General features: G+C 35.6%; 2 protein-coding genes across 9 annotated transcripts; one reads left to right on the top strand and one right to left on the bottom strand.

Moving 5' to 3' along the window:
• Positions 1–1,758: 1,758 nt before the first annotated feature.
• Positions 1,759–43,321, top strand: GUF1 (GTP binding elongation factor GUF1). Of its 5 annotated transcripts, XR_010841045.1 has the most exons (18): positions 1,759–2,161; positions 4,508–4,619; positions 4,770–4,918; positions 5,195–5,275; positions 6,181–6,258; positions 7,887–7,970; positions 11,345–11,409; positions 11,929–12,132; positions 13,832–13,971; positions 15,081–15,204; positions 15,555–15,687; positions 16,497–16,640; positions 17,584–17,717; positions 20,047–20,148; positions 21,229–21,348; positions 22,869–22,905; positions 42,573–42,724; positions 43,140–43,321. XR_010841045.1 is itself a non-coding variant. In XM_067036038.1 (17 exons), the coding sequence occupies exons 1-17, from the start codon at positions 1,997–1,999 to the stop codon at positions 26,382–26,384; spliced, it is 2,037 nt and encodes a 678-aa protein (XP_066892139.1). In that variant the 5' UTR covers positions 1,759–1,996; the 3' UTR covers positions 26,385–27,741. The 5 variants fall into 5 exon arrangements, 4 of the variants coding, with proteins under 4 accessions (XP_066892139.1, XP_058921876.1, XP_066892140.1 ...); XM_067036038.1 differs by lacking the exons at positions 42,573–42,724; positions 43,140–43,321 and adding an exon at positions 26,220–27,741; XM_059065893.2 differs by lacking the exons at positions 42,573–42,724; positions 43,140–43,321 and adding an exon at positions 23,734–23,925.
• On the bottom strand, positions 26,583–55,151 carry GNPDA2 (glucosamine-6-phosphate deaminase 2). 4 transcript variants are annotated; one of them, XM_059065897.2, is made up of 8 exons: positions 55,037–55,145; positions 51,863–52,024; positions 51,191–51,233; positions 47,356–47,457; positions 46,128–46,310; positions 39,902–40,086; positions 33,900–34,074; positions 26,605–27,738 (listed from the first exon to the last, which is right to left on the bottom strand). In XM_059065897.2, exons 2-8 carry the CDS (start codon positions 51,959–51,961, stop codon positions 27,677–27,679), a joined length of 849 nt encoding a protein of 282 aa, XP_058921880.1. In that variant the 5' UTR covers positions 51,962–52,024; positions 55,037–55,145; the 3' UTR covers positions 26,605–27,676. The 4 variants fall into 4 exon arrangements, with proteins under 4 accessions (XP_058921883.1, XP_058921880.1, XP_066892141.1 ...); XM_059065900.2 differs by lacking the exon at positions 51,191–51,233 and having other exon boundaries at positions 26,583–27,738; positions 55,037–55,151; XM_067036040.1 differs by lacking the exons at positions 51,191–51,233; positions 55,037–55,145 and adding an exon at positions 54,725–54,989 and having other exon boundaries at positions 26,733–27,738.
• Positions 55,152–72,089: the final 16,938 nt, after the last annotated feature.

Consider the following 72,089-nt stretch of genomic DNA (forward strand, 5'->3'; position numbering starts at 1 on the left):
TCATACCTTTTTACTCATTTACTCTCACTCAGCAGTGTTTAATGGAGTGGTTAAGGGTGTAGACTCTGGAGCCAGTCCACCTGGGCTCACAGTGCACTTCATCACTAACTCTGTGACTTTAGGCAGTTACTTAAAAAGCCTGGGCCACATTTTTCTCAGATACGTGTACAATAGAAACAATCATAAGAGTACCTGCATTAGAGGACTCTGTAGGGATTGAGTTGATATATACAAAGTGTGTAGAATAGTAATGGGAACATAGTAAGTACAATTATGCTGGCAATGATCTCTCTGCTTGATTAGGCTTCAGTAATCTCTTTCGGAAAAACTTTTTATCCTTCAAGGACCAGAAAAGAAATGATACCTCAACTTTGAAACTTATAGTGACTCCACTTCCCCTTTCTTCCCAGGTTGAATACTAAATGATCCTGTGTTGTCAAAGTTATTGTAGAGGTTTGAGCTTTTGTTATTAATCTGAATTCAAATATAGATTTTTTTCCATTTACCTATTAAACAATTTCAGACAATTTGCTTAAATTTGTCTGAGTTTGCATATCTAGTATATCACATGGCAGGCATGCTCAGTATTTTTCTAACAAATACATATTTCATCTTGGGTCTGGGAGTATAATGTCAACCACATAAGATATTGCAGTATTCCCAAAGTGTGGGACTAATGGAGGACCAAGATAATTTTAGGTTGAACATAGACATGGCATTAAGGACACTGAATCATACAAAGAAAATTCTTTCAATTTTACTTCAATACTGCTGATTAGGTCGAGAAGAATTATTTCAGTTTGGTGCTACGTTTTAAAATTCTTTAATGCTTATTCATCCCCATTTTTAATCAAGAGAGATTCTGAGCCTTTATCAGGTAACATTTATTTAGAATTGAATCACATTTATTATTAATTACACTTAGTTTTATTTTGAAATTTAGGACAGGTCACAGTGCTTTTTCCATTTATAGAAAATGATACAAATTTTTCTTTTAAAGTAAACTCATTCAAGTATAAAAGGTAAGTTGATTTAAAGAAAAATATCACGTATATAATAGCGGTATGAGGACATGATGAAAATCATTGAGGATAATATGCAAATTACTGAAATTTGGGCAACACTAACTTATATGAACTATTAGAAACGATTGTGTTCAATACATTTCAAGGTAGCTATTAAGTTCATTCTGTAAGGTAACAGTAGCAATTAATGATGTATCAAGTATTGTTTTACAGTAGTCCCAAGAAAGAAATAGAAACAGTACAATGGTGAACTCAACACAGCTGCTGGTTTTCTTCTGTAGCAGACCCTGGCTATTGCAGAAAAGCTCACGGGAGATAGTGGGAGACAGACATCAGAGGTGGTATACAGGTCTCACTACCTCTTATCGTTATCCTCCACCTTAGAGCTCTGCCCGCCCCACAAGGTAAACACTGTTTAAGTGGTAACCCGAAGGTGATAGAGATTGAGGGCTTTCAGGATGTAATTTTTTTCCACCTTCACTTCTGGCCCAAACTTTCCTAGGATACATTATTGAAATAAATTTTACTGCCCGTTTCCATTCGGATGCACTTCAATACTAGTGATACCGCAGACAACATGGAGAATACACCTCAGCTTCCAGATTTTAAAAGTTACTCTCGTACTTTGCCACTGGGTAGGTTAACCCCCAAGGTTTCGCTAACAGCACTGCTCACACTGCTCACGAGAGCTTCCCTCACGTGACTTCCTTACAACTCCGCGCGGAGGCACGCTGACGTCAAGACGTCATGCGACGTCCAGACGTCAGCGAGTCGCCGAGCGTCTTGGGCGTCCTCCCGGGGCCGCTAGTTGGGCGGTGGTTCCCAGGTTAAGTCTCCCTCCCTGCTTCCGAAAGCGTGTTTAAATTCTGTCTGTCAGCTCCTAGCGGGGGCGTCTTGGAGGAAACGGAGCCGGGGGTGATGGCGCCGTCGCGTCTCGGGACACTCTCCTGACGATTCTGTCGCGCGGGGGGATGTGGACGCTTGCGGGTCAGGGCTGCTGGCGCAGACGCGCGCTCGCGGCTTGGGCCACTCGGGCGGCGCGTCGGGGGCTGCCCGGGCCTCGCCCTGCGCCGACCCGGGGAGCTGCAGCCGAGTCCAAGGCTCCGGACAGGAGGTACAGCTCCGCGGACCGCAAGGTGAGCGCCCCTGAGTTTCTCGTCAGTCAAGTTTTAAAACTTGGGAGGGGGCTCCTGCCGAATTGGGGAATGTTTCGGCCTTCCTAGGGCTACCTGTGAACGCAGGCTGCGCTTCCGTGAAGGGCGCGGGCTCCGCTCGGGTTTCTGACTCCGTTGCTCACCAGCGTGACCTTGGGCAAGTCACGCCCTAACTTTCCTCATTGGTGATATCAGAACTCTTTTATTGTTTATGCGAAGTGCTGGTCTCAGCATGTATTTAATTTTAAAAGCCTACTGGGGAAGCTGCTTGTTCCTTTTTCGTGCAACTTTTTAGCCATGGGACTTGGGCAAGTTACCTGACCTTTCTGTGACTGTTTCTTCCGTTGTTGAATGAGATGCTCATAAAACAACGAGTGGCTGTTTGTGAGGCTTGCACGGTGTAAGGCACAGACCTTTTAGCCCAGTACCTAGACTGTAAGGAGTGCTGGGTATGCCTTAGCTTCTGTTTGTTTTATTATTTCGTTTAGCCTCAGCCGGAGCAGGCTTGTGCGGTTCGGACTCTATTCCTGTGGCTGGAGGAGGTGGGGCTTCAACGACTCTAAAAACTATGTTGTCTGGGGCTTCCCTGGTGGCGCAGTGGTTGAGAATCCGCCTGCCGATGCAGGAGACACGGGTTCGTGCCCTGGTCCGGGAAGATCCCACGTGCCGCGGAGCAACTAAGCCCGTGAGCCATGGCCGCTAGGCCTGCGTGTCCGGAGACTGTGCTCCGCAACGGGAGAGGCCACAACAGTGAGAGGCCCGCATACCGCAAAAAAACAAACAAACAAACAAAAAAAACTATGTTGTCTGATAACTGTGAAGAGATACAGTTTAGGCAGTAAAGTGAATGCAAGTTATGAGTAACTGCGGATAAAAAAGACTATAATTATTTGCTTTTACCCTTTTCTAAGATGCCTGTGGAATGTAAAATGGATTTATGTTGCAATTCCCAGATCTTAAAAATGGTGCAGCATTGTGTAGCTTTTGAATTGAATGGTGAGGGGGGAAATCCACGGGGCAAACAAATCCGGTTGTTTTTTTGCAGAATTTCTTTCAGGTGTAGTTGCACTCTTATTGTGCGCCTTGTATTGGAGCACTTATAAAAAAAGGAAACTTAAGCTCATGAGAGTTGTGTATGTAATTGTAATTTCACTTTTTTTTTTGCTGGGTAGGAGATAAAAATTTGATTGGAAAAATGAAATGTTTTGAGTACAAAAAACTGACGTATCTACTTAAATACCAGTTTTTAGCAATTTGCAGTGAGCCTCAGTAAAACAGTAAAGGTGTATGCAACTAAAAATCAGAAGTTAACTTTTCAAAATATTTTAAGAATTAAAGTGATAAATAAGAGGCTTTTTTCCCTGATGTGATTTTTTTTTTCCTTCTCTCTCTCCAAGCAAGTTGTCAAATAACAAAATCATCTAAATTAAACTTTTTTGTGGTACGTGGGCCTCACTGCTGTGGCCTCTCCCGTTGCGGAGCACAGGCTCCGGACGCGCAGGCTCAGCGGCCATGGCTCACAGCCGCTCCGCGGCATGTGGGATCTTCCCAGACCGGGGCACGAACCCGTGTCTCCTGCATCGGCAGGCGGATTCTCAACCACTGCGCCACCAGGGAAGCCCTAAATTAAACTTTTGAAGGCTCTACTAGGAGCACAGATTTTTAAGTAGACTGTTGATTAAATATGTGATGGGGGCGAAAACTTTTCCTTTTATTCTTTCAGCTTCTCTAGCTTTTTTGTTTCAAGAGATTTTGTTAGACCAGGTGCTCCAAGGCAGTGGTAGCATTGGTCTGAGGCCTGTTAGGAACCGGGCCGCACAGCAGGAGGTGAGGGCCAGCGTGGGGAAGCTTCATCTGCCGCCCCGCATCGCTCCCCATCACTCGCATGGCCGCCTGAACCTCCCCCTGCCCCCGATGCATGGAACAATTGTCTTCCATGAAACCGGTCCCTGGTGCGAAAAAGGTTGGGGACCACTGCTCTAAGGCTGTAGAGGAGTTCTACATATCTTGTGTTCTCCATTTATGAAAATACATGCAGTTCCTCATTGGCCCTCGAGTGATGGACATATTATAAGAGACTTTTATTTAGCTATATGGTCATCTTTGACAGTGAAACCAATGTTTTTGATGGTCCTGTTGTAATCCATTGCTTGTAATATGACTTTAGCCATACGTCTCTTTACTGTAAGAGGAATAATATAAACAATATAAATGCTATAAATGAAATTGTTCTAAGAAGACTAAAAGAACATTCTTTAATTTAGTATACTTGTTTCATATTGTGCACAATTTATACTCATAAATGTAATATGTCTCTCCTCTTTCTAGGAAACAATTGATATGTCTAGATTCCCTGTTGAAAACACTAGAAATTTCAGTATCATTGCACATGTGGATCATGGCAAAAGTACTTTAGCCGACAGGCTCCTGGAACTAACAGGTATTTTCATTTTATATTCCATACCTAATTAATGGCAATGGATAATTGACAATTTTACCATGCTTTTTAAAAGTTTGCTTTTAATTGTATATGCAGTATTGTCTCTTTTTAAAAGCTCATAGAAATATCAATAAACATTTCTATTTATAGGGGCAATTGATAAAACAAAAAATAATAAACAAGTTCTTGATAAATTGCAAGTGGAACGAGAAAGAGGAATCACTGTTAAAGCACAGACAGCGTCTCTCTTCTATGATTATGAAGGAAAGCAGTACCTTTTAAATCTCATCGATACACCGGTACATTTAATATCCATTTTTTCTCTGTTGTTAAAGTCAGCCTTGTATTAATACTGCAAACAAATCCTTTTTTCAGTTTTTGAACATTAAACACCTCACTTTGCTTTTTGTTTTCTCAGTGTTCTTACGTTAGTGTAAGTTGTTTCACAAGCACAGGCTAAAACAGAAACCTATTAACTTTTTATCCAGTGGAGTCAATAGATTTATCCTAGTGCCCCTCCCTAAGAAACACTTAAACTCTAACATTTAGAGGCATTAATATTTTTTGTTTCTCAGGGCCACGTTGATTTTAGTTATGAAGTATCCAGGTCACTCTCAGCTTGCCAGGGTGTTTTACTTGTGGTGGATGCAAATGAGGTAGGTACTTTAATTTTATATCACGTGATATGCTACTTGGTTGTTCCAGGGTTTTCCTTAAAATGCTTTGGGAAATAGAATTTTTGTGTTTGAAAAAATAAGATTTATTTTATTACTTAAAGTTATGTTTTGGTCCTGTTAATTTGAAGTTTTATTACACTAAAGTTGTCTGTGATGTTGACTAGTTCATCCTTTTAAAAATGTTAAGAGGAATTGTTAAAGAGATTTTTGAAGTATGTCATGTTATATATACATCCTACTAAAAAAACCTCAATTTTAAGCAGTTCTTAACCTAAGGTTTCAATTTTTTAGCAGAACTTGAAAATAAATCTTTATTTTTGAGGTCATTTTGGGTGTTTTTAAGGTAATAATTTGGAAAGTGCTTGGTTTAAAGAAACATGTCAATAACATTACCAAGTTCTCTGGTATAAATATAACCATTAAAAACATATTGAGATGAGAATATAAGAGCTATGATATACTATTTAAAGTAAGCTTTTGATATATTTTAGTTTCTCACAGACTCTTCATTCAAAACCCAAAGCTATTTTTGTTGTTGTGTTAAATCTTCCCTGAGCCTATCAGGGAGAGTCAATCTCTACCTTACATATGTATACTGGGCTTTACAAAATGTGTCACAAGAGTCCTGTGGGAGGCTTAGAGGTCCTTAAGGATCTGTGTTTTACTGCTTTATCTCCAAAGCCTAATACAGTGCCCTCTAAAAAACATTTCCTGAACTGAAAGGAATTTTCACAGGGAATGATCCAGATGCATGGAAGTATAGATACCACAGTTTGCCTTGTACCTTTGTTTTTGATGAGGATGTGTGGAATGGTCTTGAATTACAACTTTTGCCATAAATGGTGGAATGATCATCTTAGTGTCTTGTGTCTTGGTATTTCCAGGGTATTCAAGCCCAAACTGTAGCAAACTTCTTTCTTGCTTTTGAAGCACAGCTATCGGTAATTCCAGTTATAAACAAGGTAATTTGTTAGCACAACAGTGCTATTTATTATTTTACTTTGTAAACTATATAAAGGAAAAGAAAAGTCAAAAATCTCCTTGTAACTTTTGACTCCCCACAAACTTAACTACTAATGGCCTACTCTTGACTGAAGCCTTACCAGTAGCTTAAACAGTCTCTTAATGCATACTTTGTATGTTATATGTATTGTATACTATAGTCTTACAATAAAGTAAGCTAGAGAAAATAAAATGCTAAGAAAATCATAAGGAGGAGAAAATACATTTACAGTATTCTATTTATCAATACCCTAAGTTTATGTCATCTGTTTATAAGGTGAATCATCTCTCAGTACTTACATCAATATTGTCTTAGGTGATACAAAACACTGTAGATGTTATATGAATTACTGACACTAGACATCAAAAACTTAAAACATAATATGAAAAAGAACTTCATATTTATTTGCAGGTATAATGAATCACACATTGATAATGATGAAGCAGAAATATGATTGCTTTATGGTATGATACTGTATGTGATTGCTTCATGGAATCCTAGCATATACACAAATGAATGAATCCTTATAAAGTTTTTATGGCATGCGTATTATAGTCACATTCATAGCAGTATTGGAAACATTGCTACATTTAAAAAAATATGCTTATATATAATTATAGGCTGATATGCAGTTTCTCCAGTTATGAGAGGCATACTGTACGGTAATGTAATTCTTTGAAAACAAAGTTATAAAACAGTAAGAAAACCAACACATTATTAATTTTATGTTAAATATCACTCATCTTATGCCTTTGCTAGGGATAGGCTATCCACGTAATACAAGTCTTGCACATGATGTTCTACAAGTGTATTTTTACATATTTATTGAAAAAAAATCTGCAAACAAGTGGACCTGTGCGGTTGAAACTCTTGTTATTCAAGGGTCAGTTGTGTATTGGTGTGGTTTATTTCTTTGAATTGCATATGATAAAATTGCAACTCAAACTCCTATACCCTGCCATGTAGTTGAGAAGATAGTCTCCCTGAATTACATGGAGTAATGGGGGGCTCTTTCTGTAGTAAAGGGCAGGACAGGCACAATAGTGTGTTGGACTAAACTATATAAAGGAAAAGAAAAGGACCTTATGAACTAGGATGAAACAATGTAACACAGGACCCTTAACATTTAAGTGCTAAAATGAGCACTGTTGATAAAGCTTAACTTTTATATTTTAAAATTAATAAATTAAGTCTTAATTAAAAATCTGCATGGCATTCAGTTTTATTTTTTGATATTGAAGTTAGGTTTAAAAGAAGCAAGGTTGCTTATAGGTAAGACAGTTTGTTGTTATAAGTTATATCTAACTTATAAAATCGGTTTACATGGTGTTATCGAACCCTTCTGCCTTGAATAGCTAACTGCCTCAGTTTCACACTTGCTCTGCTGTCTGCCTATTTTCAGTGGCCATGCTTGTTAAAATTATATTGCCTTTTTCTAGATTATTCTTATTTAATACTTTTGAAAATAAAATCATAAAGGGGTCAGTTAGTTTAAAAGCAGGTATGCTTTTATCTATCTCCAAATACCACTAATATATAATACATTTTAATTTAATTATATTAAGACATAATGAATTTTTTTTTAAGATAGATCTGAAGAATGCTGATCCTGAAAGGGTTGAAAAACAAATTGAAAAGGTGTTTGATATGCCAAGTGATGAATGTATTAAGGTAAAATACTTTTTTTTTTTTTAGAATACTTGGTTTTACTTTCAAAAATCTCAGGTAGTTGGCCTAAGTATATTATTATCTTACAGTTCTACAAAGTTCTTTTTACTGATATTTCATTTGATCTTTGCCAAAAATCCCTATTATATGGTTAGGACAGATAGAAATTACTCTTATGTTACAGTTGAAAGGACTAAGAGTCAAGGATTTTATCACTTTCTTAAGGTTATAGATGTAGTTAGCTAATGGGCCAGGACTAAAATGTAGGCCTCCTGCAACTCTTTATAGTATTGTTTCTTGTATGCCATTTTGCCTCTATGGAAATATTCTCTTTGAAGAGCAGGGTCAGACTAATTTCAAGGCATATGTACATATAATTCTTGGAAATAGATTTTATTTATATCAAAGTTGATACTATTTTAAATTTGAATTTTTAAATTTACCTTTTAAATGGTGCTTTGGGTGTTAAATAGTCATTGCTGAACTGTGCTGTGCTACATGCTTGTGTTTAAGTAAGTCTGTCAGTGCGGTAATATGTTTAGCTTCCACTTTCAATCTTGTTTGAGTTTTGAAAAAGCAAGTTTCAGCAGATGAAGTGGGTTTTTTTTGGTTTGCTTTTTAATTTTAACACATTGGATGATTATATAAACTTGGTAATAACTAGATAAAGCAATAATTTTTTTTCTTGGATATGTATGTAGAATTTAATGGTTTTTATTATGAAGAGGGACCTCATTGTAAGGCAGTTTTGAAATTATGGTATCATGACTTGGATTATGTTATATTGAAGTATAATTAACTGTTCAGGTTTTAAAAAATCTTTACAAAATTCATTCATATACTTAATTTGGTGTGTGCCAGCTAAGGACAACAGCAGTGAACAGTATGGGCAAGACCTCTGTCTCGTGTTTATATTCTGCTTGGGGAGGCACTCATTGAATAAGTAAAAAGAGAAGTAAGTATAGTAATTATTGAATGAGACATATGTTATCAAGAAAATACATTAACAGAGTGTATTGTTCCAGGTGGAATTACCATACTTAACAATGAAAAAAGTCTTTTTCTCAGAGAGGAGCTGTGATGCAGGGTAACTTAGGGAATTCTTCTCTGACGAACTGAGACTTGAAGAAATGAAGAGTTGGGAGAAATGTACTTCTGGAAGAGGAAGGAGCAAGTGTAAAGGCTTGGCATGTTTGGCAAGGTTTGGCATGTTTAAGGAACAGAAAGAAGGCAAATTAGATGAAACGGCTTTGTAGTTTAGGCGGGAATCAAGTCATTCTGGGACTCTTGCTGTGCTAAAGGGTTTAAAATTTTTAAGATAATGAAAGAATTTTAAAGCAAGAGAGGAAAATAAGCTGATCATTCAGGTTGCCTTATAGAGAATGGATTAAAAAAGGGTAAGAGGAAATACGGGGAAACCAGCTTGTAGTAGTAGTCCAGGTGCAAAATGGTGGTGGCTAAGTGTGCTGCTGATGTTGAAGAAGTGGGCAAATTTTATGTGTATTTTGTGGATACAGTAGATTTTGCTGGTGTGGTATGTGTAAGGAAGTGAAATAAAGAATCATGGAGGGTTTGGATTTGAGCAACTGGTTGAATACTGGTATTTATTAATATGGAGAGGACTCGGGGAGGAACAGACATACTGGGAAAATGAAAAGCTCTGTTTTGGACATAGTGGGTTTTAAATGTCTATTAGACGTCCAAGTAGAGATATTGCATAAATCTACAATTCTGGCATTTGTGGAGAGGGCTGAGTCGAAGATATTTAAGAGTATTTAGCATGTATATAGTATTGAGGCCATGGAAATGGATGCCATTTACTAGGGAGGAAGTGTAGGTAGAAAAAGAGGTCCTAGAAGCCAGACTACATTATTATCAATTTGTAGGGGGTTTTGAGTAAGAATTTGAGAAGGATTAGAGAGTAGGATTCAGAAGAGGTGGATTCAAGGATTGAGTTTTCAGAGAGGTGAGAATACAGATTGTAACAAGAGAGAAGGCAAAGAGGTTGTGTATACAGGTGCAGATGGATCTGTATGTTTGGGTAAAGGAGTTTTTGATGTTTTCTGTTTCCTTAAATGAAGTAAGAGGCAAACGTATCTGAGAGTGAATTGGCCATAGGGAAAATGTGTAGATTGAAAAGTAAGGTGGTGTGAATTATCTTAATGAGCGACAATGTGAATTTAGTAAGGGATGTGTCCTGGGACTACCAGGAAATGTTAACTGAACATTGAGATCTGTGGTCATGAACTTACACTGTGGTCATGAAGTAACAACCAGACCAGTTACTTGACTTTTCTCCAGCAATGTTAAGCTGCTCTGATTATAGGCATAGAAAAGGCACATAGTTGGATGCAGTCACAGTTGAGGTTTTACCAACTGCTTATGATAGAGAATAAAAAGTAGTTAAACAGAGTGATGACAAACAGTGGACCCTTGGAGTCTCAGCTGGGAAAAGAGGCAGGGGGCTGAATGGATAATGAAAAAAAAAGTAGCCTATTCAGTGGATTAGAGGTTGTGATCTTAAAGGATTGTTGCAAAGAATGTACTAGAGTCTAAAGCAGTGGTTCTCATTAGGGGGTAGTTTTGCCCCTAGGAAACCTTTGGCAATGCCTGAAGTCCTTTTTTGTTGTCACACTGGGGGATGGATGCTACTGGCATCTTGTGGGTAGATGAGAATCCATGGATACTGTTAAGCTTATCTTACAGTTCATAGAACAGCCCCCCAAACAAAGAATTATCCAGCCCAAAATGTCCTTAGTGTCAAGTTGAGAAACTCTGATCTAGAGGGACTTTAAATGGTAAGAGGAAGTATTCATGGAATTGGGTTTGAAATAAAGATTTCAGAGATAGTTCAGTTACTGGTAATGACAAAGGTGAGTCAGATGCACATGTGTTTTGAGTCTTTTGGCCTGTATTTTCAGTGTGAGAACAATAGTAATAATATGCCCTACAGTTACCTGTATGATATCCGCATATATTGTTTATTCACACAGCAACCTTGAGGTTTAGGTAAAATATGAATAATCAGTTCATTTATCAGATGAAGAATTTGAAGCTTAAAAAATGTGTATTGTTTGAAGTCATTTATTACATGTGGAGTGATGATTATAACCCAGATTTTTTTGAACTCTTAGTCTACTGTTCTTGCAATACCATAATCAGAATGCTTTTGTAATTTAATACCACAGAATCACCTAACTGTAATGGAAGGGCAGTTGTTGATATGTTATATGCTTTGTGCTTACTTTTACCAAGTTCTTCAAGCAAATTGATAACTTTTAAAGTTCTTTTTCCCTTCTAATTATAAAGCTCAGTCACAAGGATAGAAAAGTGAAGTCTTAACTTTTTCAGTGTTTGTTTCACATACATATTTTTAGATTTCTGCTAAACTTGGAACAAATGTTGAAAATGTTCTTCAGGCAGTCATCAAAAGAATACCCCCGTATGTATTTTGCTCTTTTTATATTATTTGTTTAACAGTACAAGTTCCATCAATTTGATCTATTTTAGCTTAGTAGCTGTGGCAAATGTACTCTTTGCAGTCAGTGAGAATAAATTTTAAATTTATTTTTAGTAATATATAGAAGGCAAATACAGTATAGAGAAATAAAAGAAAAAAGGATGATAGGGATCTCTTAACAATTATTGCAATAGACTTGAATACATTGGTAATTATTGTCTTTTTCTTAATCCTGAACAAATATATTTCATCAGTTTCATAAGTAATTTAAAAACAGTCGTTTAAAATGTATTTAAAACTTGAGGTCAAATTAAAACTAATATAGGCATTATACCTTATAGAAAGTTCCTTTTATTTTGGCTGTCAGTTAATCAACCTTTCTCAAGTACTAGAATAAATTAAGCATAATATTTGAGTTAAAAAGGCATTATATTAAGATTTTAATTTATTCATTATTTAATTTTAATTTATTAGTGTTTGTTCTTTACTTATTTTTAATAGTCCTAAAGTGCATCGCAAAAATCCCTTGAGAGCTTTGGTATTTGACTCAACCTTTGACCAGTATAGGGGTGTGATTGCCAATGTAGCATTATTTGATGGAGTGGTTTCCAAAGGAGATAAAATTGTATCTGCACATACTCAAAAGACATATGAAGTTAACGAAGTAGGAGTTCTGAATCCTAATGAGCAGCCAACTCACAAACTGTAAGTAATCTGCATTAGTAATTAAAAGACACTTGTATGTGTTTCTGTCACAGCCTTTCTTAACTTGGTGCGCTTAGAATGATCCCAATTTGGTAACTTAGAAAAAAAACAAAACCTGATTATTGAATGCAACTACATAGTGAATCCTCTTTCAAAAAGAATCTCGTGTGAGGGACAGTAGGAATTTCATGTATTTTTTTAAATTCCTTTTGACTAGCCACAACTAATTTTATATTCTGGTTGCAGACTGGGTCCTACCTTGATGTACTTGATGAGACAGTGATAGAGATAGTTCTCTCATCCATATCCATATCCATACTGGGTATCAATTGTTTATTTTTTATTTTTTTTATTTTTTGCGGTACGCGGGCCTCTCACTGTTGTGGCCTCTCCCGTTGTGGGGCACAGGCTCCGGACGCGCAGGCTCAGCGGCCATGGCTCACGGGCCCAACCGCTCCACAGCACATGGGATCTTCCCGGACCGGGGCACGAACCCACGACCCCTGCATCGGCAGGCGGACTCTCAACCACTGCGCAACCAGGGAAGCCCCGGGTATCAATTTTGGACATTTAATTTTTTTGTAATTAGATTTTTCAACATAAAATAGTGAAGAAAATTCTATAATTGTTTTCTCTAGTGTGGAATTCATGGTAAAACTTTGATTAACAAGAATTTATGGAGTGTGAGGTTAGCAAGGTAGTGTACATTATAAAACTGAGTTCTGAGTTCACTTATGAAACAAATATTTATTGAGTGCCTATTCCATCAGTACCCCAGATACTAAGATAGATTACCTTGGGCACATAGTTTTCTAAGGTGTTTGTTTCATCATTTGTCACATTCAAGATATGAACCAGGTGACTATATAGGTCACACTTGATAGTTTAATGTTGTATGTCTAAAACTGCACTATTTTGTCATTTTTTTATGTAATTGAAAGTCTATTGTAATTTTACTCAAATATTTCTAAAATGTGTCTGTATTCTTATTTAAGTATAGTTGATTTACAGTATTATATTAGTTTCAGGCGTACAGCATTATGGTTCAGTATTTTTATAGATTATACATTAAGGGTTATTGCAATATAATGGCTATAATTCCCTGTGCTATGCAAAGTCTGTCTATATTGTGTCGCATATATATTGACAATTACTACATCTTTAGTAAAGATTTTTGTACCTCATCCTAAATGGAAATTATCATTTAGGAAGTTTGCTTTAAAAAAAAAAAAAGCTACAATTCTGAAATCTTGGATTTGCTCTTTTCCTGCAAGAGGCACATCAAACAGATAATCGGAATTGTTGAGAGTTCACATTTTTTTGCTTGGTTAAAATTGTTCTTTTCATTTTTAAAGGACATTTGTAATATAATTCACTAATAAAACAAATATTACAAGGAGTGTTTTATGTTTCTGCATTTCTCAGTTTCACTGTTGTTTAATATGCAGAGGTGGGCAGAGTCATTAAGAAGGTCCCTAGGCTTATTGTATTGCAGAGGTCCTTGGTAATGGATTGTAAGGCATGGGATGTTCTTTTGCTGACGATTCTTAGAGTTGAGAATTGATATGTAGCACTTAGTTTCAGTTTGATGAGGTTTTGTTTGGAAAGTGTGATCATTTCCTAGAATAGTAGAGCTAATTGTGAGTGTGCACATGAAACATTAAAACAGTAAATATTTCCATATAATAATTTTATTTAGATATGCAGGACAGGTGGGCTATCTGATTGCTGGGATGAAAGATGTTACTGAAGCACAAATAGGAGATACATTATATTTACATAAGCGACCAGTGGAACCCTTGCCTGGGTTTAAATCAGCGAAGCCAATGGTATTTGCAGGTGAGGAGCGCACATATTCAAAGGATAAGGGCCAGTTTACTCTAAATTGAAATAAAAATTATTAGAAATACTCATTTTAAATAGCTAATTCCTGTTAGAATAACAGTTGCTCTGTTTTTCTTAATTTTTTTTTTGTGGGTGTGCTATTTACATAGCAGTTAATTGCATATGTATGGTGAAACTTTATGTGGGAGATAATTTCCTAAATATTTTTTAGGACTTCTTAAATATTAACCTTTTAAGCAAGCCCTCTGATATATTGGAAGAGCACAGTAATATGAACTTCCTTCTTATTTCACTAGAGAGCAGGTCATTATATTTGAAATACTTTTCTAATTAGGATGTTTTTATTACTAATTATCAGTGGACATTTACTGAGTGCCTTCCCCTTAGCTGGCCTTTCTTTAATACTGTATTATACTGGTGTAGACATGGCAGAGAAGAGTGTCACCTCATGTATGCATAACTTCAGAACCTCTTTATTTCTGCATACATTTGAAAAAGGAAGACCTGATTGAAGGTCATCTCGTTACTCTGTACTGGGTATCCAGTCCTTGTTTTCTCCCTTTTGTATCTCTCATTGGGAATTATAAATGTTGTTTAACTCTCCCTGCCCATGTTAAGACAAAATCAGTCATGTGGATTTTGAAGAACTGAAGAGGTGAGGACTTGGGTTTGAGGTGAAAGAGAATCTGATGAATCAGTAGCTCTTGTTTTCATTTCTACCTCTGCTTTTTATCTGCTAATGGAATTTCATTTGTGGTTGTGGATGTCTTGCACTTTTGTTTCTTAAAATAAACACAATGTATTTTACTAATAGGCTTAATTCCCATGGTTCTTTTTTGTTTTCTCTGTATTTTTTGCAAAAGCAAAAACATCACTTTGAGTGTGAATCTAGTGGTAACTTCAGAGTTTATGAAACTCGCAAAATACTTTGAAGCCAATTTAACTTAATATTTATAGTTTTCTTGGCAAACCAGTATCTTGGTCAGCGAAATACAGAAAGTAATTTAAAAGCTAAGCGATTAATTTTGAACTTGGCAGAAGCGCATATTAGCTTTTCTGGGCAGCGTTTCACATGTGATCATTAGAAATCATTGTGTCCCCAGGAATGTACCCTGTAGACCAATCTGAATATAATAACCTGAAGAGTGCTGTAGAAAAACTGACTCTAAATGATTCCAGTGTGACAGTTCATCGGGATAGTAGCCTTGCCCTAGGTGCTGGCTGGAGGTAAGATTCATTTATGTTGTAGTGTTCCATTTTTATTGAAAAATAAAGTTTAAATGGTTTATTGCTCTTTAACATTTCTGAAGATAAGTTAATATTAGTGTAAAATGAACTAAACAATGTCTGCCTATTTCTCACTGTGGATTCATATTCTGTGGGTAAGTTTTAAAGCTATTTTACCAATGGAAGATTTTCTCTTATTTAATGAATTTATGTTAGCATTTAACTATGATGTGATAGATTGAATGACTCTCTTGATTCCACTTCTCACCCACAAAGTAGCAGTATATTCATCAAAGAAAATACAGCCCATGGGACATAAACATTTTGGAGTTTGGCTTTTTCTCCCCCAGGTTAGGATTTCTTGGACTTTTGCATATGGAAGTTTTCAACCAGCGACTTGAGCAAGAATATAATGCTTCTGTTATTTTGACAACCCCTACTGTTCCATATAAAGCTGTTCTTTCATCAGCTAAATTGATAAAGGTACTGTTGTGAGTCAGCATACAAAGGAAAACTCAATAAATGTATTTGTGTGTGTATGTGTGTGCAGAATACAAGAGAAATATTTTAGTATACCAGTAGCTGAATAGCTATTAAAACTAAATATTTCTTGATTAATAGTAATAAAAGTTGAATTACCTTATGATGGAGAAGTTACTTGAGAACTAACTTATGCAGTATTTTTCTTAACCTGATAAAACCTCCACAATACTAGTCTGTTACTAAGGGTAAAAAGTAGAGTTAGTTCTGAAAATACTGTTCTAAATTCAGCACAAAGATTAAGAGTATAATTTTGGTCGTAAGTAATACATCTTATGAAAAGTAAAGCATTCTCTCCTACATGGTTGTAGGAAATTTTAGATTTCAAGTTAACAGTAGAGACAATATTGTATTCAATCTAAGTGGCAATCTATTCATTTTAAACAAATATTAACTTTGGCATCTGTAAATATTTTCCAACAAAATTAACTTGGGAAACCACTTACAGTGCCTTATAAGGGGCAGATTAAAATGTATTTTTCCATCATATTTTTCTAAGTGGTGTATACAATGTGTTTAGTAAATGTCAATAACCAGAATATATTAATGATGGTTATTAATGTTAAAGATTACAGTTGGAGAGTTTTTCATCTAAAGTGTGTTAAGATAATATTCTAACCTTTAAGAATTCTTTTGTTCTTATTCCAACACATTCAATAACAGTAAATTCTAATACATATTATAAATAACAAATTTAAAAACATTGTAATTATTAAGATTTCTTTTTAACTATTGGTAATTTTTATTTTTAGGAATACAGAGAAAAGGAAATTACAATCATCAATCCTGCACAATTCCCTGATAAGTCAAAAGTATCAGAATATTTGGAGCCGATTGTTTTGGGCACCATTATCACACCAGATGAATATACTGGAAAAATAATAATGCTTTGCCAGGTATAAATGTAATACTGTTTGATACAAAAGTAAACTTTCGTCTTTTCAAACAGTGGTACCCAGCTTAGGTTTTGAATTGTTTCTCTAGGCAGTGCACATTGAATTTAACAAAATAAATTTTCATAAAGATCTATATCTTTATATATTTTACCTATTTATACATGTAGATATACATATATATAATTACAGTATTTTGATTTTTAAATAAGAAAATAGAGCCAGAATTTTTGATCATCTGTGTTAGTTTATTGAATTGATATTTTAGCCTAAAGGAAAGGAATTTGATGCCCTTTTAACTTGAGTAGATAAAAGTATAATTTCCTTTCGCCTTTTTGAGTATTTGAAATTGAGTATCATTTGAAAGATAATTATAATACTTTAGAGACCTTTGTTTGGAAGGTATTCCTCAGTTTGCTTTAGTTCTTGCCACATTGTAATAAATGATTTAATCCATAAATTTGATATAAGCATAGTCCTTAAAAAGTACATATTTGAAATATTCTGACATATATTGAAAATAACTCTCAAATGATGACTAGTGGACTTGAATTTTAATTGTCTTGTCACAAAAAAATTTAACTTTAGTCACTTAATTTCTCTGGGCCTAAATTTATTTTATTTGTAAAATAAGAAATTAGAACTTTGACTTTATCTGTAGCTAATTTGATTTATTGTTAAATGAAATACTGTATAATTAAAAAAGACAAAGTAGTTTGATAAAGACAAAGTATTAAAAGCTTTGGTAGCAAATATATTGTAATTGAGATACGAAATGGTTCTTCCTGTATTATAAATATTGATCAGATGTTTTTACTAGATCATTAAGAAAATATTCCTTCATTTTGCCCACTCTTTAAAGTTGATAATTGACATCTTTCTATATTCATTAAATAAACCATTATTTGAATAGGTTATCATTCAATATTTTTTATTCCCTTTTCAGGCTCGAAGAGCAGTTCAGAAGAATATGATGTATATTGATCAAAATAGAATAATGCTTAAATATCTCTTCCCTTTGAATGAAATTGTGGTGGATTTTTATGATTCTTTGAAATCTCTGTCTTCTGGATATGCTAGGTAAAAATTTAATGAGAAACTCTGATACTTGGACAATTTTTTTTGAAATATTGACCAGCAAGTATTTACTAATACTCCACTTATTTAATCTCAGTGATCTTGAAGATGGTTGAGAATCACACTGTAAGGTTAGAAAAGCTTGGAGCAACTTTAAAGGTGTTACAGAGTACTTGTAATTTGCTTAATGGAAGAATGAATTTCTTTGATTCATCAAACTATTACTCCTCTCTTAATGGCAAAAATTTTAGTGCCCTGTTCATGAGAGGAGTTGTACTCCTGTATGTTGATTAAAAATTACAATAATTTGAAAAAGCTACTATGACCTCAGTGACACTTTTAAAATGTATTTGTATGTTATGTAATCCTAGGAGCATCTGTGTACATTTGGAAAATAGAAGTACATATTTAGTCTGTAAAAAATGCTAGGTGTGCCCCTGTATTTGTGAATGCTTCAATAACTTGGTCTTCTCAGGAATAAGTGGTCTGCATCATGAAAACCATTATCTTATCCCATAAAAGTACATGGAGGAACAGCCTGGTAAAACTGAAGGAAGAGTATAGCATTGTGGGAGTATTTTTTGTTAAGGCAAATAACTCTATGTGCCCTTAGTGTCCTAAAATCCTATGTTACTGGATAGCATATACTAGGATATAAAGGAAATGTAAAATATAATGGGGAAGTTGATGGAAAAGTGAATGTTCACATCTGTAAAACATGCATGAATGTGCATTCATACTTAAAATTAACATTCAAAGAAAAATCCCAGTGTTTTGAAGAACATGCTACAGTGACCTGGAAGTTTACTTTGTGAAATGAGCTTCTCAGTGAAGAGAGTCAGCATAACTCATGATGCAAAGGAATTTTCTTTGTTTATTTGTATTGAGAATTTATTTTTTCTAATACGTCACCGAATTTTTTTCCTATGTCTTCTTTCAGACAAGAGCTTGAGCAAATAAGTAGCAATGTAATTTAAAATAAACTGAATTGAGGCAGCAAGTTGTTAAACAATTACTATAATTAAAAGAATGATTACTAAGTTTTTATAACACTTTTAACAAAAGTCTGTAAATTCTAGTTTGCATTTGGGTACCACTTTCTGAGTTAAGTGGTCTTAAAAATCTTTTAGCTTGGAAAATTAAATATATTTCACATTAAGTGAGAGAACATGGTTTATTTTGAACTATGTAAAAATAATTTCAGCTTCCAAAATTAAGGTAATTCTTATGTTCAAAAATTCACGTGGATAATTTTTCATATTCTAAAAAATTGAAATTCTAAGATTTTGGAGCATAGAAAATTATAAAGCTGTAAACAAGGTGGAAAGTCTAGGGACTAAGTCTATGTCTTATCTCCTCTTATTCTGCATAGTACTTAACATGGTACCTTTATATAGTACATGATTAATGATGTTTGTTGAAAAAAAGAAAGGATTTTGGCAACACTTTATACAGTAATCAGGTTTTAGAGAGTATTAGTGTCACGTAGTGACCTTCCTGCTGAAAACCTTTCGAAGCCAAACATTTGCAACTCTAGGCACCATTTTGTTTTAAAATTAAGGCAGGAGGAATACACATGTTCTCGTCCATAATTGCAAAGACATGAAAGCATAATTGAAATTTTCTTTCTCAGAAGACATCAGTTTTGTAAGTTAAACCTGTTGTGATTAGCACTTTAAGCTTTGACCAACCATATCGTTAATAGAAATAGTTGACACTAAATGCTTATTGTGCTCAGCTAGGTTCTATTCTTAACACTTTTTATGTACTAGGCTGTTCAAGTGCTTTACTTGTATTAACTCATTTCATTCTCAAAAAAGCCCTGTGAAGGTTCACACGGAAGAGCCATATATGAAGTCCAGAAGTCTCATTTATTAATGGCTGCTTAGCACTGTCATAGCATTTATTTAACTGGTAATAGAAAACTAAAAAGAAACCCAACTCATGAGTCTGAGAATGACTCGCTAGAATATACTGTTGTCTACAGCCAGCCAGCTGCTAGGAGGGAACATTGGGTAGGTGACATTTTCTTTCAGTGATCCATTTTCCTAGCCTGGCTTCACAGTTTTTCCCCCTTCCTTCAGTAGAGCATGTTCCCCTTGATTTTTGTACCTAATTTCATAAATGTAAAAAGATGAGGAAGTTTGTTCCTTACCGTGGTCATGTAGATCCATTCATCTGAAATTTATATGTAACATTTTGTTTGAAAGTTATTAGATCTTTTGGGAAGGATATGGCAGGAGGTAGAAAAAAGATATGTTGAAAAGAAAAAAAATGTAATCTCTTGGGAAATATAGTATTTATCTATGACTTGGACATTTTTCCTTGTTAGTTTTGACTATGAAGATGCAGGCTACCAGACTGCAGAACTTGTAAAAATGGATATTCTACTGAATGGAAATATTGTAGAAGAGCTAGTAACTGTTGTACACAAGTAAGTTGAATAGAAACTAATCACAGCATGTGAAAGTACCCACTTTCTGATATGTTTTCATTTAATTATTGGTTGCTCATTTTTATTTGACAGCTACATTTTGAAAACTTAAAGGTAATTAAATTTCCATGTACTAGTTTTTCCTTCCATTCTTTTTCCTTGCTTCTCTTTCCAAACTGTTAAAAGGAGAACAGAATTACAATAGCCAAAAATAGTAGTGTCATGGAAAGAAATGTTTCCCTTACCACATGAGACAAAGTAAAAGAAATTTTTTTTTTGTTTTTTTTTGCGGTATGCGGGCCTCTCACTGCCATGGCCCCTCCCGCTGCGGAGCACAGGCTCCGGACGCGCAGGCCCAGCAGCCATGGCCCACGGGCCCAGCCGCTCTGCAGCACATGGGAGCCTCCCAGACCGGGTCACAAACCTGCGTCCCCTGCATCGGCAGGCGGACTCCCAACCACTGTGCCACCAGGGAAGCCCGAAAATGTTTTCTAAACTATGATAAATTTAGAATTGAGAACAAAAAGTTTTTTATTTTCATTAAAACTTTTATAGTAATGAAAAATGAAATCCCCTGTATGTTCAAGAAATAGTGGATTGGTTAAAATAAATTATGGGGCACCCATATAATAATCTATTAAGCCATTAGAATTATATTGTAGAGTAATATTTGGTGATGTAAAAAATGTCTATTAAGTAAAAAAGGGTAGAATATATCATAAACACTATGATACAAACTGTAAAAAACAAATAAAAATATGTACGTAGAAAAATAACTACAAGGATGGGTATATGTTTAACAAACATTCTAGAATGTTTTACAGTGGTATTCTATGGGTGAGGGAAGCCCATCAAGGATGGTTTTTGTTCTCTAATGTATGTTTTGCTAGATTTTCTGTAATTGTTAGTTTTGGAATCAGAAAGGTCATATATGATTCAGAGATTAAGTGATGCTTATGTTAAACAAGTTCCATTTGTATCTCCTTAATAGCCTTTACATTGACTATGCATATTAACTGGAAAGCTACTTTAAATATTCTTATTGAGGATATGTGAATAACTGCATTTTTTCTATCTCAGAGACAAAGCATACTCTGCTGGCAAAGCCATATGTGAACGTCTGAAGGATTCTCTTCCTAGGCAGCTGTTTGAGATAGCAATTCAAGCTGCTCTTGGAAGCAAAATCATTGCAAGAGAAACGTGAGTTGAAATTCATTTTTCAACCAACCCCGGTTGGTTTTAGCAGTGATATACATAGAAAATGAAAGAATATTAAACTTAACATTGTCCTAAACTTTATTCCTACTTACAGAAACATTAATCTCTTAATTCTACTGAAGTGATAACTGTTACTTCGAATTACTTATATGACACTTCTGAGTGATAATTATTTAGTTATTAGTATATATGCTGTGAGGAGTTTTATTTCCATTTATTTTATTCAGTGACCCCACTGAATTTCATGCTTAATGAATTTCTGTAAATTTTTTATGGGTTTATCCCTTTAAGTAGATTATAAACTAATAGGAACTGGAATTAAAAAGGTTTTGGAGGTAATTCTTCCAAAAGACAAAACTAAATTATGATTTTTACTTGAAGCATTTAATATCACTTCCTCGGAGCCAGTCAGGTTGTAAACTGTAAAGGTGAGAGAGGAATGCTGGTATCATGTTAGGCTTCAGGGGTTTGCAGTAGTCTTGGGATAAATTGTAAGCCTGTATTTGCAGTGAATTTCATTTCCTAACACCATTTTGCTTTAGTTATTTTGTGTTTCATAACTGCCCAGAGATTAAGCAGAGTGAAGTTTATTTATAATAAGGGAACATCCAGGAAAATGCAATTTAAAAGTTAGCAAATAATCATTCAAACATAAATGTGCTGAGGTAGAGAATACCTTAAAGAAAAAGAAGACTTTTATATCTTCTTATGGAATACAAAAAAGTGGAGCTATTTTAAAATTTTGATCCTCCACATTTCTCAGTTACATTATAGAAATAGATTAGTTTATTGTTGCTTAAATGACTATATTAAAATTATTTTGTTTTCCCTGAAATGTGTTTTATAAAATATATTGTTCTTTATATTCCTAGTCACTCGACCCACATTCGGTAGAGTTAGTAATGAGATAATAACCATTTTAGTTTTTTTGGTAGTGGTAGTAGTAGTAGTATTTTTAGGTTGAGCTGGAAATGACCTTTTATAATTGTTGTAATCAAGCTCACACCATGCTTAAATTTGACCTCTTCAAGACTGCCCACAAGCCTTGACCTTTTTTTATTCTTTTTTTTTTTTGCTGTACGCGGGCCTCTCACTGTTGTGGCCTCTCCCATTGCGGAGCATAGGCTCCGGACACGCAGGCTCAGCGGCCATGGCTCACGGGCCCAGCCGGTCCGCCGCATGTGGGATCTTCCCGGACCAGGGCACGAACCCGTGTCCCCTGCATCGGCAGGCGGACTCTCAACCACTGCGCCACCAGCGAAGCCCCTTTTTTTATTCTTAACTAAGTTTGTGTTGATATTCATGTTGAATTAATTTTCTATTTTATTCCAAATACATGAAAATAAATACAAGAGCATTTAAGCTATCTAATTATTTGCTTACAGCAATTTTATATAGCCATGACCTGATGTTAATATCTTTACTAAAGGGGAGATTGTTTGAAAATAAGTACTTTTAAATAGTATAAGTTATGTACTTACACAAAACTTTCTCGTTTACAGTGTGAAAGCCTATAGGAAAAATGTTTTGGCAAAATGCGTACGTATCTACACGTGTTCTATTTTGTAATATATCTATTTTATAAGTTTAGAATCAGAGGGGGTATAAATACATTGGTTTCCATTGTTGGTTTTTATAATATCCTTTAATCTCCACATTTTCTTTTTAAATAGGTAAACTTCATCTTGACTTTAATAATAGCATACTCATTTTGATCACATTTTCCCATCTTTCTAAAATTTTCCTTATGTGCAGCTATCTAAGAACATTTTTATAGCAGTTACGATCAGGATAATGTTTTATTGTTTTAATTTATAAGGACAGATTTTGAAGATAATAACTATGTCTTACAATGGGAGTTGAAACTGAAATTGAAACCCATCTCTCCTGCATTACTTTGCCAAGTTTGCTGTTTCGTCTATTAAAAAAAAGATTAAAGTTATTATGAGAATTAAATGATAAATGCTTTTTCTAAATCCTTAGCATAGGGACTGACACATTTAAGCCTATGTGAGTCTTTGTATTAGACTACAGCTATATAATCTAAAATTTCAAGCCTTTGAATCAGTAAGGAGATGGATAACTTTTCCTTGACATGCATAATGTTGTACTGGGTTTCCTTCAGGATCTTCATCTCCTTCCAAAAACAAATAAATAAAGCCTTTATCATTCTTTTGAGAAGACAGTAAAATTATGATCTGCTTGGAGGTAACTTTGGAAGTTACCCTTAGGCAGACACTTTGCAGGTGTCTACTTCATGGATAATAAATGTAAAGTTTTTGTAATTGTATTGATGTCTCCAGGTAATTGTAGGATTATTTTTCTGTGGAGTGATTTGGACTTGTAGTTTTTAAAAATGTTTTTCAGTATGGTGGTGATATTACCCGAAAAATGAAACTTTTGAAGAGACAAACAGAAGGAAAGAAAAAACTAAGGAAAGTTGGCAACGTTGAAGTTCCAAAAGATGCTTTTATAAAAGTTCTGAAAACACAGATCTGATAAATAATTGGTGGGAAAATATGAGGAATTTTCATAAATTAAAAATTGTGTATCTTTTAATTTTTCTTCGTAATTTATAATATGTTGAACACAACAGAATGAAAATTGTAAAATTTGCTTGTTACTTTCCAGGTTTTGTTTTAAATAACCTCTTGGCTTTTCTTTGAAAGAGAGTCATGGGTGGATAAGAGCACAGATTCTGAAGCCATATTGCCTGGTTTCAAATTTCTGTTCCATCACTCACTAGGCAAAGTGACGTTGGCCAGATTACCCTCTCTTTGTCTATACTCTTTAGTAAAATCAGGATTATACTATTACTTACCTCCATAGGCTGTGAACATTAAATGAAATATGTTTAAAATATTCAGAAGACTGCATGACACCTAGTCAGTGCTCAGTGAATCTTAATTTTTCAAGCATATTCCTTACTCACACTAAAAGGCCCCATACTTGAGATTCTATCTAGTTTCAAGCCCAAGATAAAATATTTTCATAATCACCTTAAGTATCAACTTGTTAGATGGATATATTTAGATATATATGAATCTGTTAAATATTCAAATATCATAGCATCTAGACATGTGCTTTAGTTTTTCATAAAATTTTTACAAATATTACTTTGAAACTAGACAGTTTACATATGCATATAAATTAAAATGATAGGGGCTGTCTTATTCTGAGAATTATAAAGCATTTGTGCAAAATGATAGATGTTTGATATTAGCAGCAGCTGTTACTAATGACAGTTTAATAATTATTGCCCAGATTTCATAATTGAGGAGACTGAGTAAATAACTTACTTAAGGTCACATAGCCAGTAAACGGTTGTCTTACTTTCAAAGCATGTCTACTCAGTCAATAAACAAACCAGAGGGCAGACTGTATTACAGTAAGATAAAAATAATTTAGCCATTGATTTTTGTCCTTTACTTTGAATGAATTGAATGAGGTTAATGTATTCTAAGGATAAGACTATCAGTGATAAATTTTATACAAGGTTGTTAATGAGATAATTATAAATTCAGATAGTGGGGATTTACCCAAAATTGTGTATGGAGGTTAAATAACCTGTGGCTTAGTCCTAGTTAAATAAATTAATCAATTGTCTTCCCTATTTCTTCTAGCTCTGGTAGAACAGATGAATTATGAGGTCTCATGACCAAAGTATCAGTATTTTAGAAAATGGCAGTATTTTTGAAACTAGAAAAGCATTTTAATGTAATTTCTAAGACAAGATGTTCTACCATTATTGCCAGGGGAGTTACAAGTTGGTACCTGGCACATAGTATGTACGGTGTGTCTACTATTTAGTATTTGTGTCTTATTAGTATGCTTACAGTTTGGATACTTTCTTTCCCCTTTAACCTCTTTTTTTAAAAAATATTTTTAACATCTTTATTGGAGTATAATTGCTTTACAATGGTGTGTTAGTTTCTGCTTTACAACAAAGTGAATTAGTTATACATGTTCCCATATCTCTTCCCTCTTGCATTTTACTTGTAGTAATAGTAGTACAAAAAGTATTTTCCAGATTTTTTAGCATATTCTTAAGTTGTCTCCCCTGGCCACTCTACTAAACATGATTGAGAGTTGTGTATCCCCCAGAGGGCCTTATATTACTAAGATTTTTTTATGTATGTTAAAATAACAAACTATTAGTATTAGAATAGCCACCATTTATTGAGTTTAATATGTGACAGCCACTGTGCTGAGCTCTATAGACAGTTCCCTCATTCAAACTACATGGCAATGGAGGTACAGGCACCATTACCATCCCATTTCACAGGGGAAGAAGCTCAGACTTATGTATTACTATTGTCCAACAACATCACAGTTCTTGACAGCTGGGATTCAAACAGTGGTTTCTTTCTCCAAACCCCAGTTCTTAGCTACCATGCTTTATTGCCTCTTGTGGAAATACCTACAATAAACTTAGTTTTTTGCTTAACAGCAGCTTAGCTCCTGAGTTAGGGAGTTAAAGTGGCAGGTAAGCAGTCTGCTGTGGACCTTGAGTATATGGACTTCGAACTTAAAGGGCAGTGATGGAAAGATTTTAGACTCTGTTTCAGCTAGCACATTTAAAACACAGAAATAACAGCTGAACCCTGCACCAATCTTTAGCTTTTTCACTAAACTATATGACCTTCTAAGGTAGTTTGCACTAACCAATACTTTATTACCAAGTGTGGGACTGGGAGATAATACTGATTTCACTTACTGTTCAAAAACCATTTATAGTACTTAAGGCTATTAGAATTCATTATCTAGAATTAAAGCAGCATGTTTTTTTTTTTTTTGGTTTTTGTGGTACACGGACCTCTCACTGTTGTGGCCTCTCCCGTTGTGGAGCACAGGCTCCGGACGCACAGGCTCAGCGGCCATGGCTCACGGGCCCAGCCGCTCCCGCGGCATGTGGGATCTTCCCAGACCGGAGCACGAACCCGTGTCCCCTGCATCGGCAGGCGGATTCTCAACCACTGCGCCACCAGGGAAGCCCAAAGCAGCATGTTTTATCCTAACAGTCCTATTTATTTTTATTTATTTTTAAATTTGCTATTTAAATGTTTTAAGGAACTTAACTGCAAATACATTTTAGTCACGTAGGCAATTAAGCAGGTATGTAAGTGATGCTTCTATACTAGGTGGACTTATAAAAAGCAAAATATGCAGAGAAAAGGAAGCATATTTTACTCCCCAAGGAGCAGAACTAAGAATTATAGGCAGAGACATTGTCTTTTAATTTAAATCTAATTGCATAATGACAACAAATAAAAAGTAAACACAAGCTCATAGCTACTGTTAAATGTTAGAATCTTTCAGATGTATGTGTTCAATTTCACTGTTGGAAATAAAATTTAGATAACTTTGTTTATTATAAGCTTTATTTGAGTTAAAGATAGAAAACAATATACTTTTATTTGCAATTTAATAATGCAAGTTATGGCAGTCTAAAATAGTTTACAGTAATTTTATATTATATTTCATCCTTTTAGATATTATATATATGTAAGGAATAAAGCTAACCATTTATGAAGTTTAATGATAATCAGAAAATTTTCTTCAAAAAAAATTTCCTTAAGTGTGTTGCTAGGTATAAAGCTCCTAATTGCCAAAAATACTTAAATTAAGTGCATGAACCCAAGTCATTAAATAAAAATAAGAGCACATTTGTTTAAAGTGCTACAGAAGGTGGTGCACAAAAATACATGCACTTACACATACTTTCCAAAAGGACGTAAACTGTACTTTTAGGCACTGCAGTCTCTTCAAATTTTCTGTACCAACAATATATAGCAGGACTTTTGATGTCCACATGCTACTGCAGGAAGATGACTAAGGCAACCACGTGCAGAAAGCTTGTGCAGAGAGAATATAAAGATAGCATTCCGGAAGTAAAGGCTTGCAATGATAGTGGTTTGATACCTGAAAGGCTTGGAGTGTCTTCCTGTGATTAAAAAATAAAAATCTAATAATGCCACTGGAGTCATATAAATGGTACTTTATGTACAGAACTTTCACCTTTAAAATGACTTAAAATTTGTAAACAGGCAGACATTTCATTTCTGTGCTATGTTATAGAGTGACTGTGGCTTCTGTAACAACTAGCTGGTCAATTGTGAGAGCCAGTTATGTCTAAACCCTAGTATAAAATGGATACATTGTAAATATGGAATGTTTAACATACAGATATTAGACTTCAAAAATGACAATATTCAAAAATTCCCCAAGTTTTATCATATTGCATAGCTGAAAATTCATCTATGTATAAAAGTGTTCTGTTCATTCAAGCAGAATTTTGATCCAGTCTCCTTCAATTTGCTTCTTTCATACTGTACAATGGATCCACAAGTTTATTGTGCACATGCATTAAACCTTAAAGAAAAAAAGGACAGTTCTAATTGTATTTCTGATTTTGAACTATATCTCATTTAGAAAACAAAAGATTTAATATTAAAATACAAGTATACTGGCTCCCATCTAATACAAAATAGTTAAATTTATTGGAAAAATGCAAATAGAAATGTTTCAGAATGTTTAGTTTTAACTACCTAGCAAATATCAATTTAGTTATTTATGAAACCATGGATTTGGAATGGGTACAGGTTCTTTGTGAGTAACCAGAAGTAGGGGCAGTTCTTGTTTTTAGAACTTCCTTCAGTATGACAAAATAAATTTGAATACTTATTACATCTAAAAGTCTGTTGAGTTTGACCCTCTACCAGGTAATCTAACAGACTCCCAACAAGGGGCTCAGAACTGTTGTTACATTAGTTCGCTAATATATTACCCTATCCATTCATCTGACAAATTATTTTCCACTATTTTGACGTGTATTTACAACAGGGGTTGATTACAAGCCACACAGAAAGGTTTACTAAAACAATAAGATAACCTAAATATCAATTTCCAAGTACATTTAAATTTCATCTTATAGTTGGTATGCTTGTAAACTGTCCTTAATTTTATTAAAGCTTCTTGGGAAATACATTCCAGTTACTCATGTCTTAATGCACATGTATTTCTTTGGGGAAATAAATTGTCCCAATTAATGAACTAAAGCTTTTATATTTTGCAGGTTAAAGATATCAGTTAAATTTACCAGGTTGTTAAAACATGGAGGCTGGGGAAAGGGACTCATAATGTGGTTTTCTTAGGAAGGAAATGGGATTACTGGATCCAGGAGACGGGGTACTTGTTAGTAAGGTGTTCTTTGTCAGAAAGGCTGCAAAAGCACTCTAAAATCCAAACTGTGAAGACCCACTTTTAAGAGATAAGCAAAGGGACATGCAAAGAACACTTAAGTATACATGTAGTAGGAGAAAAACCAGGAGTGGAACAGTCTTAAAAGGAGGAGAGAGAAATATTCACTCGTGAAATTGAAAGAGAGAATGCTAATTAACTCAACAGCTCACTTCAGTGTCTAATCAGCACCTCAAACTTGTTAACATCCAGACCCATTTTCCCCTTCTAAACTACTGCTTTAAAAATATTGGTATATGGTGTTACCCTTTGATGAGGTGCTAAGCCAGACAACTGAAATTCACTGTTGATTTTTTTCTCTTTCCTTTTTATATTCAGCAGCAAGACTGGTGGGCACTACTTTCAAAATACTGATTGATATATCCCAAATTAGCTACATTTCTTCATCTCCACAGCTACTGCCCTTAGTTGAAGCCACTTTCATCTCTAATCTGATTACCAACTCAGCACCTTACTTTGATCACTTCCCATTGTCCAATTTTTCTAAAAACAGAAGCTAGATTATACCATTTCCCAACTTAAAATTCTCCAATTGCTCTGGTCACTTAGAATATAATTTAGATTTTATTCTGTTGTCTTCATTTATCCTTCTGATCTCATGTCCTCCCCACTCTCCCCCTTTTGTGTTACACTCAACCCTGGCTTTGTTGCTATTACCTCAGAAAGGCTAAGCTTGGTTACAGTACAGGGTCCTTAAATTTGCTGTCTCATTCAGCCTGGAATGCTCTTCTCCCTGAGCAAAGCATGATTATCTATCTCCTTTTTTGGCTTTTGGGTCTCAGCCCAAATGTCACCTTTATAATGAATTACTATTTCACTTTCTTTAGAGCAATTTTCACTCTTAGAAAATGTTTTTCCTACCATGTCTCCAACTAGAATCTGAGGTCCAGGACCTTAAATTTACTGCTCTAAGTCCTGAGTCTATAAAGGTCATGATACATGTTGGAAGCTTAAGAAACATTTACTTTAAAAAATCTGTGAAGATTCAGTGAGATGGTCTCTGGAAGCTTTTTTTAAATTTAAAATGAATCTAGAACATATATTGCTTAAAAGGAGGCAGGAGAAAAGGAGGGAGTAGAGACCAAGATTCTGTAGTTCAAGGTCCTGAAGACAGAAAAGTATCAAGGGCACTGGCAGAATGGCTAGACATGAAAGGAAAGGATGCTTAACGATTAGGATAAATTTAAAATCTTGGAGGTAGGACTGTGGAGGGACTGAAGTTAAGCCTTCCATGCAGCTGGAGGGACAGAAGGGTCAAAAGGTTAAAATAAGTAATGGGAAGAGTTTGAAGAAAGCAAAACAAGGAGCACAGCTAACCCAGAAAATGCAAGAGTTATGTATAAAAAGTACTAAACTAAGCATAAAGACACTTGATCGGTTCTGCCTCCACCTCAGGTATATGGCAGCCATTTATCCACCTGGCCTTATTTATAAAATGGAGTAACCTCAGCTCAAAAATTCAAAAAAGAAAGCAGTATACTCAACATAGTGCATAAAAGTCTTATAATGATGTTTGGTTTATATGTCTGAGATAATGTAATCTCTGATACTTGAATGTTTCTATAGTGACAGTTCCATAAAGTTATATAACCGTCCCTTCCATGCTTACCAGTGCAGACAAAAAGCCTGTGATAAAAATCCATGAGTATGTGGACAAACCAACAAATACTTCATTCATTAGACTGTTTTATGCAAACTATCTCCAAGGCTGGATTTGAAGCACACTGATTTATTGGCATTTGTTCTTTGCTCAAAAAATGTTAATACATAAGAATATTTTTCTCAGGGCTAATAACCCCTCCCCCCCAATACCCTTTTGAAAGGCCACTGATATGCAAGCCCTCATTTGCCTTTTCACTCTTAATTTTGTTTTTAAAGTATAAGCTAGCCCCATTTTATCAGTATACTTTGTTCTCTATTAAGAGGAACTTTTTCTGCGACTGTGTTAGCTCATCCTTACACCTGTGCTGTTGATTATGGCATTCTCTTCAAATCTAAGTGTTACCATCTTCTACAGCTCTCAGTCCCATCAGCTCAATTCAAGTTTTCATCAACTATTTAACTATAAAAATCTCTCCCTTAACATCCCTTGGACTTCACAGTGATTTACATAATTTAGCACTTAAACTGAAATGGTATCAATGTCATGTGTCATCTATCTACCTGCCCAACTACCTAGAATTTACCAAGTGTCTCCAGTGTACTAGGTAGGTAGTACCCTTGGAGATGCTGAACTATTGCAGTGAACCAAAACTAAAGTCCCTACCTTCACGGAGCTACATTTTATTTTCTCAAATCACTTAGCCAGTTTTATGAAGAATGCCAACTACTTTCAGGCAGGGATAACTTGTACTTTCAGGTATAACAACACATGAGACAATGTACTTGAAGGCACTGTAACCCATGTTTCTTGGCTGATGACACTAACTGGAAAATATAGTTTACCAAAAATAAACATTAAAGGGTAATTTTTTTATACTGTAAAAGGTATCTGCTAATGAAAAATATTTACCAGATAATTATCTCTAAATAGAACTAATCTTGTTTAAAACAATACTGAACTGAAAAGTTGAACAACCAGTATGTAGAAAGCAGCAAAATGGAAATTGGACAGGCCCAAGAGAGGGGACAACAAAGACAATGGTAATCTCAGCCATGTGGTTTAGAAGATATACCTCTTCCAGAGTATCAGCTCTTTAAGGATCATTCTACTTGATATAATTCACCTATCATTCACTTAAAGCTTTGATCATGGAAAGAATACATTAGAGCTTAAAAACACACAACTTAAAACATCAGGATAAACATTAAAAATCCAACTCGTTTGTAAAGTTTTTTTAAATCTAAACACTGGCTGTAACTTGTACATAACATAAAGCTAGTTACAAACTAAAAATAATTTTGGAAATTTTAGTACTTGCTTTCTGAATAATCAAGAGTTTACTATGACTAAAGGTAAAAACTGACAACGTTCTACCAAGAATGTGATAAAAATAAATAATTGCTACTTAAATCATAAACAGAAGTAAATTCTAATGAGTATTGATAAAAATGCATAGACTTTCTGATGTTGCTTGAAGAAGAAAAGTTAAATATAATAGATTTTATAGTTTGGTTCAATGTGAATTCATTCAACCTCTATCAAGCTATTGGAGCTATTGGAGTAGGGCCTAAAAAGGATAAAACAAAACAAAAAAATGTTCACCATGATGATGACATCTTGAAAATATATTATCTCAGGACATATAAACACAGGTTTTATTTTTTGAAAACCAAAAAACTAGAATAAAACAAATTATTAAAATGTTTTCCTGTGATTTACTTATATCTTTCAAAAGATATATATACTGAAATAAACTTCCACATGCTAATGATTTTTATTGTTTTAGATGTAGTTAACCTAGACTTCAAAAGCTAAATAATTAGAATCCTTTAAGATTCCTGTTGACACTTTAAAGGGATGGCAAGAAGAAAGAGTAGTGATGTGAATGGTATTTGAAGAATTACAGGTTATAACTAAGGGATTCATTTCCTCCAGTATACCTTGCAGTGATATAATAATAAGGATATAGCAAATAACATAAAACTACATTTATAACATGTATAAATTTATGAACAGTCATTCTACCTAGTATCAAAATACCTTACTGTAAAATGAGGTCTATATATAGCCCAGAACAATATCACAAATCCATTTTTCTCCATATTGAATGAGGCATCCTGACAGAGGCTGATGTCCTGAATCTCTTCAGAAATATATACAGCGCCACTGGAAAATAATTTCTAAGTGACTTTAACATCCCTACTAAGCCTGTTACTTCACTTATAAATGGGATTATAAGAGTACCCATGTCATAGAATTGTGAGATTTAAGTAAATCAGTAAGTATAATATGCTTAGAACAGCACCTGGTCATAACTATTGGCTATTATTATTAAATGTTTACTTCACTAAAATGTAAAAATTTTCTGATAAAAACCAAACTGACAAAAATCAGACAAGTATAGGGGTTTATCTGGGGATTACTGGTGCTAGAAAATGGCAATGTTAAATGAATCTCCTCAACTGTTATTAAAATATGTAGATAATGAAGATTCCTTCTATTAACTTTTTCAAGGAATCTAATATTTGTGATGAAACCTGGACTACATGGAAATATATGGGTAAAATGCCATCTAAGAGCTCTATCTCACAACCCATAACTGAGCTATTCTCTGCTTTTATCTGTCAAATTACTAACAAGCTAACAATTTTCAGTTTAATTTGGTATATTTGTGACTTGGTAAAAAACTGGTAATTTAACTGATAAAAATATAAATGACTAGAAGTAATCTAAGTGCTTAACACTAAGGAAACCTTTAACACCTTTTATTGGAGTAAAAAGATTTAAAACATATTTTCATATAGTATCAGTAGTACACTTATTACATACTTTGTGAATTATTGAACTATATATATGACTAATTACATAATATTTTCATATCAGCTATATAAACACAGGTGCTTTGTAAAGAGTACCTATTTATACAGCTTGTTTATGTGTGTGTATTTATATGTGGAGTTGACTCAAGCAGGGAATGGCTTCTAAACTGAGTGTATTCAAAAGTGTCTTTGAAAATCTCTTAAACACCTATCACAGCAAGTATATATGGTTTTATATATATATATATATATATATATGTATATATATGTATATATACGTGTGTGTGTATATACATGGTATGGTAAAGTTTAAAAATTACTGAACTAGACTGTAGGAAGAAGCAAAAGGAAGATAAATATGCAGAAGTCTGGGCAAACTCCTGCTTACTTGCAGAGTTTATTCCATACTGTTTGACATTTAGCAAAATTTATTGTGAAGATTAAATGAGATAGTGGGCAACCCATCTTATCCCCTGATTTCATTCTAAACATAGCTGAGAGGTTAGGGTGGGACAGGTAAACAATGAAAAAATAAGGAAGGACATACATACATTTCCTTTTGGGCTATTTAATCTTGTATATTCAATATGAAAGTAAAATATTTAATTTTAGATTTCAAGAAACATCTTGTTTACTGAAAATATAGATTGAAGAGGTTTTCTTCAAGAAAAAATATTAGGAAATTACTTTGAAAGCTAGTATTATCTGAAGTGAGACATTTCTAATCCTCAGCACAGTGCCAGTTTTCAATAGGCCACAGTGCAGGATATAACTCCCCAATCATACTAAGTTTTAATTGTCATCTACAATGGAACATTCTCCCAGTCTGCTTTTGAAATTTCAGTGCTCACCTTTAAAGTATTTCACAGTTTTAACTCTTAATTCTAAAGTAGCATCTTCATCACATACAAAAATAGTTCGGGGATGTTGCTGGAAAGCTGAAACAGTCCACATGTGATTGACTCCTTCTTCTATTGCTTTGTAGAGAGCAAATGCCTTGTGTGCACCTGTTATGAGGATCATTACCTGAAAAATCGCGAACATTACTTGTCAATTCTTAAAACATGTTCCAAATGACTAAGAAGCTCTATATTTTTTTTACACAAAGAATTTAGCACCAATATTTTTCTGAGGGTTAAAATAAAAATAAACAGCTGCATATTTCTTCATAGTTCAAGGTATTTATTTCTGCTCTTTAAGGTAACAGGCAAGCACAAAGTGTATCTCTACTTCTGGCTGAACAAAGTAAAATAGTATCTTGTAATGGAGTATTATTGAATATACCATAATGCCGATGATAATTAACACATTAAATACTGATGTGCAAGAAGAGACCTGGGAGAATGAAGAAAAAGAAACAAAAGGGCTGTTTTGCAAAAGCAGAGTTACAGATCAACAAAGATTTATATAACCAGGAATGATATACCAAATTGCTCTAGTCCAGATAAGCAATAGATATTACTTTGGAAAAGCAAAAGACTCTGAAATAACAGATATTTTAAAAGTAATTAGAGAAATGAGCCTAAAGATTGTTTCATTGAACAGGTGCTATCTAAAGCTGTTTTGGAACAAAACTAGATTTAAAGAAGGGTTCAGAATCCACTTAAATGCAGGAACTGTCCTTTAAACACATAACTGAAGACCATCCTTAGGTACAGAAAATCCAAGCTCTTTGTCCCAAATCCCTGATAGCCTATGAGATAAGTCAAAGAATGTGTGCAAATGTGAGTGTATAGGTGTCTGAATGAATCTTTTCTTTAACATTTTTAGCAGTAAATCAATCCTATTTTTACAAGTTAGTTTATATAATATAATAAATCTTTAAACATGATTTTTTTTCCTCATTATAATTAACTAAAAATAATGTTAAAGTGGTTGTAATTCTAAAATATGTGTAACAACGTAAAAATTCTGTATTTCACATTTTATAACCAGACCTTCTAAAACGGAGGAAATTAAAGATTAATGAACCAGATATTACTGTATTTCTTTTATCAAGATTACTTTTCAGTGTGAAGCTATATTTGATTAATATCAAAGCCCATGAATGAAATAAGATATGTATGAATTCCTACTGTTTTTATTGATTCTTCTTGTTCTTAAGTATAGAGATCTAGGCTCAGTAAGAATTAATATGCCATCACCTATAATTAAAAGCATTTTTTAAAAATTAGCAATGCTTCATATAATAAGATAAGCACAGCACTGATTAATGGGTTTATTAGTTTTCCTTAATGGAAATTAATATTTTTTTCTGAAGACTGATACGTGTTACAGAGGAGTTTGAAAAAAACAACAAAATATTCAAGTTATTTGCTTCATCCTGACTTCTAATTCAGAATCTTTGGAATTAGGACCCAAGAATCAGGGTCCCTTAAGTGATTAGTATGCAATCCAGCAGAAGTCCTTATACTAGCACTTGAAAAGGCTTTTAAAAACTATTTTAACACACACTACATTAAATGAGAATATGTAGTGATTGCTGCATGATGGATATTTTCTGAAGTTTAATTTATTTCAGGAGTTTTAAAATATGATTTAGTGGTTTCAAAGTTAAACACTGAACTTAAGCACTTTTCGTGAATTATCTCATTTAACTACCCACATCAACAGTGAGAGATAAATACTATTCTTACTCATATTCTACAGATAAGGAATGAGGCACAGTTATTCTGTAACTTGCCCAAGGTCTTGGTAAGGCTATTATATAAACAAGAGGTCTGATTCCAGCATCCATATCCTTAACAACTACAATAAGACATATATAACCTTTAATTGAGAATTAAGAATAAATATCTGGAAAATCAGAAATTGAAGAAATTTCCTCTTGGAATATAGTTTGACATTGATAATATGTGATTATTTCTACTCTATCTGCTCCACTGTTCTCAAGGAGAGTATTTCTTTTATTGTGAAAAAGCTTAAGAGTAGCCCTATCTGAAACCAAATCTTAAGGATAAGCAGAAAAGAAAAGGGGGCATTTCAGACAGTTATGGGGTGGTCAATAAAAAGCTAGAAATTTGGTAAGGCTGAGCATAGGGAAATGAAATGGCTGAAAACTGAATTTTAATAATACAGAGCATTTTATGCCGAAGAGGCTAGATATCATCTTGTGATGAAGCAGCAAGGAATCAGAGACTTCATTACATGCATGAGTAATAACTATGTTTTTGAAAAAAAAAATTCAGGCTGTAATAGAGAACAGGAAAGGTAAAGAATGGAGATAGCCATGATTTAGGATGGGTTTGCAATAATCCTTAAAAAACTGATATAGACGAGATGGCAGTTCCGATGGAGGGCTGGATCCTTATTTATCTCTAAGTTAAATGGTGGGATGTGGTGACTGATTAGATGTGAAGAAGCTGAGAATGACACACCTTTCAAGTTCAGATAATTTTCATGGAGGGTGTTGCTATTCACCAAGGGAGGGAGACAATTTTGGTAGAAAGATGAATTTAAATTTTGAACAGTTTAAGTATAAGGAGTCAATTGGAAATATGAAATCTGCAGCTTCAGAAAAAGAACTGGCTAAAGATATGTACTGGTAGTTATCACTATTGAGCATAGTTGACCTTTTTAGAATAGTACTAAATCTACCAAGAACAGGGTTCCAAAGTGTGACTGCTATTGATGTGTTAATTTAAAAAAAACCAAAACCATGCACACAAAAAAAGGTCACTGCCCAGAAGTATGCATAGTGAATATGCAGTGCTAGGAGATGACACCCTAGGTAACAACAACATTCAAAAGGCAGATGGAAGAAGAAGAGCCAGGGAAGCATACTGAGAAAGAATGGTCAGAAAGAAAAAAGAATAATGGTAGAGGTTTATGACGGAAGAAATAGTCCATAGGAATAAATGATGAAAAGAGGCCCAGTAGGATAAGACCTGTAGAAAAGATGATGGTCTTAACAATTAAGAAATCACTGGTGACTTCTGTGACATTCAGTAAGTCAACAAAATCAAAAGATTTTTAAGTTTTACTGTTTTTTTCTTATGTCATCACAAGAACATTCAAATTATAATTATATATAATAAGCAATTCTAAAGATGCTACAGTAATTAAAAACAATTTGTGTCTTTTCTTTTGAAATTACCTTTAAAATATAAAGCATTAACTTTAAATATATCTCAGTAAAAACAAATTTTAATCCTTTGAGGGTAAATTTGGCTTTCGTCAAACAGCCAAAAGTCAATAAAAATCAGATCTGGTGGTTCAATTAGATAGCCAAGCTGTGGATAGAACCAACTTTGTCCAAATGAATTATGGGCAAAAGTAATTCATTCAAACTATTCTCAACAGTTACTGAATACCTATTAAGTGACAGGCAGATGTACTGTGCTAGATATACATGACTCATAAACACGTGGAGATTATAAACTAATGAGGAAAGCTATTAAACAACGAAACATACAAAAACAATTATAAACTGCAAAAAGTGCTATAAACAAAAACTGTGGTAAAAGAATAAAAGAAAATAATTTTGATTATAAGAATTATGGTCAGAAAATGGGGCCTCCCTGGTGGCGCAGTGGTTGAGAATCCGCCTGCTGATGCAGGGGGACACAGGTTCGTGCCCCGGTCCGGGAAGATCCCACATGCCACAGAGCGGCTGGGCCCGTGAGCCATGGCCGCTGAGCCTGTGCGTCTGGAGCCTGTGCTCCGCAGCAGGAGAGGCCACAACAGTGAGAGGCCCGCGTACCAGCAAAAAAAAAAAAAAAAAAAAAAAAAAAAAAGAATAATTATGGTCAGAAAATGGAACTCTGAAAGCTGAAAACTGGTGCCATTTTAGCTAAGCAAGGTCTAGAGAAGTAAAATATTTCACAATTAATTAAAATCAATGTAAGGCCTCAAAGCAAGGAAGGAGTGAAAATTGAGGGCAGTGACTCGTGTGGTTCATTACCTAGTGGACAATTCCCAAGTCTTAAAAAACCTGTAATAACTTCTGGGTTGTCACTTCCAGGGTGTGTACAGAAGGTCCTCATTATCTGAGTTGCCAAAATGTGAAGATACTTATTGATGCACTGACCACTTAAAGATTTGTTTCCCATTCAAACCTTTCCACTCAACAGTGGCATCTGTCCCACACATGGATTTAAATTTTAAATATATTTGCAGTTATTGAAAATGACATTGAACAGCGCACATCACAGTTAAAACCACTGGCAGATGAAAATCTGTACACATGAAGCCCATTAAAATTGAAGATAAAGTAATTAAGTATAATCATGTGATACTTGTTTTGAAAGAATGCTATGAAAAATCTAGCAGCACTATTTACAACAGCCAAGACAATGGAAACAACCCAAGTGTCCATTGACAGAGGATTGGTTTAAGAAGATGTGGTACATACATACATACACACACACACAAAATGGAATATTACTCAGCCATAAAAGATTGACATACTGCCATTTGCAGTAACATGGACGGACCTAAAGAATATTATACTAAGTGAAGTCATATAGAAAAAAACAAATACTGTATGCTATCACTTATATGTGGAGTCTAAAAAACAATACAAGTTAATCTATATAAAACAAAAAAAAAATCGTAGAGAAAAGAAACTAATGGCTACCAATGGGAAAGGGGGTAAGTTAGGAGTATGGGACTAAAAGATACAAAGTACTACATGTAAAACAGATAAGTAACAAGGATTTACTATATAGCACAGGGAACTATTCAATATCTTGTAATAACCTATAATGAAAAATAATCTGAAAAAACACATATATAACTGAATCACTGCTGCACACTGGAGACTAAGTATTGTAAATCAACTATAATAAAGCACTAAAGTCCTTGGGAAAACTACGAAATAATAAAAGTAGTTTTGCCATAATTTTCTTTACAGTCATGCTGGGAATGAATACTGTGAGGTGAATAGCATCATATAATTTTGTTGGAAAAATCAAAAGAAAAAAATCAATGTTTGAATAATTCTGATAATTCTAAGAAGCATAAGAGTTGCACTGTAACTTTAATTTTGTTATATGTAAGAAATCTTTTTGCATAACTTTCAGTTTCATTTTAGAACTGATTGCTCTAATTTTTTTTCAATTTATTTACTATGAAATTTCAGTCTTTAAAAGGTCTTTTTTCATAAACCAATTATCTTTAGATGAAAAACTCCATTGTGAATGACAGTTCTATTTGTGCATTCAAGTCTAGATATATGTACATTAAGATCAGTTACTTATTCACCATACCTTGTCTGTACTCTTTCCTTTGAACCTGTCCAATCCTGCTGCCAGAAGGGAATGGACTTTTGGGTTTCCATATAATTTAACCTCTTATAATCAAGAGCTGACTATAATTTGGTCTGTTATTCTCAGGGCAGGAAATGACCCCCCAATTAAAAACTAAAAAATTGAGTCTACTGTTCAGAACTCTGCCTTATTAAACATACCAAATTTAAAATAGATCCAGCCCTAAAGGGGTTCTTTTTCCCCTGGAAACCAACTGAGCTATCCTCCTACAGTCAAGAATCACATTACACTAAATTATCCTAAGCCTCCAAAAGCAGTTTAATGTTAATTACTACTGCATCTTTGTTCCAACAGTCCTTTCACAACACTATATGATAGTGTGATTTTAGGATCTCAAACTGAAACAAGAGGCAAGTAAAACAGTACCCCAAAAGAGATGGTGCCTAATTTTTAGTTTCCATCTCCAAAGACTTAATTTACTTGAATTCTAAACATGGCAATGAGCCTGACAGAAATTACTGAAAGCTAGACAACAATTTATACTGCAAAAAGGATTAACCCAAAATAGCACTTATTTGACACCACAATTTCTCCAAAGTCTATAGACATCAAAGGAAAAACATCAAAGAACATTTAATTCTTACTTCTCTAGCATCCATCACTGTCCCCACACCAACTGTTAGAGCCATAGTTGGCACTTTTGATAAATCTCCATCAAAATATTTAGCATTTGCCAAAATGGTGTCCATTGCTAGAGTCTTTACTCTTGTCCTTGATACTAAACTGGATCCTGGCTCATTGAAAGCAATATGACCATCTGGACCAATTCCTTTCAAAAGAAATACATATACACACACATATATACATAAGTGAATAAGGTTTCTCAAAGTTCAACATGATTTAAAGACCAAAGAAATAGTCATAAACACGCTTACCTTGTTTTATTTGATAGCTGAATTTCTAATGCTGCAGTAAAAGATTTGTTCCTGTATTTGATTCAACAAGTATTTCAATGTTTTCCATATGCTTAGCATTGAGCTAGCATGATTCTAACAGCAAAATTAAGTATCACTTTATAATAATACTTTATAAAGCAATTTCACATGCATCCTCTCAACAACACATATATTTAACAATCTCGTGATACAGTCAGATTAACCATATCTATTTACCTCATCTCCCCCTTTTTTTAAGCTCAAAAGGAAACTTTGATGCTAAAGGATAATATACGATTTGTTCAAGGTAATAATTTAGTAAATACTAAGACAAAACTCAAATCTAAATCTTCTGATTCCTAACCCAGTGGTCTTTATATTCACACTTTAACTTGCTTGGTTCTAGTCTAGATGGGGCAGTTAACTACTGGACCTCCCTGTAGTATAGTTTCCTCACTTATAAAAATGTTTAGATTGGACAAGATATTACCTAAGGCAGTAGTTTTCTTCAAACTTTTTTGACTGCAACCTACTGCAAGAAATACATTTGACACTGCAATCTAGTACACATATAAATACAATTAAAACAAGAATTACATGAAATAATACCCTTACGAGGAGCCATTCAAGCTACTTTTGATTACATTTTGTTTCATTAACAAAACGTACAAAGGGAAATGGTGGATGTGACTGACCATATTGATTTCATGACCTAATAATGTGTGACAACCACAATTTGAAAACTCTGCTTTAAGGAGATCTACTGCCAGCTGAAATATTCTAGGACTGCCTCTAAAATATAGATAATATGACATTTCTTATTTGAAGGAAAATGGAGGTAAATCTTTTCATAAAATCAAGAATCTTTCTATGGTGTAAGTAAATCAAGTTTTAGATACATGGACCCTACTTGCTAGTGAGATTTCTGGCAACTTCAATCAAAAAAATAAACCCACAAGTTCTCTGGGTCAAAATTCCTGTTATACTTATATTCTGCATATTTAATGATATATAGGTGTGTCTTATTGGCTCTTAACACACAATTCTAACAACTTTTTCCCAGGCTACAACAAAGTAAAATATGACAAAGAGTAACCTGGTTTTGAATGAAGAAAGAACTGAAAACCTTAGGAAGCAAATATGAACTACCAAAGCACAATAATCTAGGAATTTTTAACAATATAGGATTAATTTTTAATCTAGTACATAAAGCCAGACCTATATGTGGTTAATATGTATGGTTTGTTTCCACTATTAAGTATATATATGCTTGTCTATTTTAAATCATAGATATGCATATCACTCTAGATTTGTAAAACTGTTCTGCTTTTCCTCTTAAGTATACATCTGCCTAAATATTTTTATTTATATTTCTCTATAGAGGAAAGGATGGAATCAGGAAAATAAAGAGTTCCAGGAAAACCAGGAGGTCCTCAAAGATCAGTATTAGTGGTCTCACCAGTGATTTGGGTCACACAAAAGTGTATAGCAAAGCTGAAATTATCAGGAATGGTTCATGATGGAGAAGGGTCAATACATTCCCTTACTATCAGTAATTATCAAAAATTGAGCTTTTCCTGATATAAAATTATATTTTAAAAATGTTCAGAATGTTTTACAAAGCCTTATAAAATTTTCTTAAAAATAACCATGAACTCTAAACACCATGGTTAATTCTTATTCAGTCTTTAAGTGTTCACTAAGATATCAACGCCTCTTTTTTTAAAAAAAAATTTATTTTATTTTTGGCTGAGTTGGGTCTTCATTGCTGTGCACGGGCTTTCTCTAGTTGCGGCGAGTGGGGGCTCTCTTCATTGCATTGTGCAGGCTTCTTATTACGGTGGCTTCTCTTGTTGCAGAGCACAGGCTCTAGGTGTGCGGGCTTCAGTAGTTGTGGTGCGCGGGCTCAGCAGTTGTGGCATACAGGCTCCAGAGCACAGGCTAAGTAGTTGTGGCACACAGGCTCAGTTGCTCCACGGCATGTGGGATCTTCCTGGATCAGGGCTCGAACCCGTGTCCCCTGCATTGGCAGGCGGATTCTTAACCACTGTGCCCCAGGGAAGCCCGAGATATCAACACCTTTATGAAACATCCCTAAAACCTCTGAGTCTGGATTGTTTGTCTTTCCTGTGTCTATAGTTCTGTGGGCTAGAAGGTAAACTTCATGAGAGTAGACTTTCTCTTCTTCATAACTGTATCCTTACTATTTGGAACACATGACACACAGGAGGCCCTCAATAAATAATGGCTGAATAAATGAATGGATTGGTTGGTATTCTTCAGAATGTTCAGTATAGTTTTTGCCGCCTTCTGCCCTGCTCTGCTCCCCTCACAACAGGGGCTAGACCAGTCATAACACCCTATATCTCATATCGTTTAGGCAGAACTGTTGTGATCTAAGGAAAAATAATTAAGCCAAGCTGAAACAATCAGAATTTCTCTCTATAAATCTGAAGCTTGACCAGGAACACAGAAAGAAAGAAGACATCTAGAGCTGAGGCATTTGAAGACAGCACTGCAGGAGAGGATCAGGTGAGTCCCTGCTTCAGTGATCTGAGGCTCCTGGTTCTTGTTCTTCTAAAGACTTGTTTTTTCCAACTCTGATATCAATTCTGTGAGTTACCCCAGAATTATTCCAATAAATTCACTTTTGGTCTCATTAGTAGACTACATTTACTTGCAAATCAAAGAATCTAATCGTGTAACCGAAGTTGAGGGTTAAAAATTTCCCCAGTGTCTTATTCTTACCTTTTAAACACAAATTATCTTAAGATAATTTTAAAGTTAATAATGCTTTTAGAGTCTATTTATAGATTTCCATGTTTGTGTACTTTATTGCTGGGTATGGATCAGGAATTGCATGATACACCTTATTCTTTCTCCCAACAATTTTGTCATCAGATGAAGAACTTCTGAGTATGTATTTCCTCCTTTCTCCTTTCTATAGAGGGAAGGGAACTCTTGCTCCATTTCCCAGGAGTGAGCAATGGTGGATTAATCTGGAGCTCTTCTCTGGTCTTACTATTTCCAATTCAGAGGGAAGGAGTAGGAAACCCCATTCTGGCCTCAAGCCCAACCTGCAATCTCTAATCCAACTTTACCTTTAATAAAGCTGATATTTTGATCCCATTTGGCTCAGTTCTTAGTGTTTTTATTAACCAAACCCTGGAACAAAAGAAGGGTAAGTGGTAAGACCCAGATACCAAGCCTCATCTTGAATATCCAATGATAACAACCTAGATCAACAAAGGTGAAGAATCAAATGAGATTCTTTCATGAGACAGATCCAATAATAGGGTATCCCAAACAGGGAAAAGTTCAAAGAAAATGTAATAAGCCAACCCTCCATTCCCTGTACACAATTATATGTCCCTTGGATAATAAATATAAACTGTCAGACCCTGGATTAGCCCACGACTACAGTGAAGGTGTTAATGGAAGAGGAAAGGAAATCCTGTTAAATTTTTTTGCAAGGGGAGAACTACAGAAAGTTTAAGACAAAAATTGGTTAAAAAACAAAATAAAGTTCTTTTTAGTAGTAAGAGTCAGTGATAAACATAAATAATTATGATTATGCTCCATTAGTTTCAACTAAGGTGGGTTATTGTGAGGAAATGCACTGAAAAACTTTAGCTACAAAGAAACAAGAAGTGGCTTAAAGCTATGGGGAAAAAAGAAAGTTTACTATAAATCTCTGAAAAGGGAGATTAAACCTTAAACATTACATTAAGCTAAAATATTTTCTGGAAAGTAGGCAAAAGGACAAAATGGAGTTAAAGAGTTCTTATCAGTTGTTTTTCCCCCAAGTAAATTCTACTTCCTGGCATTGAGACCACAAGGGATTTGTCACAAGAATCCTTATGTAAGGTCAATAAATTAACAGGAAAAAATAAGTCCTCAAGTAAAGAAGTAAAAAAATACTATTTATGTTATCCATTCAGCCATTTTTAATACTAAAGTTTTAATAATTGCCATATCCTTTTGTATAATGGTAAATGAGTGAAAATATTTCTTGATATGACTAAGATAAACAGTTTAAGTATATTATTTTACAGTAATTCTACTTGATTTTGGTAGAGTTTAGAAAATCTAAAGAATGCATGGGTAGCACACTCCTTAAACATTTTCAAATATCTACTGCCTTGGCCTTGATATTGGTAGGCGCAAACGGTAATTATCTCAGAATTGAACAATACGGACAAAACTGGAATATAAATGTTTTCTAGGAATAGTGAAGTAATATTAGCAAGTTTTATTTAAAAAAAGATACTTTCTATTTTGAAAAGCAAACTAGTCTAACTTGGATTCTTGCTCAGATAAAAAAACCATCCTGTCTATTTAAAAAAGTAATTGTTGGGCTTCCCTGGTGGCGCAGTGGTTGAGAATCCGCCTGCCGATGCAGGAGACACGGGTTCGTGCCCCGGTCCGGGAAGATCCCACATGCCGCGGAGCAGCTAAGCCCGTGAGCCATGGCCGCTGGGCCTGCGCGTCCGGAGCCTGTGCTCCGCAACGGGAGAGGCCACAACAGTGAGAGGCCCGCATACCGCAAAAAAAAAAAAAAAAAAAAAAAAAAAAAGTAATTGTTATTAGTTCTGCTAGGCAGAGATAACAATTTCCTCAAAGAGAAAAACTTCAGTCTTGCTGGATACCCTTTCAGGTAAATCAGTAAAAGAGCAGGACATTCAATGAACTAAGGAAAAATTACTTCAGAAACTACACCTCAGAGACAGAGTGGGGTAACACTTAATGAATTACCAACTACATACCAAGCACTGCACAAGGCATTTTATACATGTTATAATGTGGTTAATTCTCATCAATTCTGAAATGGTTAATATAATCCTGTTTTACAAATAACTTAATTATATTGAATTAGTATACTGAACTAATTTACTGAAATCAATAAATTTCCTAAGATCTTACAGATAGTAAGTGGCCAAAACAGGAGGCTAATTTTTGTCTGATGATAAAACCCAGTTTTCTCCAAAGGCAACCAAACACCTCAACAATACCTGGCCACCTCAACAATAAATTAACCTCAGTACAGGTCTATTGAAGATCTAATTCATATAATTTTGAGCAGTCTTCTAATAAATTAATTATAAGATATACCTAGATCTAATGGATATATCTATCTATATATCTAATGTTAATTTAGAGCTTTAGTATGTTTAGTTGAATACTAAAGAATCTGGCAAAAAACAATTTTGGTTTCAGTTTAGATGATGTACTATTCATATGCTTCATACTGATGGCAGAAAACCATACTGTCATTACAATGGAAGAGATTCTTTCACCTCTTCAGTGGTAGATCATGAACACACAATATACATACACATATGTATGTTTGTGTGTGCATGTATATATATAAATTTCAAGTAGAATTTAGTTAATTAAACATTTACTTTAGAGTTTATTAATACAATTATACAGCTTAATTCATATTAACTAAAGGCTGATGATAAAAATCTTACATTCTTAACTCATTTCTTAGTGAAATGAAGCAATCTGAATGATCAGTAAAGAAATGTTAAAATCCACCTGTTCCACATGCAAACTTTCAGAGATTTAACTCTGTAATTTGATAAGAAAGCTGGGTTGGGGTTTTAAAGAAACAGTAAAAGAATAAGAGTATCACTTAGGAAAAGAAACATATCACTCATTTTCTAAGATGTGGTAAACTACCAGTTCTAAAGAGGTAATTAGGCAGGGATTAGGACCTATTTCTCAAGCCATAATTTAAACAATCCCCACTTGCAACATTAAGATTATTTTTTGATGAAAACAAAGTAAAATAGAAATCAATAGCTGAATAAATGGATATTACAGACAGTCACAGATGTTCTTTACATTACATGAAGGTAAGTTTTGGTTTTTATTTAAAGCACCTAAGCCAAATATTAATAAATGATTAATGACAAAATGTTTTACATACCTCCAACAAAAAGATCAATTCCTCCAGCTTCTTTTATTTTCTTTTCAAATGCATCACATTCTGCTTGTAAATCTGTAGCATTCCCATCAAGGATATGAGCATTATTAGGATCTATATCAATATGCTTAAAAAAGTTATTCCACATATAAGAATGGTAGCTTTCAGGATGATTTCTGGGAAGTCCTAAATACAAAGTTAATAAATAAAAACTATTTTCAGAAATAAATCTAAAGTTTACTTTTCTGATTAAGCCATAAATGCTATCATATTCAATTTAAAAGCATTTTTATATGGAATATATGCTTATTATGTGCCAGGCATTATTTTAATCACTGTACATGTACGTATTAACTCAATTAATGTGTACAACATCTGTGGAAATAACTATTATCAATCTCACTTTATAGATGAACAGAAACACAAAAAAGTTAAGTAACTTTCCCAGGGTCACAGAGCTCACAGAGGGGCTGGAGCATAAAAGTCTAGTTCATGTGCATGTAATCACTATATTCCCCTTCTCAAATACAAAATTTTAACCAATAAAACTGATTTATGTGTTAAATTCAACATAAATTAAATGGCCACACAACTGAAATCTTGATCTACGTTCTTCCTATGTTATTCCTATTTACATGCAAGGTATACTAAATTACAACAGTTCTTTGACAATGACTCAGGCTACCGTTAAAAATGTGTACCTATAAAATTTAAATTTTAACACAGAGTTTATATTTATCACTGATCTTTCTAGTTAAGCAAGGTCACAATCAATAAATTATAAAAGCTTCAAGGCTACAAATATAAATAGCCTTATATTTTAAAAATATTTTACTAATTACTTTTACATACATATTAATTAATTTATCCCCACAACAACACTGGTTTTAACTTTGCCTTAAGAAAAAAAGAAAAAGAGAAAAAGAGAGAATGAGAAATTTGAATGAATTGGCTCAAAGTTGATGGAGCCAGGACTGGTAAGTGGCATAGCTGAAGACCAGAATGCAAATCTTCTGATTTCTAGTCCCACGGTCCTTCTACTATGTCATGCTGTCATTACAAAAATAGTTTTTTTCCATATAAACTCTCAACCCCACTACAAGGTAATACATTATACTCTAGAAATGTATTCAGATTACATTCAAAATAAATTTAAATAATGTTAATATTCTCAATATATTAATTTAAAATATAACATATCCAAATAATATATTCACATAATATAGCTTACCTACATATTCATCCATGTTAAAGGTCTTCACATATTTAAAAGAAAGGTCTCCATTCTTGTGGTATTCTATTAGTTTTTTATAACATCCTAAAGGTGTACTCCCTAAAACAGATAAAGATTCCATTTTCTAACATAACTTGAAAATCTAATTTAAAAAGAAGTTTATATTAACCTTATTCTCTTTTTACTTAATGGTATTTTATATTTCTAATTTATTAGGCAAACAATTAATTTAAATACACATTAAATTAACAAATATATGTTGAATTAGTCTCTCTAAAAGGTAACCTAAAATTTTAGTAAACTAGAATTTGCTGAATAAAGCTGGGAATCTGGGCTTCCCTGGTGGCGCAGTCGTTGAGAGTCTGCCTGCTGATGCAGGGGACATGGGTACGTGCCCCGGTCCGGGAAGATCCCACATGCAGTGGAGCGGTTGGCCCGTGAGCCATGGCCGCTGAGCCTGCGCATCCGGAGCCTGTGCTCCGCAACGGGAGAGGCCACAAAATGAGAGGCCCGCGTACCGCAAAAAAAAAAAAAAAAAAAAAAAAAAAAAGCTGGAAATCTGTCAGCAGAAATTATAGACAGCTTGGAAAATTATTCTTGTGTCGTTGGATATTTGGAATTTATGGTGTCTATTCCAGGATTAGAAACTTCTAAGAGCACATGTGAATTAGAAGAAAAATAAAGGTCCCACCTTTAGAGAAAAAACTTTATTTAGAGAGGGATTTGTAGCATAAATGATACATAAATAGGTCAAGTATTGACCATTCAATGAAATCAAAAGGGAAACCAGAGCTGAATTTAAACACTGCCTCTACTTTCAAAATAGAAAGTGGCAAGGATTGAGTGAAGAGGCTTATCCTTTAAGTTTTTTACTGGAGCTCCTGTTTCTCATTTTGTGTTATTTTCAGCATATATCAGCTAAAATGTATAAAGTAAAATGATTTCTAGGAAATGGGATCTTGGCTTTGGATACTTCATCTGAGTTCTTAATGTTATTGTTTTATAAATGTGATTCTTTTATGTTTTATAAAATTAAGATATGCTTGATAGTGCTCCATGAAATGACACAATAAAGATAAATGAATTTAGCCACTTGAGGATGGCCTCCCTTTGTTTTTTAAATTTGCTGTATTTTTTCATTTTAACTACAAATTCGAAGACTAAATTGACTACATTCTTACAACAAGCAACCTGGTCCACAGAGTCCTGGTCAGAGTATTGGTTTCGAGTCCACACACCATCACAAAACAAAATAAAACACCCAAACACAAAATTTCTACTCAACAGGCAGGGAGAAGTATGGCAGAACTAAGCAGTCTCTGGCAAAAAAACAAACAAAAAAAACCACCAGAAAAACAAAAAAACAACAAATACAAAAAAAACCTAGAGTAGTAAAAAGATTGACTCTCCCTTAAGATGACAGAATAATAGAAGTGGCTAAATATCACACAGACAGGTTCACAGAACAGAAGACTAATAGGTTTTCTTAAAGTTAAGCACACATATTGTTTTAAATTGTCATTAATAATTTAAAATTTATGTGGTCAAACTTTACAATTCCTTCTCAAAGAACTACAGCCCACTAACATGAAACCCGGATAAAAGATGGATAAGTATGCTCTTCTTTCTCCTTTTCTAGAAGCATAACAAATTTTCTGTGTGTATCTTTCAGTGTCAAGAGAATAGTTATAGGACTCACTCCGTAATTTAAGGACATATGAATAAAAAAAGAAGCTGTCACAACAGTGATAAAAAACACATTCATTTTCTACTTTTAAATCAAAGTGGCTGAATAGAAAAAAAACAATGGAAGATATGGTACAGGGTGAACTGGTAAAAGAAACTTCATTTTAATATATTTGCTTTGCAATACTCATTTACTAACATAACTAATTTAGCAAGTGCTTACTATGATTCAGATAAAACAAAGATTATGACTGTTTCTACCCTAAAAGAACTCACAGAATACAGATAGACAAGTACAAAGTAACTATAACACAAGTAAAAATATAAATAACCTATAAGAAGTCTGGAGCAGTATAGTGAATCAAAGAAGAAAACACTATAGTCTTGCTTGTTGGAGGAAAGATGAAAGATGGCATTTCAACTGAGTCTTTGAAGAAGAAGTGAAATTCCCATAATCAAAGAATTGGTTAAGTTGTAATTGAAAATAGAAAAAAGATGGGGGAGGAGGTTCAGATATGACACTTGTATGCCTACCATGTGCTAGATGCTATGCTAGTGTTTCATACATTAGCTAATGTAAATCTCATAAGTTTGGGAAATTGACATTATCTTTTTCCCATTTTGAAGGTGGAAGAATTGGGGTAAAAAAATTAAGGAATGTGTCAAATATCACACAAACGGCAGTGAAGCCAGATATTCAAGAGATTCTGCCTGGTTCCAGAGCTCATAAAGTTCTTATTATACAGTATGCTAGCAACATGAGTGAAAGTAAAGCCAGAAAGTTCAGGCCTGTTCTTTGAACTACAAGCAGTGTAACCTGCCTACCCTGATTCAGTGTAGAGGAATAGTGGGAATAAGTCTGGGAAACAGGTTGGGCCCACACCATGCAGGCCCTTAAATGTCAAGCTTGTCAACATCACTTCAGTAAATATATTACTGAACAGGGCTTCTCTGGTGGTGCAGTGGTTAAGAATCTGCCTGACAATGCAGGGGACACGGGTTCGAGCCCCGATCCAGGAAGATCCCACATGCCGCGGAGCAACTAAGCCCATGCGCCACAACTACTAAGCCTGCACTCTAGAGCCTGCGAGCCACAACTACTGAAGCCCGTGTGCCTAGAGCCCATGCTCTGCAACAACAGAAGACACCTCAGTGATAAGCCTGCACACCACAACCAAGAGTAGCCCCGGCTCGCCACGACTAGAGAAAGCCCACACGCAGCAGCGAAGACCCAACACAGCCAAAAATAAATAAATAAAATAAATTTTTTTAAAAAAGATATATACTGAACAGATATTCCCCAGAATTGTGCTTGGTGGGGCGTAATTACAACATAGCATGTTGTTTACAGAAATGTATGTTCAAATTTCAAAAGCACGGGGTGGGGGGAGGTAAGGATGGGGCATGATTAACACTGTCATTGGTCAATGAAGGAGAAAAGTAGAAAATGTTAACAAAGGTTTTCCAGAGATATACCCTTGGCAGATGTATTATTAGGCAGTAATACTATCCAAAATAAAGCAGAAGAATTGTATATCAAAATACACAAAAACATGTTTAGCACTGCTGGCATTTATGGCTCTGAAGCCTTTCTGCTCCCATACTCAAATTACTGTTTATTTCTTCATAATTAAGACAAAGTAATTAAGGCAGCTAGTCTGAGCATGGCCCAGGTTTACAGAAGGCAAACTGATACAGAGGCCATGTTCAACCACTGGGGCTCACATATCAGAACTGTGGGTGCTGAGGGGGCCCATTTCTGGTGTGCACAATTTAAAAAAATTCCTCTTTGCCATTCTTACCAACACCTACTGCCATGGACTGAAAAACAAAAAGCAAAACAACAAACAAACAAAACATCAACTTGGTGAGCTAACAGTATCTTTCATGGAAATTATGCAAGTGAAAAATAATTATGATTGTAGCTTTTCTATAGCTGACATGTATGGGGGAGGAGCAAGAGGAAAAACTACTATTTAAATAAAACACACTTATGAGAACCTTAAATTTACATAGTGTTTACAGTATACAAGGGACTTGCTCTTATTTGAGTTTCAAAACAGCATTGTAAGCTATTAATTTCCTTATCTTCCTTAAAAGTAAGGAAAACAAGAATTATGGTGTAGAATAAATGCCCTTCAGTCACCAAGAAAGTAGCAGCTCTGATTCCAGGTCCAATACTCTTCCCTCTGTAAGTCAACAATATCAAATAAAGTACCATGTATCAGTGACACTACTTTGTTATTTTTTAAGAAAAACCTTAACAGAGAACTAAATCCAATAAAGTGTATAATTAATGCTTATGTTCATTCTGTCATGAAGACATACCTCTCTTCAATTTTTCACCTGTAATACTTGTAAAATAGAAAATAAGCACAGAAATACCAAAGGGCTAATAAGATAATATGAGGCATATGAGGTAAAATTAAGAGGCAGTAGTACATATTTTAGGTACCTCTTAATGATGAATGAGAAGGCTAATCTCCCAAGAAGGCTAATCTCCCAAGAAATTGCATGAATACTGAAAGCAACATCCCTAAATACAAACAAAAGACCACTAGAAAAAGGTACAAAAAATATCATGACCATGACCTGAGCTATATCTCCTTTTCCATTCTGGAGTGGTAGGTGAGACAATTTTAACAAATAATAATGAAACTTAGATACCAGATATGTCTGTATCTATATATTTGACTTTATATCCTAATATGTTAAATCAATGATATGACAAGAAATAAACAGGAAACATATTTTGCTAAGAAAAAGCCTTCAATCCCACAACCCTGAGTACCTAATATGGAAAAAAATGGTGCATTACCTGTTGGCAAACCCAGTGTAAAGTATCTGTCCTGTCCCGGTCTGAATTGAATGATGCGATTACAGATGTATTTGGCTGCCCATTCACTAGCCAAGTCATAGTTATCAAGAATTACAAGCCTCATTATGGTGATGCACAGCTTCCAGGACAAGAAGTTCAAACCTGAGAAAATTCCATTGTAGAGCACTTTAAGTAATTTACAGCCAAACAGAAGTAAAATACATTGATGACTTTAAAAAGGACAGTACTTAAGAAAGACATGCATGTATACAAATACAATCTGTACTTTTAAAATAGTAATAATGGCTGTTCTCTTTTGAATGAACTTTGAGTTCTGGGCAGTGGGCTAGGTCATTTAAGTACAAATATTAATTCTTACAACAACCTTCTGAAGTATATACAACATCCAGTTTTAGATGAGTAGAGGGACTGACACAATTTGACTGAGTTCACACAGTAAGTGACAAAGCTGAAATTTTTATCAAGGCAAATTTACCATAAAGACATCACACTGCACTATCTCTACAGGTATACTATATAAAGCAACATAAAACAAATCTAAAGGCAAACAAAGCAGCCCTCATTTACTGATTGCAAATTAATGGTAGTAATGATTACTCAGCACCTTTTGGGTTACTTACTAAAATCCAGAACTCTCCCTATGAATGATGTAATAACCAAACCTCCCTTTTGTATAAAAGTGATACCTGCACTTAAAAAAAATTCAATCAATACAGAAAGATACAAAGAACTTAAAAAAAAGAAAATCGACCCAAATCCTGCCACTCCAAAATAATGCTCATTACTATTTGGTATACGTCATTCCAGGTATCTATCTAATGCACACATATAAATAGGATGTTCAGAAATAATTTCTAACAATGGGATAATACTAGACATGCTATTTTTAACAAAAAGCGTAATGAATTTAATTCTTTCTGCATTAAACAGAAGCAAAAGAAAATAAAGTGAATTAAAGAAACTGCTGATCTCTGGGGGAAAAAATTCTTCACAAAAAGCAATTTCAGTTCCTAAAAGAATATTCCAAGGTTAAGAAAAAATATTATACAAATATTATGAGATCAGCACCATTTAAAAACTATATGATTCCATATTAGACAATGTGGATTGACCTACTACCATGAAAGATGTGAAAATTGCATTCTTACACTTCCTCCCACCCCAATTTCTGTAAGATGTATTATTTTATACTGCCAAGATTTATAACATTTACAGTGTGTTCTACAACCATAATTCCCAGATTTTAATTCTTAGTTTTATATTTAAATGGATTCGTTACCCACACCAATCCTTTCACAAATGGCTTCAGCAGTCCTGAATTCTGTACCCACAAACTGTACATACAGAAGTCAAAATCTACATTAGTGGGAGTAGGAGGTCTTATTACAATGAATACACTGAATCTAAATATGTCCTTAAGAACATGATGACTTAGATTCTGGCATAACAAAAACTTACGATCACCATGATCTAGAGTTATGGCACAATAACAAGAGATAAATATTATTTACAGACAATAATTTACACAGTAAGTCATGAATTCAGTCCAACAGATGGACTTGGCCTCCATTTAAATTCATTAATAATCTAATGGCAGAAACAATTTCAAAGTTACACCAAAGAATCAGAAATATTTCCTGGCTGTTTTAACCATCAAGAGATATACGCTAATAAGAGTATTCAGCGAAATGACTACTGATAAAAAGAGAAAAAAAAAAAACCTGTAAGGTGAGGAGGAGGAATGGCATTAGAGCTTTCCAAGTGTCTTCTGTTTTGGGGCATGCTATTTCTTTTCTCAGTTCAACACACTTGTGAGAGAGGGCCTATTAAATGCCAAGCACTAAGCTCTGTAGACACAAAAATGGCAAAGATAAAGATCCTACTATCAAAGGGCTTAGACTCAATAGTCCCTGGGGCAGAACTTATCCTCATTTTTCAGATAAAGAAAACTGCAACTCACAAGTTTATGTTTATTACTGAAGTTATAAAGCTATTAAGTGGTGGAGGGTCTATTTGACTGAAAGACACATGCTTCCCAAAAGTGCCTTATAAGGAAGAATCACTTAGGATGCCTGTTAAAAAGATTCCCCGGACCTTTTCCTGGACCTGGTGTTTCAAAAGATATGAAATGGGGTCCACGGAATCTGCACTTTTACAAATATCACAGGTGATTCTTACAATCAGGATAAATTTGGAAAAGAACATCATACAAGATGACTTCATTGCACAGGGGTTCAAGTAAGCCTCTCAGACCAAGTACAGGAACGTTTTGCTTTCTTAAACTCTTCCGCGAGTCCAGAGTTCAGTTCCAAAAGTCCCAAATGAATCACCTCACCCAGAGAAAAGTAGAATGCCACATGTGTTCATATTTTTAAATGTGTCTTTTTCCAGTTTTTGCCAATCCTCACACATCTGAAGTGCTGCTACGGTCGACCATTCTCTGACATCTTGTGCTATCTGACCCGATAGCACTCAAAAAATGACACAGCACCATCCTTGCCCTCATCTTCCTCTGGTGCTGATTCATTTTGGGTGTGCGTCCCTTGGACAAAGAGCTGCCAAACACAAACCTCAGATCTTTAAAGCTGGATGGGAACTTCTAGACGACTTGAGTTACACAGCTATTTTAGAATCTGTACTAGAATCTGGAATTTAGGCTTCCAGAATCCCTGCTCTGCGCTTTTTCCCTACAACACACTACACCTGACCTCAAAAGATTCCTGAAGCCCGACCACGAAGGGGGGTCTCAGAGCAGGGGTCCAGGTCAGGGTCCCGACGAGGGGCGAGAAGTAGCAGAGAAGGCTATGGTCCCTGCCCGGAAGGCGAGGGCTGCAAACTCACCTCACCTGCCTGGCCGCTGGGCCCGTCTCTCCGCAAACCCTAACGAATGCAAATGAGGATGACTATTACGAATTTGTAACAAGTGTCAGGAGAAGACAGCCAAAGAGCAGGGGCCAGGGAAGCCCTGTCCCGAAGAGGACGACCAGTCAAGTTGGAGGGGAACAAAGGTGGGTACACCACGGCCCCCGCCTCGAGGCTCCCGGGACCCCCATCCGTCCCGCGTCCCCGTCTCCGCATACAGCCCACCGGTGGGTGCAACGACCAGCCGGGTCCCCGCCCTACTTCCCTTCCTGGTCCTTCCCGTGTACTCACCCGCCGACCCACCGGCTTTTCCGACGCTGGAACAGCAGGAACAACCAACGGCCAGTCAGCCCGCAGAAACACCACCCGACTGGAGCGTTAAGCCTAAGGACCCGGATGTAAATCTAGGCGCCGATGGGAAGGCGGAGCGGCCTGCGGGGTGCTGCGCACGCGCGCGGGTGCTGCGCGTGCGCACACCTCCGGCTCGCCGGGGGGAGCTGCATAGAGGTCTTTGCGAGTTGCGTGAGACCGGAAACCTTTATTAACGTGAGTCTCAAGTTGTTGGGCCATAACCTCGACGGTGTTCGTTTTTCATCTCTTAGAGGTTGAATGGCGGTAGATTCTTTGGGTTTATGAGATTTAGCATGTAGGACTACAGTGCTCATACATAAGCATTACTTTAGTTGCTGCTTATAATAGCAATATGAATTCATGTCTCTCTACCCCAAGCTATTGAATGTCTACTTTGCAAGCACAATGACAACTAAGCGCTTTTTATCAATAAGCTCATCAAAGTTAAATTTAACATGCTGCAGACAGGCAAATCTTGGAGTGGCTCAGTAAGCTTAAACTCTAGAAGAAAATTCTGATGAGATAAGAACTTGTGCTGAGATTCTAGGAAAGGGGTAGAGGAAGCAGCATCTGCTTTGAACTGAGTATCAGATCTTTGTTCATGAGGTGGATGGAAGGAAGCAGGGCTGGGGATGTTATTGTTAAGAAAGTAGCAGTCACTCAAAGGAAGGGTCATGTGGCCTCACCAGGTCCCATTAGAAACACTGTTTAGAGTTCTGTTAGGAACTCAGTCTGACTACCAGCATGGGGTGACAGGCAGACTCAAGTTTCCTTGGACACTACAAAGTTAAGATACATGTGTAATGCTATGATCCCAAATTCCTCATCTGAAGTTCTGCACCTGGGTTGTAAGTCCATCCTGCTTCTCTTGATCAAATGAACCCCCCTGGCTCACATTTTTTAGGCAAGAGTAGAATGTTCCATTCTCAGATAAAACTTCAAACAGCAAGATTTCTCACAAACTGGTACTAGGGGACAGAGTTTTTTGGCACTATAGCTTTGAGTTAGTTTACAAAGACAGTTTTAAATACCACCCCAGTACTATAATTTATAACAAAAATCTAGTGTACATCTACTGTAGTCAAAAAGACCTACAAATAATAAAAAGAGCCTTACAGGGAATATTATTGGAGCATAGAGGGATATTTGTGAAATGTATTCTTTCTCAATGGTTTTACTTCTTCATGTGTTTCTGACACTAGAAAAATAAGTTCTGTCTCTGCTGTAAGTGCTGACAATGGTTAATTCTGCTTTGATTGCACTGTTTCATGTCCTGTCTTCCTTTTCTCCCAAGTTGGTGTTTCACACCTCTCGCAGCCCATATGTCATGCTTTGTATAAGATTAAAGCAAGAAATTACTGCCATCAAAAGAAAAATATTTAATACTAAACAGAAAAAAATTGTTTTTGACAAGGACAGGGACAAATATGCTGAGTCACTCATTTTTCTATTCAATGAATATTTACTGATTATGTGTCAGACACCAACATGAGGAAAACAGACACACAGTCTTTGCTGTCAGTGAACTAAGAGTCTTGTGGGGATACAGACATTACCCAGCAAATCCTAATAAGGGAAAGTAGTCTCAGTCATGAGACTCTAATTGAGATATTCCTTTATGTTTGGGGATGACCTGAGCATAGAAAGAACCTGTGTCTTGTCCTCCAGATAAAGCCCCAAGGAATGATAAGATTAACAGAAAGATCCTCTGAACCAAGATTTTAGATGAAGACTTGGTGGGAAAATTTTAACAGGCTATCCCCCAGGGAAGGTGACAGATTTACAGCAGCATAAGAGCAGTACAGTAGAGGTAGCTAGGTAGGTGACAGGAAAATATGCCTGATGACAGCCCTGGTCTACTACAGGTCACAAAGAGAAGCATCAAACAGCAGTCATACCCTGTCATCCTGATAGCTGGCACGGAGCTGAAGTTAGCTGATACAGAGCCTGAAATAGTGCTTCAGTCAACATGTATCGTGCAAATGGAGGCCGATGGACAAAAGATGTTTCAGCAGACACCAATGGGGATATATACTGAAGACCAAAATGCAGAGGAAAAGATACCTATCCATTAAGTGGATGTCAGAGAAGAGAAAATGGCCCCAGAACAGATGCCTCCACTGATGTCGATGCCAGTAGCCTCCCCATCTTAGATGCCATCCTAAGTCAAAGGTGGGGAAGAAGGATAGAAATGACAGAATTTACATTTGAAATGACTAAGGAAACACTAAAACAATTAAATGAACCTGAAAGATAACTGTTTTAAGTTTCCTGCTCTCATGAGAATGGGGCTTGAGGGAGAGATTTAAGTAAAAGTTATATTAAAGCTGTATATTATATAGAGATATTACAGAAAAATAAGAAATGGCACATTGGAATTTATGGCCTATGCAATTTCTATATGCTACAAAAGGTTTTAGCAGGGTATACCATGATCAGATTTGTATGTAAAACAAAAATTACCCTGTATGCCTGTAAAGAATAGACTGAAGTTGGGTCAGGAGTAGATCAGGGCAAGCTGGATTTTGCCAGAATGAATACAGAGGGGGATACTGTAAGCCCAGGAAATAGTTTGCACAAAGGTATGCAGGCAGGAAAGTAAAAGGCATATGTATGGAATTCTGAATGACTACCAAGTGACTAAGATAGGATGTATTTCAAAAACTAGAGAAAATGAATCTGGAAGGCTATGCATAGAAGTTGGACTTTATATTGTAAGCAGTGGGGAAACACTTAAGCTTTATGAGTATAGTAAGAGACTAGCAGATTGTGTTTTAGGAAGAAGGAAGTAGAATGGGTGGGGATTGTATGATAGCCACAAAAATCCAGACTCAAAAAGACTCTAGGCTCATTTTGTATTTTCCCTGCCCCAGCCATAGTACTAGGCATTTCACTAATCGCTGAGAGTTTTTGGTTTTGCTTTGTTTTATATTGTTTTTTATCAACAATGTTAGGTTTTACCAAACACTTCCTGCATCTTTTGAAATGATGGTGTGGTTTTCCATTTTAATCTGTTGGTGAATTATGGTGATTGATTTTTGAATATTAAATATACCTTGCATTGCTGAGATAAAGCTGACTTGGGCGTGGTTTTTCTTGTCATGGTCATGGACTTTCAGTCAGAAGCAACGAAACATTTGCCTGGATGGTTTTTGACAAATGACTCTTTCCCCAAGAGTGGCTTTAGTACTAAGCAAGAGTTCTGAATTAGACTAAATAAAACAAGCCTTTCAGTGGCTTCTTCCAAGGTTCTTCTGTCTTAAAGAGAGAGGTAAAATAATAATGGCTGTTTTGGGGAATGAGGGTTTGAAAGTGCTCCAGCCCAGTTTTTCTCCCTGTAGTACTTGGAATGTAAACTTGGTTTAGTTTTTCCCAAGGCTACCATAGTTCTGGGAGCAGGGGATGGGATACGGGTAAGTTAAAACAAACAAAACTGACTATTCTTATTGATAGTCCTCCAACTTTCATGAAAAAGCCTCCCAGGTTGCTGAAAGACTTTCAGTAGTCTTCACAGTTTTCAGAAATGTAGATTTTTATAGTTTGTCAGTTTTCTTTTTGTTTTTATGGGGGGATAAATTTTTGGATATCCTTACCCTGCCATTTTTGCTGAAGTCCTCAATTGATTACTTTTTGAGTGAGCATTGACACTTTGTCTTTCAAAGATTTTTAAAATGTATGTTGCCAAAATTATCGGCATAACACTGTAACATTCCATTGTTATCTGTGCAATCCTTAGTGATTTCACTGCTCTCATTTCTGATATTGGTAAATTGTATCTTCATTTTTCTTCTCCCTAGACACCGTGGTAAGATGTTTATTAATTTAATTGATTTCTTCAAAGAACCAAATTTTGGATTGATTGAGTTTTGCATTGCTTTCTGTTTTCCATTTCATTGATCTCTACTCTGATCTTTACTATTTCCCAAGGTCTGCTTACTTTGGGATGAATTTTCACTTCTTTTTCTAGTTTCTTAAGTGGAAGCTAAGATTATTGTTTTGCAACCTTTGTTATTTTCTCATATATACTTGTAGTGCTGTATATTTCCCCTCTTAGAACTGCTTTAGTGGCATCCCACAAATTTTTATATCTTGTCTTTTCATTTTCATTCAGCGGAAAATTCTTTCTAATTTCATTTTTGATTTCTTTTTGACCCACAGGTTATTTAGAAGTGTATTCTTAGTTTCTAAATATTTGGGTATTTTCCAGATAGCTTTCTGTTTTTTTATTTTACTTCATTTTTCTTCAAAGAACATCCTTTGTATGACTTAATTCTTTTAAAATATATTAAGATTTTTTGTGTCCCCGAATATGGTATATTTTCAAGTTCATTAGAAAAAAAATGTGAATTCTATTTTGGGGTGGATTACCCTGTTAGATAAATTAGGTGAAGTTGGTTGATAGTGTTCAAATTTCCTATATCTTTACTGATTTTATGTTACTAATTTTATGAATTAATGAGAGAGTAGTGTTGAAAGTACAGACATTTGCGTATTTTTTGTTGCCATTTTATCAGTGTTTGGTTCATGTTTTCTGATGCTCTGTTTATTAGGTACATAAACATTTAGGTTTATTATGTACTCTTGATGAATTAAATACTTTATCATTATGAAAGGATCTTCTTTATCTGGAGTAATATTCTTTGTTCTGTAATCTTCTTTGATATTAGTATCATCATTCCAACATTTTTTTGATTAGTGTTTGAATGGAATATATTTTCCATTCTTTTAACTTATTCACACCTTTATGTTTAAAGTTAAAAAAAACAGATTTATTGAGGTATGGTTGATATACAAAAGCTGCACATATTTAAAGTGTATGAGTTGATGAATTTGGGCATATGCATACACCTGTGAAATCATCATCATAATCTAGGAAATAAACATACCCATCACCTCCAAAAATGTTCATATGTCTCCCTCTTGCCTTTAGTTAACATGAGATCTACCCTCTTAACTAAAATTTTAAGAGTGTAGTACAGTATTGTTAATGTAATAGGCACTATGTTACACAGCAAATCTCTAGAACTTGTTCATCTTACATAACCGAAACTTTATATACATTGAACAACAAATTATATTTTCTCCTGCCCCTAGCTTCTGGCAACCAACAATCTATTCTCTGCTTCTATGAGTTTGGCTATTTTAGATACCTCATATACGTAGAATCATTCATTATTTGTCCTTCTATGACTGGCTTAATCACAGCATAATGTACTTCTAGTTCATCCATGTTGTCTCATATGGCAGAATTTCCTTCATTTTAAGGCTCATTGATATTTCATTGTATATGTATGTCACATTTTATTTTTTATCCATTCATCTGTTGATGAACATTCAGATTGTTTCCATAGTTTGAATATTGTGAATAGTGCTGCAGTGAACATGGGAGTGAAGGTATCTCTTGGAGATCCTCATTTCAGTTCTTTTGGATATATACCCAGAAGTGAAATTGCTGTATCATATGGTAGTTCTATTTAATTTTCTGAGGACTCTGTTTTCCGTAGTGGCTACCAGCAATGTCCAAGGGTTCCAATTTCTCTATATCCTCACCAATATTTGTTATCTTCTTTGTGGGGGTTGAAGGGATAATAGCCATTCTAACAGGTGTGACAGAATAACCACTGTGGTTTTGATATGTGTGTCCCTCATAATTAGTGATATTGAGCACTTTTTCATTGTGGTCATTTTTATGTCTTCTTTGGAGAAATATCTATTCAACTCCTTTGCCAATTATTTGAGTCATTTGTCATTTTGCTATTGAGTTGTAGGAGTTCCTTATATGTTTTGGATATTAGCCCCTTACCAGATATGTGGTCTGCAAATATTTTCCCCCATTCTGTAGGCTGTCTTTTCATTCTGTTGATTGTCTCCTTTGCTGTGCAGAAGGTTTTTTGTTTGATGTAGTGTTGCTTGTTTATTTTTGCTTTGCTGCCTGTGCTTTTGGTGTTATCTTCAAGAAATCGTGGCCAAACCAATGTCAAGAGTCTTTTCCCCTATGTTTTCTTCTAGGACTTTTACAATTCAGGTCTTATGTTTAAGTCTTCAATCTTTTTTGAATTGATTTTTATATCCATTTCATGATTTTGCATGTGGATATCCAGCTTTCTTAGCACCACTTGTTGAAAAGACAGTTCTTTCTCCATTGTGTACTCTTGGCTCCCTTGTCAAAGATCAGTTGACCACTTATACTTGGGTTTATTTGGGGGTCCTCTATTCTGTTCCATTGGCCTATATGTCTATCTTTATGCCAGTTCCATACTGTTTTAATTACTATAGTTTCACATTATATTTTTGAAATTGGGAGGTGTGATGCCTCCAACTTTGTTGTTCTTCCTCAAGATTGCTTTTATTCTTTGGGGCCTTTCTGGCTTAATATCACTTATAGGATTTTTTTTTTTCTATTTTTGTTAAAAATACCATTGGGATTTTGATGGGGATAACATTGAATCTGTTGGTTGCTTTGGGTAGTATGGACATTTTAGCAATATTAAGTCTTCCAATCCATTAATGTGGGATGCCTTTCCATTTATTTATATGTTCTTTAATTTATTTCATCTGTTTTTTGTAGTTTTCAGTGTTTTGTAGTTTTCAGTCTTTCATCTGCTTGATTAAGTTTATTCCTAATTACTTTATTCTTTTTGGTACTATTGTGAATGGGATTGTTTTCTTAATTTCCCTATATGGATAGTTCCTTGTTAGTGTAGAGAAACAAAACTGATTTTTACCTGTAGATTGTATACCCTGCAACTTTACTGAATTCATTTATTAGTCCTAACAGTTTGTTTGTGGAGTCTTTAGAGTTTTCTGCGTATAGGATCGGGTCATCTACAAACAGAGATAACTTACTTCTTTCTTTACATTCTGGGTGCCCTTTATTTCTCTTTCTTGCCTAATTGCTCTCACTAGGACTTCTAATATTACATTTAAAATTGGCAAGAGTAGGCATCCTTGCCTTGTTTCTGATCTAAGAAAAGCTTTCAGCTTTTCACCATTTACTATGATGTTAGCTTTGGGCTTACTATATATGGTCTTTGTTATATTGAGGTAAATAACTTCTATACCTTGTTTGTTGAGAATTTTTATCACAAAGGTGTGTTGAATTTTGTTAAATGCTTTTTCTGTATCTATGATGATAATCATGTGATTTTTGTCCTGTATTCTGTTAATGTGGTATTTTATGTTAATTGATTGCAATATGTTGCATCATTCTTTTTTTTTAAAACATCTTTATTGGAGTATTATTGCTTTACAATGGTATGTTAGTTTCTGCTTTATAATGAAGTGAATCAGCTATACATATACATATATCCCCATATCTCCTCCTTCTTGCATCTCCCTCCCACCCTCCCTATCCCACCCCTCTAGGTGGTCACAAAGCACTGAGCTGTGTTGCACCATTCTTGAATCTCAGGGGTAAGTCCCACTTTGTCATAATGTACGATTTCTTGATATGCTGTTGGATTCAGCTTGCTAGTATTTTGTTGAGGATTTTTGCATTTAGTTCATCAGGGGTATTGGCCTGTAGTTTTCTGTTTTTCTCTTTTGATGATTTGTATCTAATATTTATTATTTCCCTTCTAATAACTTTGGGTTTGGTTTATTTTTTTTTCTAGCTCCTTGAGGTATAAAGTTAGGTTGAGCTCTTTTCTTATTTTCTAATGTGGGCATTTATCACTATAAACTTCCTTCTTATAACTGCTTTTGTTCCATCCTTGTTTGATTTATTTGTTATTCAAGAGAGTGTTGTTTAATTTCAACATATTTGTGAATTTTCCTTCTTCTGTGATTTCTAGTTTCATTCCACTGTGGTCAGAAAAGATATTTGATGTGATTTCAGTCTTCTTAAATTTGTTAAGACATGTTTTGTGACCTAATAAAATACAGGGTATTTTCCATCTCAAACACTGTAGTTTTCATCTCTAAAAATTTGATGGGAGTTTTTTTTTTAATTGTCCATGTTTCTACTTAACATCTTCAATCTTTTCTTTAGCTTCTTGAACATATAGAATATAGTTAAGATAACTTTTTAAGGTCTTTGTCTACTAAGTTTATTATTTGTGTTATTTCTAGTTCTCTTTCAATTGATTGATGGATATTTTTTATTCTAATTGTGGGAACAGGAACTATGTCTGTCTCTATGAGTGCCTCTGACACTGTTTCCTCTAATCTTTTCAGGTGGTTCTCTCAGCCTCAGATAGTTTCCTTACCTGTGTTTGCTGATCAGTACTCAACTGAATACTCCAGGGGAACACTCTTCAGATCTTTAGAGTTCTCTCTGTGTGCATCTTGCTTCTCTGTGGTACTCTGCCTTGCAAACTCTAGCTACCATGGCTTCCCTGGATTCTCATCTCTCAACACAGAGACACCATGGGTCTCTGCCTGCATTTCCTTTCCCTGTGCTAAAGTGTGGAAACTTTCTCTAGACATTAACCTGGGACAATTGTAGGGCTCACTTTTTTTGTTTCTCCTCACTCAGGGATACCGGTCCTTCATTGCCTGATGTTTTGTGTCTTGAGAGATGTTGTTTCATTCATATTTTGTCCAGCTTTTTAGTTGTTTAAGTCAGAAGGGTGAATCAGATCCCTGTGACGCCATCTCAGCTGGATCCTCGAAACACAATTTAATGAATTTTTATTACCCAAATTTTGTCTAATTCTGAAAAGTAAGTTGCTGTGGCTAGTGAAAAAGCGATAAATTTTCTTCTGCCGGTTGTTACAACCTATTTGCTTCCTATAAAAGTGACTATTAAACTTTCAGAGACTTCATTGAAAAATCATTATCAAGAATTACATATTTCCATGGGAGCGAGAAGATGGCGGAAGAGTAAGACGCGGGGATCACCTTCCTCCTCACATATACATCAGAAATACATCTACACGTGGAACTTCTCCTATAGAACACCCACCGAACGCTGGCAGAAGACCTCAGACCTCCCCAAAGGCAAGAAACTCCACACATACCTGAGTAGGGCAAAAGAAAAAAGAATAAACAGAGACAAAAGAATAGGGACGGGACCTGCACCAGTGGGAGGGAGCCGTGAAGGAGGAACGGTTCCCACACACTAGGAGCCCATTCGCGGGCGGAGACTGCGGGTGGCGGAGGGGGAAGCTTCAGAACCATGGAGGAGAGCGCAGCAACAGAGTGCGGAGGGCAAAGCAGAGAGATTCCACAGAGGATCGGTGCCGACCAGCACTCACCAGCCCAAGAGGCTTGTCTGCTCCCCCGCCGGAGCGGGCGGGGCTGGGAACTGAGCCTCGGGCGGATCCCAGGGAAAGGTCTGGAGTTGGCAGAGTCAAAACAGCCTGAAGGGGTTAGTGCACCACGGCTAGCCGGGAGGGAGTCCAGTTGAAGTCTGGAGCTGCCGAAGAGGCAAGAGACCTTTTCTTCCCTCTTTGCCTCCTGGTGCGCGAGGAGAGGGGTTTAAGCGCACTGCTTAAAGGAGCTCCAGAAACGGGCGCGAGCCGCGGCTGTCGGCATGGACAACAGAGATGGGTGTGGGACGCTAGGGTTGCTACTAACGCCACCAAGAGGCCTGTGTGCGAGCACAGGTCACTCTCCACACCGGCCCTCCCGGGAGCCTGTGCAGCCCACCACTGCCGGGGTCCCGGGATCCAGGGACAGCTTCCCCGGGAAAACGCATGGTGCACCTCGGGCCGGTGCAGCGTCACACCGGCCTCTGACGTTGCAGGCTCGCCCCGCATCCGTGCCCCTCCCGACCCCTGGCCTGAGTGAGCCAGAGTCCCTGAATCAGCTGCTCCTTTAACCCCATCCTGTCTGAGCGAAGAGCAGACGTCCTCGGACGACCTACGTGCAGAGGCGGGGCCAAGTCCAAAGCTGAACCCCAGGAGCTGTGCGAACAAAGAGAGGGGGAGGTCTCTCCCAGCAGCCTCAGAAGCAGTGGATTAAAGCTCCACAGTCAACTTGAAGTGCCCTGCATCTGTGGAAAACCTGAATAGACAACAAAATATCCCAAGTTGAGGAGGTGGACTTTGGGAGCAAGATATACTATTATTTTCCCCTTTTTTCTTTTTGTGAGTGTGTATGTGGGTGCTGCTGTGTGAGAGTTTGTCTGTATAGCTTTGTTTTCACCATTTGTCCTAGGGTTAGACCAACCCAGTTTTTTTTGTTTGTTTGTTTGTTTTTTTCTTTAATAGAAATTTTTCTTCTTAATAATAATTTTTTATTTTAATAACTATATTTTATCCTACTTTATTTTGTCTTCTCCCTTTCTTTCTTCCATTCTTCCCTCCTTTCTTCCTACTTCCCTCCTTCCTTCCTTCCTTCCTCCCTTCCTTCCTTTCTTCCTTTCTTCCTTCCTCCCTTCCTTTCCTCCTCCCCCCTTTCCTTTCTTCTTTCCTTCCTTCCCTCCCTTCCTCCTTCCTTCCTTCCTTCCTTTCTTTCCTTTCTATTTTTTTCTCCCTTTTATTTTGAGCCGTGTGAATTAAAGGCTATTGGCACTCCAGCCAGGTGTCAAGGCTGTGTCTCTGAGGTGGGAGAACCAACCTCAGGACACTGGTCCACAAGAGACCTCCCAGCTCCACGTAATATCAAACGGCAAAAATCTCCCAGAGACCTCCATCTCAACACCAAGACCCAGCTTCACTCAAGGATGAGCAACGAACAGTGCTGGACACCCTATGCCCAACAAAGAGCAAGACAGGTCTACAGCCCCATCCATTAGCAGAGAGGCTGCCTAAAATCATAATAAGGCTACTAACATCCTGATACACACCACCAGACGTGGACCTGCCCACCAGAAAGACAAGATGCAGCCTCATCCACCAGAACAGAGGCACTAGTCCCCCCAACCAGGAAACCTGCTCAACCCACTGAACGAACTTCAGCCACTGGAGACAGCCACCAAAAACAGAGGGAACTACGAACCTGCAGCCTGCAAAAAGGAGACCCCAAACACAGTAAGATAAGCAAAATGAGAAGACAGAAAAACACACAACAGATGAAGGACCAAGATAAAAACACACCAGAACTAACAAATGAAGAGGTAATAGCCAGCCTACCTGAAAAAGAATTCAGAATAATGATAGTAAAGATGATTCAAAATCTTGGAAATAGAATAGACAAATTGCAAGAAACAGTTAACAAGGACCTAGAAGAAATAAAGAGGAAGCAAGTAACGATGAGCAACACAATAAATGAAATGAAAAATACTCTAGATGGGATCAATAGCAGAACAACTGAGGCAGAAGGACGGATAAGTGACCTGGAAGATAAAATAGTGGAAATAACTACTGCAGAGCAGAAGAAAGAAAAAAGAATGAAAAGAACTGAGGACAGTCTCAGAGACCTCTGGGACAACATTAAACCCACCAACATTCGAATTATAGGGGTCCCAGAAGAAGAAGAGAAAAAGAAAGGGACTGAGAAAATATTTGAAGAGATTATAGTTGAAAACTTCCCTAATATAGGAAAGGAAATATTCAATCAAGTCCAGGAAGCACAGAGAGTCCCATACAGGATAAACCCAAAGAGAAACACGCCAAGACACATAATAATCAAACTGTCAAAAATTAAATACAAAGAAAACACATTAAAAGCAGCAAGGGAAAAACAACAAATAACACACAAGGGAATCCCCATAAGGTTAACTTCTGATCTTTCAGCAGAAACTCTACAAGCCAGAAGGGAGTGGCAGGACATATTTAAAGTGATGAAGGAAAAAAACCTACAACCAAGATTACTCTACCCAGCAAGGATCTCATTCAGATTTGATGGAGAAATTAAAACCTTTACAGACAAGCAAAAGCTGAGAGAGTTCAGCACCACCAAACCAGTTTTACAACAAATGCTAAAGGAACTTCTCTAAGCAAGAAACACAAGAGAAGGAAAAGAGCTACAAGGACAACCCAAAACAATTAAGTAAATGGTAATAGGAACATACATATTGATAATTACCTTAAATGTAAATGGATTAAATGCTCCCACCAAAAGACACAGACTGGCTGAATGGATACAAAAACAGGACCCATATATATGCTGTCTACAAGAGACCCACTTCAGACCTAGGGACACATACAGACTGAAAGTGAGGGGATGGAAAAAGATATTCCATGCAAATGGAAATCAGAAGAAAGCTGGAGTAGCAATTCTCATATCAGACAAAATAGACTTTAAAATAAAAACGATTACAAGAGACAAAGAAGGACACTACATAATGATCAAGGGATCGATCCATGAAGAAGATATGACAATTGTAAATATTTATGCACCCAACATAGGAGCACCTCAATACATAAGGCAAATACTAACAGCCATAAAAGGGGAAATCGACAGTAACACAATCATAGTAGGGGACTTTAACACCCCACTGTCACCAATGGACAGATCATCCAAAATGAAAATAAATAAGGAAACACAAGCTTTAAATGACACACTATACAAGATGGATTTACTTGATATTTGTAGGACATTCCACCCCAAAACAACAGAATACACATTTTTCTCAAGTGCTCATGGAACATTCTCCAGGATAGATCATATCTTGGGTCACAAATCTAGCCTTGGCAAATTTAAGAAAATTGAAATTGTATCAAGTATCTTTTCTGACCACAACGCTATGAGACTAGATATCAATTACAGGAAAAGATCTGTAAAAAATACAAACACATGGAGGCTAACCAATACACTACTTAATAATGAAGTGATCACTGAAGAAATCAAAGAGGAAATCAAAAAGTACTTAGAAACAAATGACAATGGAGACACGACGACCCAAAACCTATGGGATACAGCAAAAGCAGTTCTAAGAGAGAAGTTTATAGCAATACAATCATACCATAAGAAACAGGAAACATCTCGAATAAACAACCTAACTTTGCACCTAAAGCAATTAGAGAAGGAAGAACAAAAAACACCCAAATTTAGCAGAAGGAAAGAAATCATAAAGGTCAGATCAGAAATAAATGAAAAAGAAATGAAGGAAACAATAGCAAAGACCAATAAAAGTAAAAGCTGGTTCTTTGAGAAGATAAATAAAATTGATAAACCATTAGGAGACTCATCAAGAAAAAAAGGGAGAAGACTCAAATCAATAGAATTAGAAATGAAAAAGGAGATGTAACAACTGACACTGAAGAAATACAAAAGATTATTAGAGATTACTACAAGCCACTCTATGCCAATAAAATGGACAACCTGGAAGAAATGGACAAATTCTTAGAAATGCACAAGCTGCCGAGACTGAACCAGGAAGAAATATAAACAGACCAATCACAAGCACTGAAATTGAAACTGTGATTCAAAATCTTCCAACAAACAAAAGCCCAGGACCAGATGGCTTCACAGGTGAATTCTATCAAACATTTAGAGAAGAGCTAACACCTATCCTTCTCAAACTCTTCCAAAAGATAGCAGAGGGAGGAACACTCCCAAACTCATTCTATGAGGCCACCATCACCCTGATACCAAAACCAGACAAAGACGTCACAAAGAAAGAAAACTACAGGCCAATATCTCTGATGAACATAGATGCAAAAATCCTCAACAAAATACTAGCAAACAGAATCCAACAGCACATTAAAAGGATCATACACCATGATCAAGTGGGGTTTCTTCCAGGAATGCAAGCATTCTTCAATATATGCAAATCAATCAACGTGATACACCATATCAAAAAACTGAAGGAGAAAAACCATATGATCACCTCAATAGATGCAGAGAAAGCTTTGGACAAAATTCAACACCCATTTATGATAAAAACCCTGCAGAAAGTAGGCATAGAGGGAACTTTCCTCAACATAATAAAGGCCATATATGACAAACCCACAGCCAGCATTGTTCTCAATGGTGAAAAACTGAAACCATTTCCACTAAGATCAGGAACAAGACAAGGTTGCCCACTCTCACCACTCTTATTCAACCTAGTTTTGGGAGTTCTAGCCACAGCAATCAGAGAAAAAAAAAAGAAGCAAAAGGAATCCAAATAGGAAAAGAAGAAGTAAAGCTGTCACTGTTTGCAGATGACATGATACTATACATAGAGAATCCTAAGGATGCTACCAGAAACCAACTAGAGCTAATCAATGAATTTGGTAAAGTAGCAGGATACAAAATTAATGCACAGAAATCTCTGGCATTCTTATACACTAATGATGAAAAATCTGAGAGTGAAATTAAGAAATCACTCCCGTTTACCATTGCCACAAAAAGAATAAAATATCTAGGAATAAACCTACCTAAGGAGACAAAAGACTTGTATGCAGAAAACTATAAGACACTGATGAAAGAAATTAAATATTATACAAATAGGTGGAGAGATATACCATGTTCTTGGATTGGAAGAATCAACATAGTGAAAATGACTCTACTACCCAAAGCAACCTACAGATTCAATGCAATCCCTATCAAATTACCACTGGCATTTTTTACAGAACTAGAACAAAAATTTCACAATTTGTATGGAAACACAAAAGACCCCGAATAGCCAAATCAATCTTGAGAACGAAAAATGGAGCTGGAGGAATCAGGCTCCCTGACTTCAGACTATGCGACAAGGCCACAGTAATCAAGACAGTATGGTACTGGCACAAAAACAGAAATATAGATCAATGGAACAGGATAGTAAGCCCAGAGATAAACCCACACACATATGGTCACCTTATCTTTGATAAAGGAGGGAAGGATATACAGTGGAGAAAAGACAGCCTCTTCAATTATTGGTGCTGGGAAAACTGGACAGCTACCTGTCAAAGTATGAAATTAGAACACTCCCTAACACCACACACAAAAATAAACTCAAAATGGATTAAAGACCTAAATGTAAGGCCAGACACTATCAAACTCTTAGAGGAAAACATAGGCAGAACACTCTATGACATAAATCACAGCAAGATCCGTTTTGACCCATCTCCTAGAGAAATGGAAATAAAAACAAAAATAAACAAATGGGACCTAATGAAACTTAAAAGCTTTTGCACAGCAAAGGATACCATAAACAAGACCAAAAGACAACCCTCAGAATGGGAGAAAATATTTGCAAATGAAGCAACTGTCAAAGGATTAATATCCAAAATTTATAAGCAACTCAGGCAGCTCAATAACAGAAAAACAAACAACCCAATCCAAAAATGGGCAGAAGAACTAAATAGACATTTCTCCAAAGAAGATATACAGATTGCCAACAAACACATGAAAGAATGCTCAACATCATTAATCATTAGAGAAATGCAAATCAAAACTACAATGAGACATCATCTCACACCGATCAGATTGGCCTTCATCAAAAACTCTAGAAACAATAAATGCTGGAGGGTGTGTGGAGAAAAGGGAACACTCTTGCACTGCTGGTGGGAATGTAAATTGATACAGCCACTATGGAGAACAGTATGGAGGTTCCTTAAAAAACTACAAATAGAACTACCATATGACCCCACAATCCCACTACTAGGCATATACCCTGAGAAAATCATAATTCAAAAAGAGTCATGTACCAAAATGTTTATTGCAGCTCTATTTACGATAGCCAGGACATGGAAGCAACCTAAGTGTCCATCAACAGATGAATGGATAAAGAAGATGTGGCACATATGTACAATGGAATATTACTCAGCCATAAGAAGAAATGAAACTGAGTTATTTGTAATGAGGTGGATAGACCTGGAGTCTGTCATACAGAGTGAAGTAAGTCAGAAGGAGAAGAACAAATACCGTATGCTAACACATATATATGGAATCTAAGAAAAAAAAAATGTCATGAAGAGATTAGTGGTAGGACGGGAATAAAACACAGACCTACTAGAGCATGGACTTGAGGATATGGGGAGGGGGAAGGGTAGGCGGTGACGATTTGAGAGAGTGGCGGGGACATATACACACTACCAAATGTAAATTAGATAGCTATTGGGAAGCTGCCGCATAGCACAGGGAGTTCACCTCTGTGCTTTGTGACCACCTAGAGGGGTAGGATAGGGAGGGTGGGAGGGAGGGTGATTCAAGAGGGAAGAGATATGGGAACATATTTATATGTATAACTGATTCACTTTGTTTTAAAGGAGAAACTAACACACTATTGTAAAACAGTTATACTCAAATAAAGATGTTAAAAAAAATTACATATTTCCATGTCAAGCATAAAACCTGATAGAAAAAAAGTATGTTATGTTCATGGAATCAGGTTCAAATTTCTCAGAAAATAAAAATAAAAAGATTTTATTTAGAAGTTTTATACCAATTAAAATTTAATATCTTTCTTAATACTTTATATTTCATTGTTTTGTCTGACTTATGTAATATGAAGAAATTAATAAAATTTTCTGCTAGCCTGACATAGATGCCCTCAAAACTCCTTTAGTTTACTTCAGTGTGCTGTACATATTTGATCTTTCTCTGTGTGTCCCATTACATGAAAACGTTTGTAACCCCTCACATAAAAAGTGAGTCTAAATCTTGAAAGACCTTTTGCTACAAGTAGCAACTGTAGAGGTGGGGATCGGTGTGAGTGAGCTCATGACTGTTGGTAGGGGGCACCCAGAAAGTTTGTGTGTGTGCATAAATGTGTGTTTTAGTTTTCCTTGTTCAGAAGGTATAATAAAAGCAAAAGAAAGGTCAGATTTGATTTAGAAAGGAGATCATTTTATAGTCATCATTGCATTACTAGACATCTTGTAGCATACTGATTGCAAAAATGGCTTCAATCCTCTATCTCTCCTTAGAACCACACTCTATCTGTAGTGACTGTGCTTGGCGGTGGTTTATTTTACATGATATAGCAATTGCTAACTGATACACATCTGTTGTAATGCATTGGAGAAAGAATTCAATAATGTGCGGATCCTTCCACACTCAAACGTGTTGGCAAAGCTCTCACAAATGTTGGATATATCTGCTGAGGTGGGCTTCTTGACTCCCAAGCAAAGATGTTGCCTTACCTTTTGCATCATGCAGGAGTGAATGTTTGTCAGATCAGGTACCTTGGCTCATGACTCTGGTCTCCATGGGCAAGCAGGCAGTGAAAGTTGCCTTAAAATTTCATACGCTT

Source organism: Kogia breviceps, chromosome 6 (assembly GCF_026419965.1).
Source record: "Kogia breviceps isolate mKogBre1 chromosome 6, mKogBre1 haplotype 1, whole genome shotgun sequence".
NCBI classification, from domain to species: Eukaryota; Metazoa; Chordata; class Mammalia; order Artiodactyla; family Physeteridae; genus Kogia; species Kogia breviceps.

Excerpts from the sequence above, each read along its gene's own strand:
- GNPDA2 (XM_059065897.2), bottom strand. The coding sequence starts at position 51,961 with ATGACTTGGCTAGTGAATGGGCAGCCAAATACATCTGTAATCGCATCA. Across the intron at positions 34,075-39,901 it reads CAGTGATGGATGCTAGAGAA|GTAATGATCCTCATAACAGG; the intron begins GTAAGAATTAAA and ends GCGATTTTTCAG. Across the intron at positions 27,739-33,899 it reads AACTGTGAAATACTTTAAAG|GTTTAATGCATGTGCACAAT; the intron begins GTGAGCACTGAA and ends TTTTTCTTTAAG.
- GUF1 (XM_067036038.1), top strand. The coding sequence starts at position 1,997 with ATGTGGACGCTTGCGGGTCAGGGCTGCTGGCGCAGACGCGCGCTCGCG. Across the intron at positions 4,620-4,769 it reads CAGGCTCCTGGAACTAACAG|GGGCAATTGATAAAACAAAA; the intron begins GTATTTTCATTT and ends TTCTATTTATAG. Across the intron at positions 22,906-26,219 it reads AAAATGTTTTGGCAAAATGC|GCTCCGGACGCACAGGCTCA; the intron begins GTACGTATCTAC and ends TGTGGAGCACAG.